Consider the following 64105-nt stretch of genomic DNA (forward strand, 5'->3'; position numbering starts at 1 on the left):
GCATAGTTTATCGCACACCTGAAGAGTCCAAAGCTCTGACATTTTGCTATTGAATGATCTTCATGTCTAAAGTACGAGTGACCGTTCTTTTCTCGTTATTTGCTGCCCTGCTATAATATGACTTCGGTATTTCACAACAGTTATCTTCTCTGGAGCTTCGTTTAAATACAACACAATGATTGGTTAACGTTGATAAGAATGAAAGAAATTCACAATACTTAAGAAGGCACACCTGTGTCGCATTTGTAGACTACCTTTGCTGGTTGAGAGAATGGCAAGAGTGTAGTTAAAATACCTAAAGGCATATTTGAAATTCAAAATATACTTTCATTTGTTTAACACTACTTTGTTACTACATGATCACATGTGTTATATTTGATGTCTTCATCATATCACACAATGTAAAAATTGTAAAATAAAGAAAAACCCTGAATGAAAGTAGTAATCAGCTTTTTGACTGGTATACAAATCACCATTACTACTGACACAAATCTTCATAATATTCTACTACATACACATTACCACACATACACATACACACATACCACATCATATTTATTGTTTATGCCGTTACTCTGTTCTTTATTTACTATTGTTATCTAGTCAGCGATAGTCTTTACTTGCCTTTGTCGCTACATACTTTTGTATGATATAGTGTATGATTACCCCTTCAAATTGCGATTCTATTTCAAAGCACGCCGTTGACAGGTGTATAAATTACGCATATCATTTACAGACAAACATTGGCAGTGTGTGAGAATGGCCTACGAAGCTCACGATCTTTGGCACGTCACAGTGACGCCGCCTTCAACAAGTCAGTTCATCAAATTTCGTCTCGCCAGGCGCCGTTGAGAAGGAACATCAACGGCTCTCGCCAGGGAAGCAGTATCACACAGCTCAAGAATGAGACCACTGAGGCAAAATAGCATGCGCAGTTAAAAATGCCTGTTCAGTTGCAACACCTTCACCACGCCTCCAAATGCCTCTGAGTGACCAAGAAGAATTGCTCGCCAGTCAAGCTTGCTGTCGAGCAGCTCACACTGTGCTTTCCAACACATACACACAGCATGCCGAGAGCCATCATTGACTCTGACAGGAAATGTGCTTCTGAGTGACGAATCACGCCACCATCTACCAGCCTGGCCTGGCGGATGCTGTGAAGAACGGTGAGCCTGCCCTTGGCTCGGGCCACGCCACTTAGTTCCAGCCTGTGCTTCCGTCTCAGGCCAACAGCACTTGACTGCGCCTGCACATTGTCTGTCTTCGCACAAAGTTTCTGGTTCACAGCAGAGTCGGTTTCAAACAGACGTGGGTGTGACGATCGCCGCGCCATCAGACACGGCTATGCTGCTTGCGCGGTGCTTGTCGGGCCAAGATTGCAGCCGACTACTGTCGCTCTTTGCCGCCGAATGGAAAGCAGCCCTAAGCAATGTTCCACACTTCAAAGAGCGGGCGTTCTAAAGGGAATTCGATGACGCTTATAGTATCTGGCTTCCAGTATTGGCACTGGGAGCGCCTTCTTCCTTGTGTTGGGTTAATATTTATTTGTATTATTTTTGTCAGAAAGGTTTTAAAGACCACTGTAAGTCGACACCAGTTACCCATGCATAAATACTGGTCTGATTTGCACAGAGAGAGAGAGACCACACACTGTCTTCCTCTTCACAGAGAGCCACACAGACCACGCAAGAGCAGCCAAAAACGCCATATTCTTCGTTAGCCTGTAGAAAAGAGGCATATTATGATGGGGAAAGGTGCGACTCAGGGGAGGAGAAGAGGAGAGAGAGAGAGGAATATTACAGAAATATGTGGTGCAACCCGGCAAGCTTAGAATAGAGCAATGGTAACTGGCGAGGAACAGACAGTCATCGCCGCCACAGGCAAGCAGCTTTATCCATCGACCAACCCAACCCCTCCTCACCTTCCCAGAAGCACCTTCACCAGTGAGTGATCAGTCGATATTGCTTTCTTTCTCTCACCTTCCTTCAGCAGTACTGCCATTCTTGAGCAGAGACAACATGCCATTTTTCCGTCAGAGAGACCAACGTACTCACCAGACAACCTCAGCTGCAAGGGAATATTTCTTTCTCTCGGAGTTCTTCTTATTCTTGCGCACACGCCTGAGCACACGGTTTCGCCCCGTCGCCTGTCGCCACAGACAGAGCATCCCATTCGAGCGACATTTGAACCAGGGCAAATAAAATTTGCTCCAGTCACTCAGGAAGTAAACGCTCCAGCGTTTGGCAAGGATTAATAAATCAGGTTGGGGTTACCAAAAAGCAAATCGGCTTACTTTTAAATTGACCCCAACCCTGACGGAACATTAATCGATTAAACAAAACTTGGGACGTTTATTATTAATGTTGGTAGTCGAAGATCAAACAACAGAACTGGTCACTAATATAATTATGTCTGGGTGGGGAGGACGGCGGATGTCTGGGCCGCGGATGCCCTGGGCAGAGATGTCTGGGTCAATCTAGTAGAGACAAAGATGTCTGGGGTGATGATCTTGCAGGACAGTGGATGAGACAGTGGATCTGCGGAGACAGTGGATGTCTTGGGTAGAGACAGTTCTGTGATGTCTTGCAAAGAGGACAGCGGATGTTCAAGACAAAGGCAGTAGAGGACAGCATGCTCCTGGGTAGGAGGACAGTGCAGACAAAGATGCCCGTAGTGCAGTTCATCAGAGATTGCCATGACCACGCCGCGGGGAAAGGATACATTTCAACAGAGGGCTTCAGCCTCTACATCGCGCGACTACGCGTGGAGCACAGCCTGATTACAAAGCCAAGTATCGCCGCCTGTACTTCCAGCTCATGTGGCCGAAAACTTGTAACATAACATGACATTGACAAGTTCAGCTCAACTGCCTGTTCGCCAGTTCCTGCGAATATATCTCAAATGGTCTGGCATCAGTTCTTTCATCAGCTGCACAACACACAGCTGGCCCATTTGAGATGCATTTCGCCGATTTAGCTGTTGAAGCACTATTGGTATCTCTCGCCGCCGCTGACATCAGTGCCAGTCTCTCGGTGCCACACAAATTACCAGTCCTTACTTGCTATTTTTCATTTTTATATAGCCTGCATTATCATGATAGAGCAGCCAAGAGTCAATCTATTAGTTGAACACTGGGTGCCGCAAAGAAAGCCAATGTTGCTGGGCAGCCAGCTGGCTGATATGCCGTTTGAAGTAGCGAGCACTGCAGTGATGCTCCGTCATGCAGTTTCGGGAAGTGATCGAATTTCTCAGTATTTGTCCTGTCTAGTCCTTACATCATAGTATAAAAGGAAATTAACAAACTCACATATGGGTATCAAGGCATAGATTTCAGTAAATTCTTCGTTAGTATCAACAGAAGTTTTTCTATTGTTACGTACCACATCTAGGGGTTTGTCCGCATAAACATGAATAATACGCCACGACAATATTATAACATTTTTAAAAGACTAAAAACACAGCGTTACCGCCAAGAGAGGAAAAATACAAAGATAAATCAATTAAAATAAGTTCAAATTAAAAGTTGTCGAGGTTTTTCGACGGTTAACATGACTTCGTCAGTGTTGCGAGAGGAATAACAGGTGACGATTCAGACTTGCTTCTAAGCTTGTGCACAACACCATGAGAACAGCAGAAAGCATCTTGGCTGTTGTGGTCATCTAAAAGCGTCACGTTGCTTCAAAGATCAATAGTTAATGTATGTACTCGTGGCCTAACGCGCCAGACAGACACTATGGCACAGCTCATGGTAGTTTCCAGCCTTGAAAATTGGCCCATTTGATGATAAATTAATTTCAGTAGCTTTCGACAAAGTTAACAACTTTAACGGGAAATGTAGCACCCAGAGTGCACAATTTTAAAGGTTAAAGTTGTTAACTTTTGTCGAAATACTGGGGTGAATTTATCCACATCAAATAATTTAATTTTCAAAACAAAATCAGACTAGTGTCTCGTACCATGAGAAACACGCCTTGTTGCGTTCCAACACACATTACTAATAGTGTCTGTCTGAGCATTTAGATACAGTACATACATTAACTGTTGATCTTTGAAGCGTCACACCAGCATCTAACTTGACCTTTTTGGATGATACAACAAGCCAAGATCGCTTCCTGCTGTTCTCATGGTTTTGTTGTTAACACAAGCCTTAGGGCAAGTCTGAGATAGGTCACCTGTTGTTCCTCTGTCATGTCCTTGTCAACACTGACAGAGTCATGTTAACCATTCAGAAAACCTCAGTAGCTTTTAATTTGAACTTTTATTTTAATTGATTTATCTTTTATATTTTTCCCCTCTCTCTTTATGCTGTACAGTGTACTGGGTGTTTTGAAAGGTGCTTTAAAAAATGTGTTATATTATTGTCATTGAAACGTATTATTCATATTGTACGGACAAACCCCCTAAGATGTGGTACAGTAACAATAGAAAAACTTCTGTTTGATGCTAACTTGAAGGATTTACTGTAGGATCTATGCCTTTGATACCCCCACTATGTGAGGTTTGTGAGGTTTTCCTTTATACTATGATGTAGGACTAAGACTAGGACCAAATACCTGAGGAGTTCACGGTCCTTACAGGCTGCATGACCAGACATCTCTGAGATGCCTCACTACTCAAAACAACGCATATCCAACTCAACTGAGCTGCCAACAGCCAGTTGAACTGCCAACAACTCAACTGCCAACACCCAGTGTTCAACTAATAGTTGACTCTTGAAATGTGCCGCAGCCTTGTTATGAAGAATGCAGATATATATAAAAATAAAAAAAAGTACTTAAATTGGGACTGGTGAACTACAATGTGCTTTCGGAGTTTGGCACTGATCAATGGTGGTAGCGGGGATACCAATAGTGTATCAACCTGGCTAAATATCAATGCATCTCAAATGGGTTAACTGGTGTGTTGATTACAGCATTGGTGAAAAGAATAGTGCCAATTTAAACAAGGGTATATTCACTAGGAACCTAACGGAACCGAAAGGAAGCAAACGGTTGAAACTGAACTTGTCCAATATTAAATGCATGTTTATGTTACAAAAAGTTTTCAGTTGCGAAACATTTTGCTATGGTTTGGACTAATGAATACACCCCAGGTAGGTAACAGGTAAGTAACGATACCCAAGCACAGTGTCAGGGCCCCAGTAACCACCTGTTTCTTGCTTTTGTGAATCCTGCAGTGAAAATAGAGGCTAAACCCTCTATTGAAATGTATCCCTTTCCCATTGTACAATGGGAAATCATAGCAATCTCCTGATACACAAAAAGACATACACTACCCAAGACATGCACTGTCCTCTACCCAAGACATGCACTGTCCTCTACCCAAGACATGCACTGTCCTCTACCCAAGACATGCACTGTCCTCTACCCAAGACATCCACTGTCCTCTACCCAAGACATCCACTGTCCTCTACCCAAGACATCCACTGTCCTCTACCCAAGACATCCACTGTCCTCTACCCAAGACATCCACTGTCCTCTACCCAAGACATCCACTGTCCTCTACCCAAGACATCCACTGTCCTCTACCCAAGACATCCACTGTCCTCTACCCAAGACATGCACTGTCCTCTACCCAAGACATTCACTGTCCTCTACCCAAGACATGCACTGTCCTCTACCCAAGACATCCACTGTCCTCTACCCAAGACATCCACTGTCCTCTACCCAAGACATGAATTATATTAAATATCCACTGAAGTGTTGGTTCTGTTTGTTTGATCTTCATTTCTGAAGCATTGAGAAATGGCCAAACGTCCCAAGTTTTGTTTAATCTGATTAATGTTCAAATCAGGGTTGGGGTCAATTAAAAAAGTAAACCAAATTTACTTTTTGAATTGACCCCAACCCTGATTTGAACATTAATCAGATTAAACAAAACTTGGGACGTTTTACTTCCTGAATTGACTGGAATTTAAATTTTATTTACCCTGGTTCAAATGTCAACTCAAGCACCAGATAGAGTTGCAGTACTCCAATCTCTGTACGACTGGAAAAACGACAGAATGAGCAACTGTATGCCTTCAAACAGCGCTCATTGTAGCAGCCTGATACCTCGTCCGTATTGTAGGGGAGAAGAAGACTCAGAGAAGAAGACAAGAAGTAATTCCCACTACCAGCTGAGGGACAATCTCTTCAGGCAGTACCCTGTTGGATCTCTCTCTCTATTCTGGCCTGGCACTGTTGTTGGAAAAACAGCATGGTTCAATGCTCTGCTCTCAAATTCTGCGAAATGAACGGAGGTACTTGCTAGAGAGACACAAGAGGAGGTGAGAAGAAGAAGCAATATCATTTTGTTCACTCACCTGGTGGGGTTAGCTTCCTTACTGGGAAGGTGAGGGGAGAGGGGGAGAGGGGTTGGACTGGATCGGTGGATAAAGCTGCTTCGCCTGTGGCATGACGATGACCTGTCTGTTCCTCCTTAGTTTACCATTGCTCTATTCTAACGCTTGCCGTTTGCCACATGGTCTGTAATGACTCCTCTCTCTCTCTCCCTCTCTTTCTCCTCCCCCTTCTTCACCCAGTGGAGCATAGCTTCTTTTTCTTTGTCCAATTCGCTACCTTCTACCTCATGCTGCCTCCTCCCTTCCCCCGCCAAAACCTGTCTCACCTCTTTCCTACAGGTAACAGAGAGGATGAGAAGAGTCTGAGACAGGAAACAGCTCTTACACGTGGTCTAATGTATGTGGCTCCTCTGTGAGGGAAGTTGGAGTGGGAATGTGGTCTCTCTCTCTCTCTGTCACAAATCAAATAGTATTTATCACATACGCCGAATACAACTGGTGTCGACTTTACAGTGAAGTGCTTGCTTACAAACCTTTCCCAACGATGCAGAGTTTTAAAAAAATAATACAAAATAAAATAGTAACTAACACAAGAGGAATAAAATAAAATACACAAGAACGTAGCTATAATACAGGGAGTACCAGTACCAGATCAATGTGCAGAGGTATGAGGTATTTGAGGTAGATACACTACATGACCAAAAGTATGTGGACACCTGCTCGTCGAACATCCCATTATAAAATCATGGGCATTAATATGGAGTTGTTCCCCCCTCTGCTGCTAGAACAGCCTCCACTCTTCTGGGAAGGCTTTACACTAGATGTTGGAACATTGCTGCGGGGACTTGCTTCCATTCAGCAGCAAGAGCATTAGTGAGGTCGGGCACTGATGTTGGGCGATTAGGCCTGGCTCGCAGACGGCGTTCCAATTCATCCAAAAGGTGTCTGATGGGGTTGAAGTCAGGGCTCTGTGCAGGCCAGTCAAATTCTTCCACACCGATCTCGACAAACCATTTCTGTATGGACCTCGCTTTGTGCACGGGGGCATTGTCATGCTGAAACAGTCAAAGGCCTTCCCCAAACTGTTGGCACAAAGTTGGAAGCACAGAATCGTCTAGAATGTCATTGTATGCTGTAGCATTAAGATTTATCTTCACTGGAACTAAGTGGCCTAGCCCGAACCATAAAAAACAGCCCCAGACCAATATTCCTCCTCCACCAAACTTTACAGTTGGCACTATGCATTGGGGCAGGTACCGTTCTCCTGGCATCCGCCAAACCCAGATTCATCCGTCGGACTGCCAGATGGTGAAGCGTGATTCATCACTCCAGAGAACGCATTTCCACTGCTCCAGAGTCCAATGGTGGTGAGCTTTACGCCACTCCATCCGACGCTTGGTATTGTGTATGGTGATTTTAGGCTTGTGTGCGGCTGCTCGGCCATGGAAACCCATTTCATGAAGCTCCCGACGAACAGTTCTTGTGCTGACGTTACTTCCAGAGGCAGTTTGGAACTCAGTAGTGAGTGTTGCAACTGAGGACAGACGATTTTTACGCGCTACGCGCTTCAGCACTCAGTGGTCTCATTCTTTGAGCTTGTGTGGTCTACCACTTTGCGGCTGAGCCGTTGTTGCTCCTAGACGTTTCCACTTCACAATAACAGCACTTACAGTTGACCGGGGCAGCTCTAGCAGGGCAGAAATTTGATGAACTGACTTGTTGGAAAGGTGGCATCCTGTGACGGTGCCACGTTGAAAGTCAATGAGCTCTTCAGTAAGGCCATTCTACTGCCAATGTTTGTCTATAGAGATTGCATGGCTATGTGCACGATTTAATACACCTGTCAGCAACCGGTGTGGCTGAAATAGAATCCACTAATTTGAAGGGGTGTCCACATACACTATATATACAAAAGTATGTACGTAAAGGCAGGGTAAAGTGACTAGGCATCACGATAGATAACAATAAGAGTAAAATAAAGAACAGAGTAGCAGCAGCAAATAATGAGTGTAAATGTGTGTGAGTGTGTGTATGTGTGAGTGTGTGTATGTGTGGGTGTGTGTATGTAGTGTTGGAATGTATGAGGGATTTGTGTGGGAGTGCCAGTGTAGTGTGTGTGAATGATTGTGTATATACTACCAGTCAAAAGTTTGGACACACCTACTCATTCAAGGGTTTTTCTTTATTTTTACAATTTTTTACATTGTGGAATAATAGTGAAGACATCAAAACTATGATATAACACATATGGAATCATGTAGTAACCAAAATAGTGTTAAACAAATGAAAATATATTTTTGAGATTCTTCAAATAGCCACCCTTTGCCTTGATGACAGCTTTGCACACTCTTGCCATTCTCTCAACCAGCTTCATGAGGTAGTCACCTGGAATGCATTTCAATTAACAGGTGTGCCTTCTTAAAAGTAAATGTGTGGAATTTCTTTCCTTCTTAATGCGTTTGAGCCAATCAGTTGTGTTGTGACAAAGTAGGGGGGGTATACAGAAGATAGCCCTATTTGGTAAAATACCAAGTCCATATTATAGCAAGAACAGCTTAAATAAGCAAAGAGAAAAGACAGTCCATCATTACTTTAAGACATGAAGGTCATTCAATACGCAAAATGTCAAGAACTTTGAAAGTTTCTTCAAGTGCAGTCGCAAAAACCGTCAAGCACTATGATGAAACTGGCTCTCATGAGGACCGCCACAGGAATGGAAGACCCAGAGTTACCTCTGCTGCAGAAGATAAGTTCATTAGAGTTATCAGCCTCAGAAATTGCAGCCCAAATAAATGCTTCAAGTCACAGACACATCTCAATATCAACTGTTCAGTGTGGACTGTGTGAATCAGGCCTTCATGGTCGAATTGCTGCAAATAAACCAATACTAAAGGACACCAATAAGAAGAAGAGACCTGTTTGGGCCAAGAAACACAAGCAATGGACATTAGACCGGTGGACATTTGTCCTTTGGTCTGGAGTCCAAATTGGAGATTTTGGGTTCCAACCGCTGTGTCTTTGTGAGACGTGGTGTGGGTGAACGGATGATCTCTGCATGTGTAGTTCCCACTGTAAAGCATGGAGGAGGAGGTGTTATGGTGTGTGGGTGCTTTGCTGGTATTTAAAATTCAAGGCACACTTAACCAGCATGGCTACCACAGCATTCTGCAGCGATACGCCATCCCATCTGGTTTGGGGACTATCATTTGTTTTTCAACAGGACAATGACCCAACACACCTCCAGGCTGTGTAAGGTCTGTTTTACCAAGAAGGAGAGTGATGGAGTGCAGCATCAGATGACCTGGCCTCCACAATCACCTGACCTCAACCCAATTGAGATAGTTTGGGATGAGTCGGACGGCAGAGTGAAGGAAAAGAAGCCAACAAGTGCTTAGCATATGTGGGAACTCCTTCAAAACTGTTAGAAAAGCATTCCAGGTGAAGCTGATTGAGAGAATGTCAAGAGTGTGCAAAGCTGTCATCAAGGCTAAGGGTGGCCATTTGAAGAATCTCAAATGTAAAATATATTTTGATTTGTTTAACACTTGTTTGGTTACTACATGATTCCATATGTGTTATTTCATAGTTTTGATGTCTTCACTATTATTCTACATTCAAGAAAAACCCTTGAATGAGTAGGTGTGTCCAAACTTTTGACTAGTGCTGTATATAGTCTAGTGAGTGTGTGTAGGGTCAGTGCAAGATAGGGTCAGTGCAGATAGTTCGGGTTACCATTAGTTGACTATTTAGCAGTCTGGCTATTTAGCAGTCTTATGGCTTGGGGGTAGAAGCTGTCTCTGAGCCTGTTGGTCCGAGAGCCGATGCTCTGGTACCGTTTGCTGGATGGTAGCAGAGTGAACAGTCTATGGCTTGGGTGGCACATTACAAACACACACAGACACACAAAGAGCTTGAGAGGGCTGCTCGTTTGGCCTACACAGTGCAGGCTCAGGCTCGTCTTGGAGAGCGTTCCTCCCCTCGGGCCCTGAAGCACATAGCTGCTTTAACCCTCTATCTATCTATGGCTGGTGACTCATCAACACGACACGGCTGAATTAGTGTTCATGTGGAGTCACCCAGCTTGGGACAACTCCCCTTGGTAACGGTGGACGGCCACGGTTACAGATCCATGCCAGATAGGTTTGAAAGGGAGCTTTACAGTCCTTAATACAGTTATTACTACCTAACTATTCCTGAACAATAAATATCGACCAATGTGTTTTTGTATGAATGAGGACGAAAGAGCTGTTGGAGTTTCAAACTAAATTTGCCTTTACTGAGAAGCATAGAATGAGAATTGTAAACAGGACGGAGTGAGTGAGTGAGTGAGTGGCTACGTGTAACAGTTTATCGTCTCAAACACCTGAGGCTCTAGAAAAAAGACAGGGATGTCAGTTATCTTTAACAACCCCTTCCCCCATTCGTTCCCATCCCCATTGACTGACTACCCCACTCTGACAGCTGATTGGCTATTCACTAGTCAACCCCGACTCCACACATGGCTCCCCGGTGAAGTTTCCCCTAGGTACAGATCTATAATCAGCTTCCCCTACTCCAATCCTAACCTTAGCCATTAGTGGGGAAAATACAAAACGGACCCAAGATTTCACTTCACCAATTTGGACTGTTTTGTGTATGTCCATTACATGAAATCCAAATAAAAATCCATGTTGTAATGCAACAAAATAGGAAAAACGCCAAGGGGGATGAATAATTTTGCAAGGCACTGTAGTGCACTACCTTTGACCAGAGCCCGATGGGCCTGAGTCTAATGTAGTACACTATACAGTGAGGGAAAAAAGTATTTGATCCCCTGCTGATTTTGTACATTTGCTCACTGACAAAGAAATGATTTTAATGGTAGGTTTATTTGAACAATGAGAGACAGAATAACAACAACAAAAATCCAGAAAAAACGCATGTCACAAATGTTATAAATTGATTTGCATTTTAATGAGGGAAATAACTATTTGACCCCCTCTCAATCAGAAAGATTTCTGGCTCCCAGGTGTCTTTTATACAGGTAAAGAGCTGAGATTAGGAGCACACTCTTAAAGGGAGTGTTCCTAATCTCAGCTTGATACCTGTATAAAAGACACCTGTCCACAGAAGCAATCAATCAATCAGATTCCAAACTCTCCACCATGGCCAAGACCAAAGAGCTCTCCAAGGATGTCAGGGACAAGATTGTAGACCTACACAAGGCTGGAATGGGCTACAAGACCATCGCCAAGCAGCTTGGTGAGAAGGTGACAAGAGTTGGTGCGATTATTTGCAAATGGAAGAAACACAAAATAACTGTCAATCTCCCTCAGCCTGGGGCTCCATGCAAGATCTCACCTCGTGGAGTTGCAATGATCATGAGAACGGTGAGGAATCAGCCCAGAACTACACGGGAGGATCTTGTCAATGATCTCAAGGCAGCTGGGAACATAGTCACCAAGAAAACAATTGGTAACACACTACGCCGTGAAGGACTGAAATCCTGTAGCGCCCGAAAGGTCCCCCTGCTCAAGAAAGCACATATACAGGGCCGTCTGAAGTTTGTCAATGAACATCTGAATGATTCAGAGGAGAACTGGGTGAAAGTGTTGTGGTCAGATGAGACCAAAATCGAGCTCTTTGGCATCAACTCAACTCACCATGTTTGGAGGAGGAGGAATGCTGCCTATGACCCCAAGAACACCATCCCCACCGTCAAACATGGAGGTGGAAACATTATGCTTTGGGAGTGTTTTTCTGCTAAGGGGACAGGACAACTTCACCGCATCAAAGGGACGATGGACGGGGCCATGTACTGTGAAATCTTGGGTGAGAACCTCCTTCCCTCAGCCAGGGCATTGAAAATGGGTCGTGGATGGGTATTCCAGCATGACAATGACCCAAAACACATGGCCAAGGCAACAAAGGAGTGGCTCAAGAAGAAGCACATTAAGGTCCTGGAGTGGCCTAGCCAGTCTCCAGACCTTAATCCCATAGAAAATCTGTGGAGGGAGCTGAAGGTTCCAGTTGCCAAACGTCAGGCTCGAAACCTTAATGACTTGGAAAAGATCTGCAAAGAGGAGTGGAACAAAATCCCTCCTGAGATGTGTGCAATCCTGGTGGCCAACTACAAGAAATGTTTGACCTCTGTGATTGCCAACAAGGGTTTTGCCACCAAGTACTAAGTCATGTTTTGCAGAGGGGTCAAATACTTATTTCCTTCACTAAAATGCAAATCAATTTATAACATTTTTGACATGCGTTTTTCTGGACTTTTTTGTTGTTATTCTGTCTCTCACTGTTCAAATAAACCTACCATTAAAATTATAGACTGATCATGTCTTTGTCAGTGGGCAAACGTACAAAATCAGCAGGGGATCAAGGACTTTTTTCCCTCACTGTATAGGCTGACCTTTGGAATGCACACTGGGGTTTCCCTGCTGCTAGTAACAACCACTTCAGTGGCTGAATCAGACAAGCCAGGTCCTTGGGATGTCAATCATTCACTCTTGTAGGCTACCACAGGGAAACTCCAGACAGTGTAGTCACATGATTACTGTAGTTATGTTACAGTATAACCAGGTAATGATACTTTAAAAGGTCCAAGTGTTGACCCGGCACCTTCAGTGGCCCACAAACAGCAGAATCTTCCTAGTTCACTTCCATATAAAATGAGAAGTGCAAATGAACTCAGTGTACCTAATATTAGCAAAGAAAACCAAAACACGTGTCAACAGGCACAGAGCCAAGCCAAAGTCCAAACTATTTCTAATGTAAAATGAAAACGAGTATTTCTTATTGGACAAGTTGGAGATTGAGTACCTCTCTTCTTCCGTTTGGTGCCTAATGAACATGACCGAGGTCTCATCAACACCTGGTTGTCATTAGCAGCCGTGGTACATTGAAGTCATGCAGGTGTAGGAGAGGGAGCTCTGACTCACAAAGATGGCTTTCTGCACAGTACAGTGATAGGAAGAATACCCGTCATCAAGGGTTGCAGTGTTTGCTGGTTTCATTTCTAACATTTTAGGATGGAAAAAACTCTAAACCAGGAACAACGGGGTAGAACATAAAATGGAAACCGTTTAATGTCCTAATACCAGTCCTTTTAACTCTTATTTTTAACTCCTTATACTACTCCTTTTAACTCTATATACTTCTGGAAAAACGATAGCAAACTTACACTGTTGGAAAGCTTAGTAAATTCTGCTGACAAACGATATGTCTATCTTGAAAGGACAGACACCAAAGCTAACCAAGACCAATGCACGGTCTTAAAAACTAACATCAAGCTCCTCTGTTATAGGCCTACTGTGAAACAGCAAGAGAAGGACGAGTCCAGGCAAGTGCAGAGTCGTTGACTGACTAAGAGAGAGAAGTGGTTGGCTGACTCAGAGGAAGAAGCAAGGCCAGACATGGTATCAGTGAACAAACTGACTGCCTACAAAGCATGAGCAATAGCTGTTCCGACAGCGGCATAAAACAACTTCAAATTAAATTAGGCCAAGTAGAGCTGCTCTGTATTTAAAATCCATGAAATACAAATACTGTACATTGTGATGATTAATATTACAAATTAAGGCTAATAAGTAATATGCTAGCTTGACCAACTTCCTTTTAGGCAGTCTAAATGCACAAACTTTTTAATCCAAATTCATCATTTTATCAAAATACCCATGCCACATTATTTTTTTTTTTTTACTTACCACAGTTGAACTACTGTGCTTTGGACACCAATCTCTGAATTGAAGTGCTTTTCATTCTACCAACTTAGTTTGCCCTTGGACTCTGGCCAACAAGTCTGTGACTTTTCTCAGTGGAGGCGTTAGGTAGGGTAGGGACGGCGGGAATGGACAGTCTGTACCTTCAAGACATATATCCAAGAGCGACCCAGCGGGTTCCTCCTCACTCTCTAGCAATATTCTGATTAGAGGGGATTTTACTTGCAACGAACCGCCACTCCTCTCCTGTCAAATATTAACTTCACCTTGCGATAAACCTGTACGCCTCACCACCTGTCCAGGCATGCAGACAAACGACAGACGTCCTCCGCAGAGAGAGATTTCCTTGAGCCTCTGGCCAAAAGGCAGAATTATCTAGTTTTAATTATCCAGTCTCCCGAGTGGCGCAGTGGTCTAAGGTACTGCATCGCAGTGCTAGCTGTGCCACTAGAGATCCTGGTTCGAATCCAGGCTCTGTCATAGCTGGCCGCGACCGGGAGACCCATGGGGCGGCGCACAATTGGCCCAGGGTAGGGGAGGGAATGGCCGGCAGGGATGTAGAGCATGGTGTTTGCAATGCCAGGGTTGTGGGTTCGATTCCCACGGGGGGCCAGTATGAAAAAATAATGTATGCACTAACTGTAAGTCGCTCTGGATAAGAGCGTCTGCTAAATGACTAAAATGTATCTATTGTTTAGAGTTAAAGGGCTAATTCTATATTTTGGTCATTAGGCCATTTGCAATAAAGGGGTATTCAAACTTTTTCAGCAGAGACCCCATTTTTTCTGCCAGATTTTCTGGGGACGCCATTTTTTTCCACGCAAATGTCTAGCAACCCAAAGGTTGCGTGTTGGAATCTCATCATTGACAACTTTATCATTTTAGCTACTTAGCAACTACTTATTAGCTACTCTGCAACTACTTTGCATGTTAGCTAACCCTTCCCCTAACCTTAACCCCTAGCATAGCTAACATTCGCCACCTAGCTAACATATATGTTTCGCAAATCTGTAACATATTGTACCAACTGCAATTCACAACATACCATATGAATTGTAATTCATAACATATAAGACATGGATGGACACCCACACATTAATAGATACAGTGCCTTCAGAAAGTATTCACACCCCTTGACCGTTTCCACATTTTGTTGTTACAAAGTGGGATTAAAATTGATTTGTCATTTGTCAATGATCTACACAAAATACTCTAATGTCAAAGTATAAGAAAAATTTGAACATTAGTTAAACATTCATGGGAAAAAAACACTAATATCTTGATGAGATAAGTATTCAACCCCCTGAGTAAATGCTTTACAATCACCTTTGGTAGCGATTACAGCAGTGATTCTTTCTGGGTAAGTCTACGCCTGGATTGTGCAACATTTGCCCGTTATTCTTTCAAAATTCTTCAAGCTCTGTCAAATTGCTAGACAACCATTTTCAGGTCTTGCCATAAATTTACAAGCACATTTAAGTAATAAAATCTAATTCGGCCACTCAGGAACATTCACGGTCTTCTTGGTAAGGAACTCATGTAGATTTGGCCTTGTGTTTTAAATTATTGTTCTGCTGAAAGGCAAAGTCATCTCCCAGTGTCTGGTGGAAAGCAAACTGAACCAGGTTTTCCTCTAGGATTTTGCTTGTGCTTAGCTCCATTCCGTTTCTTTTTTATCCTGAAAAACTCCCCAGTCCTTAACGCAGGGTTTCCCAAACTCTGTCCTCGGGATCCCATGGGGTGCACGTTTTGTTTTTTGTCCTAGCACTACACAGCTGATTCAAATAATCAATTAATAAAGCTTTAATAATATGAATCAGCTGTGTAGTGTAAGGGCAAAAACCAAAACGTGCACCCCTTGGGGTACCGAGGACTGAGTTTGGGAAACACTGCCTTAACGATTACACGCATACCCATAACATGATGCAGCCACCACTATGCTTGAAAATATGGAGTGGTACTCAGTACTGTGTTGTATTGGATTTGCCCCAAACATAACACTTTGTATTCAGGACAAAATTGTAATTGCTTAGCCAAATTTTTTGCAGTATTACTTTGGTGCCTTGTTGCAAACAGGATGCATATTTTTATTCTGTACAGGCTTCCTTCTTTTCACTCTGTCAATTAGGTTAGTATTGTGGATTAACTACAATGTTGTTGTTCCATCCTCAGTCCTAGCATAGCCATTAAGCTATGCAAGTGATTTAAAGTCACCATTGCCCTCATGGTGAAATCCCTGAGTGGTTTCGTTCCTTTCCGGCAACCGAGTTAGGAAGGACGCCTGTATTTTTGTAGTGACTGGGTGTATTGATACACCATCCAAAGTGTAATAACTTCACCATGCTCAAAGGGATATTCCATTTCTGCTTCAAGGGCTGTGAATACCTTCTGAAGGCACTGTACAGTGGGGAAAAAAAGTATTTAGTCAGCCACCAATTGTGCAAGTTCTCCCACTTAAAAAGATGAGAGAGGCCTGTAATTTTCATCATAGGTAAACATCAACTATGACAGACAAATGTAGATTTTTTTTTTCAGAAAATCACATTGTAGGATTTTTAATGAATTTATTTGCAAATTATGGTGGAAAATAAGTATTTGGTCAATAACAAAAGTTTCTCAATAATTTGTTATATACCCTTTGTTGGCAATGACACAGGTCAAACGTTTTCTGTAAGTCTTCACAAGGTTTTCACACACTATTTTGGCCCATTCCTCCATGCAGATCTCCTCTAGAGCAGTGATGTTTTGGGGCTGTCGCTGGGCAACACGGACTTTCAACTCCCTCAAAGATTTTCTATGGGGTTGAGATCTGGAGACTGGCTAGGCCACTCCAGGACCTTGAAATGCTTCTTACGAAGCCACTCCTTCGTTGCCGGGCGGTGTGTTTGGGATCATTGTCATGCTGAAAGACCCAGCCACGTTTCATCTTCAATGCCCTTGCTGATGGAAGGAGGTTTTCACTCAAAATCTCACGATACTTGGCCCCATTCATTCTTTCCTTTACACGGATCAGTCGTCCTGGTCCCTTTGCAGAAAAAACAGCCCCAAAGCATGATGTTTCCACCCCCCATGCTTCACAGTAGGTATGGTATTCTTTGAATGCAACTCAGCATTCTGTGTCCTCCAAACACGACTAGTTGAGTTTTTACCAAAAAAGTTATATTTTGGTTTCATCTGACATTCTCCCAATCCTCTTCTGGATCATCCAAATGCACTCTAGCAAACTTCATAAGGGCCTGGACATGTACTGGCTTAAGCAGGGGGACACGTCTGGCACTGCAGGATTTGAGTCCCTGGCGGCGTAGTGTGTTACTGATGGTAGGCTTTGTTACTTTGGTCCCAGCTCTCTGCAGGTCATTCACTAGGTCCCCCTGTGTGGTTCTGGGATTTTCGCTCACCGTTCTTGTGATCATTTTGACCCCACGGGGTGAGATCTTGCGTGGAGCCCCAGATCGAGGGAGATTATCAGTGGTCTTGTATGTCTTCCATTTCCTAATAATTGCTCCCACAGTTGATTTCTTCAAACCAAGCTGCTTACCTATTGCAGATTCAGTCTTCCCAGCCGGGTGCAGGTCTACAATTGTGTTTCTGGTGTCCTTTGACAGCTCTTTGGTCTTGGCCATAGTGGAGTTTGGAGTGTGACTGTTTGAGGTTGTGGACAGGTGTCTTTTATACTGATAACAAGTTCAAACAGGTGCCCTTAATACAGGTAACGAGTGGAGGACAGAGGAGCCTCTTAAAGAAGAAGTTACAGGTCTGTGAGAGCCAGAAATCTTGCTTGTTTGTAGGTGACCAAATACTTATTTTCCACCATCATTTGCAAATAAATTCATTAAAGATCCTACAATGTGATTTTCTGGATTTTTTTTCCTCAATTTGTCTTTCATAGTTGACGTGTACCTATGATGAAAATTACAGGCCTCTCTCATCTTTTTAAGTGGAAGAACTTGCACAATTGGTGGCTGACTAAATACCTTTTTTCCCCACTGTATGTCAGACCATACGTAACGTATACTAAATTGGAGTGTCCCAGATCTACATTTACTATGTTAATTCTACCCCCCCCAAAAAAAACACACAACACAAGTCTTGCTGGTTAACTGCCAGGGTATGCCGTGCTCTAACTTCAGACATAATGGCTGGCTGAAAACTTTCTACTTTTAAACTCGGACAAAACAGAGATGCTTGTTCTAGGTCCCAAGAAACAAAGAGATCTTCTGTTAAATCTGACAATTCATCTTGATGGTTGTAAAGTCGTCTCAAATAAAACTGTGAAGGACCTCGGCGTTACTCTTGACCCTGATCTCTCTTTTGACGAACATATCAAGACTGTTTCAAGGACAGCTTTTTTCCATCTACGTAACATTGCAAAAATCAGAAATTTTCTGTCCAAAAATGATGCAGAAAAATTAATCCATGCATTTGTTACTTCTAGGTTAGACTACTGCAATGCTCTACTTTCCGGCTACCCGGATAAAGCACTAAATAAACTTCAGTTAGTGCTAAATACGGCTGCTAGAATCCTGACTAGAACCAAGAAATTTGATCATATTACTCCAGTGCTAGCTTCCCTACACTGGCTTCCTGTTAAGGCAAGGGCTGATTTCAAGGTTTTACTGTTAACCTATAAAAAGCGTTACATGGGCTTGCTCCTACCTATCTTTCCGAGTTGGTCCTGCCGTACATACCAATACGTACGCTACGGTCACAAGACGCAGGCCTCCTAATTGTCCCTAGAATTTCTAAGCAAACAGCGGGAGGCAGGGCTTTCTCCTATAGATCTCCATTTTTATGGAACAGTCTGCCTACCCATGTGAGAGACGCAGACTCGGTCTCAACCTTTAAGTCTTTACTGAAGACTTATCTCTTCAGTAGGTCATATGATTGAGTGTAGTCTGGCCCAGGAGTGTGAAGGTGAACGGAAAGGCTCTGGAGCAACGAACAGCCCTTGCTGTCTCTGCCGGGCCGGTTCCCCTCTCTCCACTGGGGTTCTCTGCCTCTAACCCTGTTACAGGGGCTGAGTCACTGGCTTGCTGGTGCTCTTTCATGCCGTCCCTAGGAGGGGTGCGTCACTTGAGTGGGTTGAGTTACTGACGTGATCTTCCTGTCTGGGTTGGCGCCCCCCTTGGTTTGTGCTGTGGTGGAGACCTCTGTGGGCTATACTCGGCCTTGTCTCAGGATTGTAAGTTGGTGGTTGAGGATATCCCTCTAGTGGTGCGGGGGCTGTGCTTTGGCAGAGTGGGTGGGGTTATATCCTTCCTGTTTGGCCCTGTCCGGGGTTTCTTCGGATGGGGCCACAGTGTCTCCGGACCGCTCCTGTCTCAGCCTCCAGTATTTATGCTGCAGTAGTTTATGTGTCGGGGGCTGGGGTTAGTTGGTTATACCTGGAGTACTTCTCCTGTCTTATCCAGTGTCCTGTGTGAATTTAAGTATGCTCTCTCTAATTCTCTCGTTCTCTCTTCTCTCTGAGAACCTGAGCCCTAGGACCATACGTCAGGACTACCGGGCATGCTGACACCTTGCTGTCCCCAGTCCGCCTGGCCTTGCTGCTATTCCAGTTTCAACTGTTCTGCCTGCGATTCTGAAACCCCTACCTGTCCCAGACCTGCTGTTTTCAACTCTTAATGATCGGCTATGAAAAGCCAACTGAGAGACCTGAGCCCTAGGACCATACGTCGGGACTACCGGCCGTGGTGACTCCTTGCTGTCCCCAGTCCGCCTGGCCTTGCTGCTATTCCAGTTTCAACTGTTCTGCCTGCGGTTATGGAACCCCTACCTGTCCCAGACCTGCTGTTTTCAACTCTTAATGATCGGCTATGAAAAGCCAACTGAGATTTATTCCTGATTATTATTTGACCATGCTTGTCACTTATGAACATTTTTGAACATCTTGGTATGGTTCTGTTATAATCTCCACCCGGCACAGCCAGAAGAGGACTGGCCACCCCTCATAGCCTGGTTCCTCTCTAGGTTTCTTCCTAGGTTTTGGCCTTTCTAGGGAGTTTTTCCTAGCCACCGTGCTTCTACACCTGCATTACTAGCTGTTTGGGGTTTTAGGCTGGGTTTCTGTACAGCACTTCGAGATATTAGCTGATGTACGAAGGGCTATATAAAATAAAATTGATTGATTGATTGACATAACTCAGATGTACTTCTGTTCTTCTGACAAAACCCTGTTACTGTACCATAAAACTGTTCAGAGATTAATGAACACACCCTCTACAGGCCATACAGTGGGGAAAAAAAGTATTTAGTCAGCCACCAATTGTGCAAGTTCTCCCACTTAAAAAGATGAGAGAGGCCTGTAATTTTCATCATAGGTACACGTCAACTATGACAGACAAATTGAGAGAAAAAAAATCCAGAAAATCACATTGTAGGATTTTTTATGAATTTATTTGCAAATTATGGTGGAAAATAAGTATTTGGTCAATAACAAAAGTTTCTCAATACTTTGTTATATACCCTTTGTTGGCAATGACACAGGTCAAACGTTTTCTGTAAGTCTTCACAAGGTTTTCACACACTGTTGCTGGTATTTTGGCCCATTCCTCCATGCAGATCTCCTCTAGAGCAGTGATGTTTTGGGGCTGTCGCTGGGCAACACGGACTTTCAACTCCCTCCAAAGATTTTCTATGGGGTTGAGATCTGGAGACTGGCTAGGCCACTCCAGGACCTTTAAATGCTTCTACGAAGCCACTCCTTCGTTGCCCGGGCGGTGTGTTTGGGATCATTGTCATGCTGAAAGACCCAGCCACGTTTCATCTTCAATGCCCTTGCTGATGGAAGGAGGTTTTCACTCAAAATCTCACGATACATGGCCCCATTCATTCTTTCCTTTACACGGATCAGTCGTCCTGGTCCCTTTGCAGAAAAACAGCCCCAAAGCATGATGTTTCCACCCCCATGCTTCACAGTAGGTATGGTGTTCTTTGGATGCAACTCAGCATTCTTTGTCCTCCAAACACGACTGAGTTGAGTTTTTACCAAAAAGTTCTATTTTGGTTTCATCTGACCATATGACACTCTCCCAATCCTCTTCTGGATCATCCAAATGCACTCTAGCAAACTTCAGACGGGCCTGGACATGTACTGGCTTAAGCAGGGGGACACGTCTGGCACTGCAGGATTTGAGTCCCTGGCGGCGTAGTGTGTTACTGATGGTAGGCTTTGTTACTTTGGTCCCAGCTCTCTGCAGGTCATTCACTAGGTCCCCCCGTGTGGTTCTGGGATTTTTGCTCACCGTTCTTGTGATCATTTTGACCCCACGGTGTGAGATCTTGCGTGGAGCCCCAGATCGAGGGAGATTATCAGTGGTCTTGTATGTCTTCCATTTCCTAATAATTGCTCCCACTGTTGATTTCTTCAAACCAAGCTGCTTACCTATTGCAGATTCAGTCTTCCCAGCCTGGTGCAGGTCTACAATTTTGTTTCTGGTGTCCTTTGACAGCTCTTTGGTCTTGGACATAGTGGAGTTTGGAGTGTGACTGTTTGAGGTTGTGGACAGGTGTCTTTTATACTGATAACAAGTTGAAACAGGTGCCATTAATACAGGTAACGAGTGGAGGACAGAGGAGCCTCTTAAAAGAAGAAGTTACAGGTCTGTGAGAGCCAGAAATCTTGCTTGTTTGTAGGTGACCAAATACTTATTTTCCACCATAATTTGCAAATAAATTCATAAAAAATCCTACAATGTGATTTTCTGGAGAAAAAAATTCTCAATTTGTCTGTCATAGTTGACGTGTACCTATGATGAAAATTACAGGCCTCTCTCATCTTTTTAAGTGGGAGAACTGGCACAATTGGTGGCTGACTAAATACTTTTGTTGAAAAAACAAGCAAAACAGTCATAATGAATAAAAGCTATACTTTATTCTGAACAATCAACTGCATTTAACAGAAATAAAACAATTAAATTGAAATCATAACAGATAAAGAGACAAATATGAGACAAAGAAAATCTAAATAGCCACACTGACAGTGTACTAGGAAGGCAGTGCTAGGAAAAAAACTAGGCGCCATAGCAAGCAAATTTAGACTTCTTCATGTCTTCAAGTAGCTCTGTGAGGACTGACACAGAAGGCCTGTCTCCGGGATTCAGAATGGTCCGGAAGAACTTGCTCCAAAACGCATCGCTCCGGTCACTGTAAATAAAAAGAGTTTGCTTGAGGAACAGGGGATGAAAGACAATACCTGCGGCCCAATAATCGAATAATGTGTCCTTTCTCCCGAATTGTGCACTCATTCACTTCCCTTCATGGATTTGGTACAAGGCCGCAGGACCAGACTGATTAACCGGACACTTACTCAGAGCTTGCGCTGACCAGCTGGCAAGCGTCTTCACTGCCATTTTCAACCTTTCCCTGACCCAGTCTGTAATAACTGCATGTTTCAAGCAGACCACCATACTCCCGGTGCCAAAGAACGCCAAGGTAACCCGTGTAAATGACTACCACCCTGAAGCACTCACATCTGTAGCCATGAAATGCTTTGAAAGGCTGGTCATGGCTCACATCAACACCATTATCCCAGAAACCCTGGACCCTCTCCAATTTGCATACCGCCCCAACAGATCATGCAATCTCTATTGCACTCCACACTGCCCTTTCCCACCTGGAAAAAAAAGAACACCTATGTGAGAATGCTGTTCATTGACTACAGCTCAGTGTTCAACACCATAGTGCCCTCCAAGCGCATCACTAAGCTAATGACCCAGGGACTGAACACATCCCTCTCCAACTGGATCCTGGGACTTCCCGACGGGCCGTCTCCAGGTGGTGAGGGTAGGCAACAACACATCTGCCACGCTGACCCTCAACACGGGGGCCCCCCAGGGGTGCGTGCATGGTCCCTCCTGTACTCGGTTCACCCACAACTGCGTGGTCGTGCACGACTCCTACACCATTATTAAGTTTGCAGACGACGCGACGGTGGTTGGCCTGATCACCGACGACAATGAGACAGCCTACAGGGAGGAGGTCAGAGACCTGGCAGTGTGGTGCCGGGACAACAACCTCTCCCTCAATGTGAGCAAGACAAAGGAGCTACAGTAAACAGAGGGCCGAGCACGCCCCCATTCACATCGACAGGTCTGTAATGGAGCGGGTCAAGAGCTTCAAGATCATCGGTGTCCACATCACTATGGACCTATTATGGTCCAAACACACCAACACAGTCGTGAAGAAGGCATGACAACACCTCTTCCCACTCAGGAGGCTGAAAAGATTTGGCATGGCATGAGCCCTCAGATGGTACTTTTCAGATTTCATTTACATAACAATGGCTAACTGAACTTCAACACCTCACAAAGCAACAGGGTTAAAGTTGTCAACTTAAATTTTTTAAATATATATATTTAAAAAATTTAAGTTGACAACTTTAACCCTGTTGCTTTGTGAGGTGTTGAAGTTCAGTGAGGTGTTGAAGTTCATATATACAGCTCTGGAAAAAATTAAGAGACCACTGCAAATTTTTCTTAAATCAGCATCTCTACATGTATGACAGCCGTTCCATTCCAGTGTCTGTTGAATTCCAACACAGGCACACCTCATTCTACTGAATTAGGTACTGATTAGGTGATCACCTGAACCAAATCTTATTTAACGAGGAAAAGTATAAAAACCACTGCTGTGGTCATCACTATCCTCTTGCAATAGGACCAGCTGGATGGCAAAAACAGTGCTAATAGTACCTAAAAAGTAATATTAATCTAAAAATAACTATGGACCATGCCAAAAGAGTTGAAAAGGAAAGTTTTGAGTGAGGAAAAGAAGGGTTCAATTCTGGCTTTACTGGCAGAGGGATACAGTGAGCGTCAGGTCCTTAAAATTTCAAAGACGGCGGTTCATAAGAACAAGGTCAAGCAGCAGACATTGGGGACAACAAAGCTACAGACCGGCAGAGGGCGAAAACGACTCTACTGACCGGGATGACCGCCAACTCATTCGAATGTCACTCAACAACCGTAGGATGACATCAAGTGACCTACAAAAAGAATGGCAAACAGCAGTTGGGGTGAAGTGCACGGTGAGGACGGTTCGAAACAGGCTCCTAGGGGCAGGGCTGAAGTCGTGCAAAGCTAGAAAAAAGCCCTTCATCAATGAGAAGCAAAGAAGAGCCAGGCTGAGGTTTGCAAAATACCATAAGGATTGGACAGTAGAGGACTGGAGTAAGGTCATTTTCTCTGATGAGTCCAACTTTGCCCAACACCTGGTCGTCTAATGGTTAGACGGGAGACCTGGAGAGGCCTACAAGCCACAGTGTCTCGAACCCACTGTGAAATTTGGTGGAGGATCGGTGATGATCTGGGGGTGCTTCAGCAAGGCTGGAATCGGGCAGATTTGTCTTTTTGAAGGACGCATGAATCAAGCCACGTACAAGGTTGTCCTGGAAGAAAACGTGCTTCCTTTTGCTCTGACATTGTTCCCCAACTCTGAGGATTGGTTTTTCCAGCAGGACAATGCGCCATGCCACACAGTCAGGTCAATCAAGGTGTGGATGGAGGACCACCAGATCAAGACCCTGTCATGGCCAGCCCAATCTCCAGACCTGAACCCCATTGAAAACTTCTGGAATGTGATTAAGAGGAAGATGGATGGTCACAAGCCATCAAACGAAACCGAGCTGCTTGAATTTTTGCGCCAGGAGTGGCATAAAGTCACCCAACATCAATGTGAAAGACTGGTGGAGAGCATGCCAAGACGCATGAAAGCTATGATTGAAAATCAGGGTTATTCCACCAAATATTGATTTCTGAACTCTTCCTAAGTTAAAACATTAGTATTGTGTTGTTTAAAAATGAACATGAACTTAATTTCTTTGCATTATTCGAGGTCTGACAACACTGCATCTTTATTGTTATTTTGACCAGTTGTCATTTTCTGCAAATAAATGCTCTAAATGATAATATTTTTATTTGGAATTTGGGAGAAATGTTGTCAGTAGTTTATAGAATAAAAACAAAATGTTAATTTTATCCAAACACATACCTATAAATAGTAAAACCAGAGAAACTGATAATTTTACAGTGCTCTCTTAATTTTTTCCAGAGCTGTATATATATCTGTGAAACTGTACATTTTACTTGTGGATTTTGAGAAAAAAAAATCAAGGTGTCAATTTGTCTACATGCCATTTTAAAAACAATGCAGATATTAAACCTATTTTGGTTTAAGACAAGTAACTATGAGTAAAGGGCAAATAAGCTTGCAAGCAGAGTTTGAATAAGACATCCAATTACAACTTTGCATTTAGAAAGGTTGGTTTCATTAGATAATAAATAAGCAAATGATTGATGAACACTAGATAAAATAAATGCATGTCTCTCGTCTGCCCCCTCCCTCATCTGATTGGTCATTTCCCACCAACCGCAAGCCGGCATACGTGTCATCACACCCCCTCATCCGATTGGTGGAGTAGGCGGGCTTGTGAGGACCCAGTGGCAGGACATGACAAGAGGAAACCGTACTGTACCTGGGGTGTGCTTCCTGATATTCCTCCAGTGTCCACGCTGAGTCTTCCTTAACCAGGCGCATGGTTCTCTTCTTCAGCAGAGTGTGCACAGTCTCTGCAATACCCAGGAGATCCACCTGTAATCAGGGAGAGGGGGGGGGGGCGATAGCTACTGAACTAGAGCAGAGCAACTCTATGAATCGTAAATGGAGGTATCTGGTAGATTTTTAGATGGGCTTTATTTACTTACACAAATACATGTGGCAGTTTACATAACAAGAGTCACTTGAGACTCAAAGCCACAAGAGGGTAGAACACATTTCAAACTTTGCTTGCAGCTTACATAAGACAAGAACATGATTAAAAAGAGAAACACATTAATAAACAGACATATGGGTGGGTGAGGTACAGAAGAGTATTGGGCCATGCAATAGATCACTGAATAACTCAAATACATCCTACATACAGTAAATAAAGTGAGCATAAAGATGATGCTGATGGGGGCAGGCCAGGATTTTTTTGGGGGGGCGTCCATATCAATTTAAAAACAGTGAAACCTTTCGACTTTATTTTTGAAATCTTTCGACTTTCCTCTGGAGAGCACGTAGCCATGTGACGATGCCAACAAGAGAGAGGTATGCAACGTACCTGATAGGGGCTGGCAGAGGGGGCTAGAAGGCCTTGTGTGATGAAGTCCTGGGCAGCTGGGAGGCTGTGTGCTGCAGTCACCTCCGGCTGAAGCTCCAGGTCCACGGAGCAGGAGAAGTCCAGCGCCACGGCGGCACCAATCTCATCCGTTGGTTCATCATGAGGACTGGGGGGGGGGTGGAAAGGAAAGGAAGATTAAGACTGGTAGATTATCTGACGGATTTAAAGATCTAATCCACGTTTAGGGAAACGGCACTACTGTTGCCCCCCCGCGTCCAATGATGTCCCTTTTTAATAAGTGTTGTTTGCAGTAACTTCTTAGCTTTTGTAATATCCCAAACGGTTGTGGCCGTGGCAACCATTAAGGACTCTTAGCTTTAAGAAAAACATGGAGATCTTAATCTTAAGTATGGCTGTATTTATCAAACATGACTTTCTTGGTTTCATAATGTGATATGTCCAGGGACTTTTAGCCATATGCACGTAGGGACCTTATAGGAGGAACTAGTGCATGTGGTCTAAAATCACCTGAGGCTCTAAAAAGAACAAAACAAAGGTGTATGCAAGCATGCAAGGCCTAATGTGTCTAAGTAATATGCCTGTATGTCAGGCGTCTGAACTATGCATGCAAGTCTGTGTTTGGCAACTCATACGCATTCGTGGCTGGACCGTGTGTGTGCATACCGATTCATGACCAGTGTGTCTGGACTGAGGGCTCCGTGGATCAGGTGGCAGGAGTGCATGAGTCTCACCAGCTCCACTGTCTGCATGGCCAGGGAGGCCACGACTTCCTCAAAGGTCTCCTCAGCCACCGCCTGTGTAGGCCAGAAGGAGAGGAACCACAACAGACCTTATCAACGGTTCTTTCTTATTAGAATCCTGTTCTTTACATCATAGCTAAAATGTTATGCAAAAAGAACCCCCAACAACTAGCGGTTCTTACTGGACGAGTTCAAATAGAACCTCCTCGTCTCAGATCATTTTCTTCCGTTTAATGCCTACTGAACACCACCCAAGATGATGTCATCTCATTTTATAAATGGTTTATACACAGAGCTATTGTTATTCTTTGGGGTGTGGATATAACATACTTGGCAAAACGTCACAATATGAAGTACCATTAATTACCACTTTTGTGTATGTCTATGGATAGAGGGTGCAATAATGCAAGGAGGACGGAGGTGGAACTACCCACACGCAGTGTGCTCTGCTGGGGGGCCTTGTGGACTGTGACGCAGCCGTCCTGGAACAGGAAGCAGCGCCCCGCGTCGTGGACGGGTGCCTGGGAGTCCCGGGCTAGTCGCTCCCTCAGCTGTGAGCCGATGTAGAAGTCCCACGGCACTGTGTTGTGCTCCAGCTGCACAAGGCGACAGTGGCGTGTTAGAGCTCAACTCAGCTGGAGAACCTTGTAAACTAACTGGCAATACGATCATGTTGATCTCATGGACTGTCATTGCATCCATAGCACCATAGAGTGAGGGAAAAAAGTATTTGATCCCCTGCTGATCTTGTACGTTTGCCCACTGACAAAGACATGATCAGTCTATAATTTTAATGGTAGGTTTATTTGAACAGTGAGAGACAGAATAACAAAGAAATCCAGAAAAACGCATGTCAAAAATGTTATAAATTGATTTGCATTTTAATGAGGGAAATAAGTATTTGACCCCTCTGCAAAACATGACTTAGTACTTGGTGGCAAAATCCTTGTTGGCAATCACAGAGGTCAGACGTTTCTTGTAGTTGGCCACCAGGTTTGCACACATCTCAGGAGGGATTTTGTCCCACTCCTCTTTGCAGATCTTCTCCAAGTCATTAAGGTTTCCAGGCTGACGTTTGGCAATTCGAACCTTCAGCTCCCTTCACAGATTTTCTATGGGATTAAGGTCTGGACCTTAATGTGCTTCTTCTTGAGCCACTCCTTTGTTTCCTTGGCCGTGTGTTTTGGGTCATTGTCATGCTGGAATACCCATCAACGACCCATTTTCAATGCCCTGGCTGAGGGAAGGAGGTTCTCACCCAAGATTTGACGGTACATGGCCCCGTCCATCGTCCCTTTGATGCGGTGAAGTTGTCCTGTCCCCTTAGCAGAAAAACACCCCCAAAGCATAATGTTTCCACCTCCATGTTTGACGGTGGGGATGGTGTTCTTGGGGTCATAGGCAGCATTCCTCCTCCTCCAAACACGGAGTGTTGAGTTGATGCCAAAGAGCTCAGTTTTGGTCTCATCTGACCACAACACTTTCACCCAGTTACAGTGGGGGAAAAAGTATTTAGTCAGCCACCAATTGTGCAAGTTCTCCCACTTAAAAAGATGAGAGAGGCCTGTAATTTTCATCATAGGTACACGTCAACTATGACAGACAAAATGAGGGGAAAAAAATCCAGAAAATCACATTGTAGGATTTTTAATGAATTTATTTGCAAATTATGGTGGAAAATAAGTATTTGGTCAATAACAAAAGTTTCTCAATACTTTGTTATATACCCTTTGTTGGCAATGACACAGGTCAAACGTTTTCTGTAAGTCTTCACAAGGTTTTCACACACTGTTGCTGGTATTTTGGCCCATTCCTCCATGCAGATCTCCTCTAGAGCAGTGATGTTTTGGGGCTGTCGCTGGGCAACACAGACTTTCAACTCCCTCCAAAGATTTTCTATGGGGTTGAGATCTGGAGACTGGCTAGGCCACTCCAGGACCTTGAAATGCTTCGTTGCCCGGGCGGTGTGTTTGGGATCATTGTCATGCTGAAAGACCCAGCCACGTTTCATCTTCAATGCCCTTGCTGATGGAAGGAGGTTTTCACTCAAAATCTCACGATACATGGCCCCATTCATTCTTTCCTTTACACGGATCAGTCGTCCTGGTCCCTTTGCAGAAAAACAGCCCCCAAAGCATGTTGTTTCCACCCCCCATGCTTCACAGTAGGTATGGTGTTCTTTGGATGCAACTCAGCATTCTTTGTCCTCCAAACACGACAATTGAGTTTTTACCAAAAAGTTCTATTTTGGTTTCATCTGACCATATGACATTCTCCCAATCCTCTTCTGGATCATCCAAATGCACTCTAGCAAACTTCAGACGGGCCTGGACATGTACTGGCTTAAGCAGGGGAACACGTCTGGCACTGCAGGATTTGAGTCCCTGGCGGCGTAGTGTGTTACTGATGGTAGGCTTTGTTACTTTGGTCCCAGCACTCTGCAGGTCATTCACTAGGTCTCCCCCGTGTGGTTGACAGCTCTTTGGTCTTGGCCATAGTGTAGTTTGGAGTGTGACTGTTTGAGGTTGTGGACAGGTGTATTTTATACTGATAACAAGTTCAAACAGGTGCCATTAATACAGGTAACGAGTGGAGGACAGAGGAGCCTCTTAAAGAAGAAGTTACAGGTCTGTGAGAGCCAGAAATCTTGCTTGTTTGTAGGTGACCAAATACTTATTTTCCACCATAATTTGCAAATAAATTCATTATAAATCCTACAATGTGATTTTCTGGATTTTTTTCCCTCAATTTGTATGTCATAGTTGACGTGTACCTATGATGAAAATTACAGGCCTCTCATCTTTTTAAGTGGGAGAACTTGCACAATTGGTGGCTGACTAAATACTTTTTTCCCCCACTGTATCCTCTGAATCATTCAGATGTTCATTGGCAAACTTCAGAAGGGCATGTATATGTGCTTTCTTGAGCAGGGGGACCTTGCAGGCTCTGCAGGATTTCAGTCCTTCATGGTGTAGTGTGTTACCAATTGTTTTCTTGGTGACTATGGTCCCAGCTGCCTTAAGATCATTGACAAGATCCTCCCGTGTAGTTCTGGGGTGATTCCTCACCCTTCTCATGATCATTGCAACTCCACGAGGTGAGATCTTGCATGGAGCACCAGGCCGAGAGAGATTGACAGTTATTTTGTGTTTCTTCCATTTGCGAATAATCGCACCAGCTTTTGTCACTTTCTCACCAAGCTGCTTGGCGATGGTCTTGTAGCCCATTCCAGCCTTGTGTAGGTCTACAATCTTGTCCCTGACATCCTTGGAGAGCTCTTTGGTCTTGGCCATGGTGGAGAGTTTGGAATCTGATTGATTGATTGCTTCTGTGGACAGGTGTCTTTTATACAGGTAACAAGCTGAGATTAGGAGCACTCCCTTTAAGAGTTTGCTCCTAATCTGAGCTCGTTACCTGTATAAAAAGAAACCTGGGAGCCAGAAATCTTTCGATTGAGAGGGGGTCAAATACTTATTTCCCTAATTAAAAGTCAAATCAATTTATAACATGCGTTTTTCTGGATTTTTTTGTTGTTATTCTGTCTCTCACTGTTCAAATAAACCTACCATTAAAATTATAGACTGATATTTTCTTTGTCAGTGGGCAAACGTACAAAATACTTTTTTCCCTCACTGTATATGAACTTGAGTGGAATCATTTCTCCAGCCCCACCCCTCAGCTTTATAGCAAACCAAGTGGCGGGGCAAACTCAGAACTTCGGCTTTAAAATAAAGCCAACGTTCCGAGCGAACCAGCAGTGCGATTTTGCTTTATCTGCAATTCTAGTTCGATAGAGGTGGAGCCTGCATGCATAAACAGTTAGAGATGGAGCCTGCATGCATAAACAGTTAGAGGTGGAGCCTGCATGTATGAAATCATTAAACTCCTCAACTCACCTAAAAGGACAGTTATTTAAATCTACTGTGAGTTTATAATCATTCACTAGCCTTACCTTAATGGCAACGTCACCCCCACCTCGGCCTGCATAGATGGAAAACTTCTCACAGTCCATCTTGGAGTAGATAGCAAAGGTCTCATTCCCTTTAAGCAAGACGGTTCAAAAAAAGGTGAACAAGCGGTGTAGAATTATAATCCACCCACCAATCAATAATTTAAACCAACCAACCATCCATCCATCAGTAATTTAAACCAACCATCCATCCATCCATCCCTTAAACCAACCATCCACCCATCATTTAAACCAACCATCCATCGTTGATTATTAGTTGAAATACCTAGGATCAGCACATCATCTTCCTCAACCATGGGAAGGGGACCATCCTCTGAGTAGAAGTTTGGAAAGGAGCTCAGGTCCACTTGATCCAGCAAACGCTGTCTCACCCCCACACTGCAAGGGTCCTCAATCACAGGTTGGACTACAATACCAGGAAGGGAAAACACAGCATTTCAACACCAAATAGACTTGACTTATTCCTTTCAGCTCCTAGTGAAGCCAAGGGTCTCAACTAGACTAGTCATACACAATTAATGGAATCCAAAATTAATGGGCACTGGTTTTACCGCCAAATAGTCAGATTCAGCACAGTGTTGAATAGGTGAAATGAAATGTCAGTGTGCAATTGAGAACATTAGTAATTCACAACTAATAGATTCTTATGAACCACATGGACAATTACCTGCAATACTATGGAGCAATGCTTCTACTGAAACATAAGATTACAAACAGTCAAAATGAAAAGGTATTTTTTATTTTTTTATAAATGGATTAGAATGCATTTTTTCCCCTTCAGTCTTTTTTCTGTCCACTAAACTGCCATGTGCAACACAATTCCATGACTTTTACTTTGAATGAGTTTAAATACGGCTTTCTTGGACAGCCAAAGAAAAAGGCAGGGAATAATTTCTACTGGAAATAGTATTTGTGTGTAATTCAGTGCTGAAGAGATTAATTTCTTTACATTTATGTAATTTAGCAGACGCTCTTATCCAGAGCGACTTACAGTAGTGCATACATTTCATACTTTTATTTTTCTCCTCTGTACTGGTCCCCCGTGGGAATCGAACCCACAACCCTGGCGTTGCAAGCGCCATGCTCTACCAACTGAGCCACACGGGACTAGACCATCCTGATACTCACTGGATGGTGAATTCTGTTCCATGGCTTCGGGGTGGGGTGCTGCGTGGCTCTCCTCCAGCCTGCCGAGGTGGTGGACGGCCTTGCCTCCAGAGTTTGTGCCCACAGAGGAGGTGGAGGTGGGGCCTGAAGCCATGGATCCCCAAGCCTCCAGGCTGGCTTCCTGGATGGGGCTGCAGAACAAACATCAAGGAGATAGTCAGAAGAGCCCTGTTCAAATACATATTTTCTTGCTCCTTGAAGTAATTACTGATCTGACATAATTGGTGAAAGCAACACAATAGGTTTTAGAATGTTCATAGCTCATTAGAGCTGCACGTTATGACTTTGCAATGTATTTTCCATTTGAGCAGGGTTGTGTTCATTAGGCACGAAACGGAAGAAAACGAGGTGTAAAGCGGGGAGGTACTACCTGAACTTGTCCAATAAGATATGGTCGTTTTCAGATCCCTTTATAAAACATTTTGCTACAGTGTGCCCGTATCAATGAACACAGCCCCGGCTTATCATCATGACTTGCACTGGCAGAGACTCTCGAGAGGGAGGGAAAAGCTACTGAGCTCGCTGCCATCAAACTCTCAATAAGGCTAGCGGACCCTTGTCGGTCGGGTCAAAACTCATTGGGTGGTAAAACTATACCTGAGCATCTTCCTTCCTTCCGAGTCGGCGTCAGGTTGAGGGGTCATGCCGGGCTCTTTGGTCAGAGTGCCAGCGTTGGGTGAGACCGCCCTCTGTCCCGTGGCGTGATAAGGAGAGGAAGCCATCTTGGCGGCCTTCACAAAGTCCTGCGTGTCCTCGGGGCTGGCGCACAGCGTCTTGTTCTTGTGGCCGCTGACCACGTCCTCATTCAGGGACTCGCTTCTCTCTGGGAAGTTCTGGGTGGTACAAGTCAATCAATCAATCATAACTATTGATATAATGATTTTTTTTGTGCAACCAGGAATTTCCAACAGAATACATATGTAGACTAACGTAGCCTGAGCCCAGGTCTGTGAGTTGACAAGACCGCACAAACAGATCTGGGAACAGGCTGTACATACAAAGGCAGTGGATCATTGATGGTTTTGCCTGAATTGTGCTAGATTAGCGCAAAGTCAATATTACAGTTTTAAAAAAAACTGTCCAAACCTTAGATAATTGGGTCCGTTCAGAGTGGGGGATACTGCCGCCTGTCAACAAAAAAAGTGATCACCTTTGAAGTGCATGGAAAAGTCTGAAACACTTTGTGTCGTTGTTCCTGCATAATTATTAGTTATCCAAATAATACTACAGTGTTAAAACAAACTGTTTTAACCCATGTTACGATACTTCCTCAATACAGTTTTGAAGCAGGTTGGAGTTTAGAGGACTTTAGAGGACATTCCGAATTACCTGGAAACAGGTATGGCGTCTTAAAGCAAAGACCTCTCTCTCCAGGGGGTAGGAAAACATCATCTAAAATAGTAATCAAGTCAGCGAAAGACCTCAAGTACAGGTCAAAGGTCAGACACAGGCCAAAGGTCAGATAGAGGCCAAGTACACGTTAAAGTTGATAATTGAAAATTATCAAATACCTATTATTTTTCTACCTCCCCTTGACATGTCTATGTAGCTTGTTTAGCGCTGTAGCATGTATAGCATTAACACGTGTACACGCATATTGTAATGAACACAAACCTGGAATCACGTCCTTTTGACGAGGAATAGAGTTTCTGTAAAGTAAAATGGGGAGAAGAAAATGACCATTATCATATAGGCTAATTAACACCGACTGTCTAAGTCACTGACTATGACAATGTAAACTAGACTGTGTTTCTTAATGCAGTGATATACGACAGGAGTCTCAAAGGCTTACCCAGATGCACGCGTGGAGCCAGACTGTGATCCTTCATCAAAGATCTGGAAAGCCATTGCATTCTGTTGGCTGGTAGGTATGACGGACCCAGACCCACACTCTGTTATTTGGATGGACTCAGTCCCAGTGACCTCCTAGACGCAAAAAGTTATGAAAATTGTTTATTTGACATGAAAACACTTTTAGACACAGCAGGGTTGTGTTCAGTAAGGAGAAAATGTTTTGAAACTAACTTGTCCAATAAGAAACACTCATTTTCCCCATTGCAAAACGTTTTGCTACCAGTGGTTACCCCTAGGATATTTTTCAGCAGCAGTAGCAGAGGAGTTGGGGGTGGGGCTTCGTGGGGCATACGTCTACATACACTGCATTCGGAAAGTATTCAGACCCCTTGACTTTTTCCACATTTTGTTACGTTACAGCCTTATTCTAAAATTGATTGAATTATTTTTCATCCTCAAATCTACACACAATACCCCATTATGACAAAGCGAAAACAGGTGTAGAAATGTTTGCTAATTTATAAAAATTTAAAAACAGAAATAGCTTCTTTACATAAGTATTCAGACCCTTTGCTATGAGACTCGAAATTGAGCTCAGGTGCATCCTGTTTCCATTGATCATCCTTGAGATGTTTCTACAACTTGATTGGAGTCCACCTGTGGTAAATTCTATTGATTGGACATGATTTGGAAAGGCACACACCTGTCTATATAAGGTCCCACAGTTGACAGTGCATGTCAGAGAAAAGAAACCAAGCCATGAGGTGGAAGGAATTGTCCGTAGAGCTCCGAGACAGGATTGTGTCAAGGCACAGATCTGGGGAAGGGTACCAAAATATTTCTGCAGCATTGAAGGTCACCAAGAACACAGTGGCCTCCATCATTCTTAAATGGATGAAGTTTGGAACCACCAAGACTCTTCCTAGAGCTGGCCTCCCGGACAAACTGAGCAATTGGGGGAGAAGGGCCTTGGTCAGGGAGGTGACCAAGAACCCAATGGTCATTCTGACAGAGCTCTAGAGTTCCTCTGTGGAGATGGGAGAACCTTCCAGAAGGAAAACCATCTCTGCAGCACTCCACCAATCAGGCCTTTACGGTAGCGTGGCCAAACAGAAGCCACTCCTCAGTAAAAGGAACATGACAGCCCGCTTGGAGTTTGCCAAAAAGCACATAAATCACTCTCAGACTATGAGAAAGAAGATTCTTTGGTCTGATGAAACCAAGATTGAACTTTTTGGCTTCAATGCCAAGCGTCACGTCAAGAGGAAACCTGGCACCATCCCTACGGTGAAGCATGGTGGTGGCGGCATCATGCTCTAGGGATGTTTTTCAGCGGCAGGGACTGGGGGACTAGTCAGGATCGGGGGAAAGATGAACAGAGCAAAGTACAGAGAGATCATTGATGAAGTCCTGAGCACTCTAGAGCTGGTTCTCAGACTGGGGGCGAAGGTTCACCTTCCAACAGGACAACGACCCTAAGCACACAGCCAAGACAACGCAGGAGTGGCTTCGGGACAAGTCTCTGAATGTCCTTAAGTGGCCAAGCCAGAGCCCGGACTTGAACCTCTCTAGAGAGACCTGAAAATAGCTGTGCAGCGACGCTCCCCATCCAACCTGACAGAGCTTGAGAGGATCTGCAGAAAAGAATGGGAGAAACTCCCCAAATACAGGTGTGCCAAGCTTGTAGCATCATACCCAAGAAGACTTGAGGCTGTAATCGCTGCCTAAGGTGCTTCAACAAAGAACTGAGTAAAGGGTCTGAATACTTATGTAAATGTTATATATCATTTTTTTCCATTTGCAAACATTTCTAAAAACCATTGATGAATAAAAAGAAATATTTTTAAAAAATGTAGAATAAGGCTGTAACGTAACAAAATGTGGAAAAAGTTAAGGGGTCTGAATACTTTCCGAATGCACTGTATATAAAATAAAATAAAATAAATCCTAATGCATACAGAGGAAATGCTGGCTACGGCGTGCCCTACTGAATCCGACCCAGATAGTCTAGCTGCAGATAGTTAATATGGTTATGACAAACAAGTTGCTTTCACAGTCAAAGTCAATGACCTTTGCAGTTTGTCAAAACACTATCTAGCTGGGTTTCCTAAACGGACCTCCAACTGAAAAGAAAAAAGGGACGACAACCACAATCGTGACACACATTGGACATCTGCAAAGCAAGTTCAGGCATCTCAAACCAGGGTAGCGTTCAGTAGGCACGAAACGCGCTGAAAGGGGGAGATTATCTCAATTTGTCCAATAAGAAACACTTTGTTTTTCTGTTACAAAACGTTTCGCTACGGTGTGCCCTAATGAACACAACCCTAGATTTAGAGTCTTTGCCACTTGCCTGCTGTGGTCGTTGCTGTCGTTGCTGGGATTGCTGCAACTGAAGCAGTCGTTGCTTCTCATCTATCTGCTGCCTCAGCCTCTCTTTGGCTTGGCTCTGCTGTTGAATCGTCTCTATCCAAAGGAAAGGGAGGGAATAAACAATTAATAAAGGGGCATGGGTGGTTTACCTTGAGGGAATATGTCAGTGGAAAAAGGTCCCTTAAACGGCACAGAGAAGCCAAAAAGGAGGCCAGAGTGACTGGGTGAGAAACGGCAGTCGAAGGCACAGAAGCCCATTTTATTCCCTGACAATTTACATGAACAGGGGATACACACACAACCTTGCCCAAGTATTTTGTCCAAAACAATATCTGTTCTATGTCTGTACTTTAAAGGGGGTTTGTTGGCCCTAAATACTGTTGGGGGTAATAGACTACAGCCAAGGTGCATGTGAAACCAGGAAATATGTCAAATGTCTTGGAACATCCCACGTATAACGTGAGTTTTATGCTAACAGTTACTGTCCAATGATAACCTTCGATTTCTTGCCGCTTGCGTGTGAAGTAGTGTTCGGCGCGCAGCTCTTCAATGCTCAGCTCCACAGCACCATTCAGCAGCAGCTCTTTGAGGTACATGCTCTGTTCCTTCACCTCGCCCCCTCCTCCCTCCTGCTGCTGCGACGGCAGACGCTCCAATGCAGACTCGTCTTTGGAGGGGGGCGGGCGGGCAGAGAGGACCATGTTCACCGTAGGGTCAATCTTACACGCAGACCTGCAGCCATGGAGAAAGGGGAGGAGATTCTTTTTGCTGCATTTAGTCAGAGATGAAACGTTAGCTAGCCCACTTGGTTAGTTAGCTACTGCAAACAAGAGTTTCCATGGTTTCTAAGAATGTAACCAGACGATTGAGAGTTGATGCATCATCAAAACTTCTTGTAATTTACTCCTTTTATTAAAACTCATTTTTTGACCAGAATATGCGCCATCCTATTAATTCCGAACAGGTAGAAAATTAATGTGAGTGTTCTTATATGCATTTATGAACATTACATTTGAAACAACGAAATTAGCTTGCAGAGTCCATCTTTAACCATGAGGAGAGTTACTCAAAACTGGCCCTAGATCAGCTGCTTGAGACAACTTTAGTCCTCCTCCACTACTCACACAGAAGGGGTCTAGTCACCCTCCTCCACTACTCACACAGAAGGGGTCTGGTCACCCTCCTCCACTACTCACACAGAAGGGGTCTAGTCACCCTCCTCCACTACTCACACAGAAGGGGTCTAGTCACCCTCCTCCACTACTCACACAGAAGGGGTCTAGTCACCCTCCTCCACTACTCACACAGAAGGTGTCTGGTCAACTTCCTCCACTACTCACACAGAAGGTGTCTGGTCACCCTCCTCTACTACTCACACAGAAGGGGTCTGGTCACCCTCCTCTACTACTCACACAGAAGGGGTCTGGTCACCCTCATCCACGAAAGGCTGGAAGTTGGGCCTGCTGGCAGGGACCATTACACTGGAGCCAGAACACCATGACTTCTGGGGCATCTGCCATGACAAAGAACACCCCCTTAAATGGCTTAATAATAACAGTTTTTACAATGATCAAATACAAAAGGTTCCACAGAAAATGGCTTTAGTTCCATATTAAAACACAAACCCAAGTCTACCAACTCTATTCACTACTGGTAAGCTATCGCGACAAAGTCTCACAGATTAGAAACAGCGCACATTGATACAATGGAAACGACAGGTCAAGTTATCTGTGGAGATAGGCATCTGTGGTCAAACCTTGATGTCGGCCAATTGCTCAGGCATGACTTCGTTCTCTTTGGCCCTGCTGGTGGGAGGTGCCATCCAGGGTTCTAGGTTCGGTTCTGCGGCTTGAAGGGAACCCGCCTGGTTCTCGTTAAACACCGGGATCGGATTGTTCTGGATGTTGCGAGCGGACCGTCTGGGCAACTGCAAGTTCAGCCCTCGAGAGTGTCCTACCAAAGACAGCAAAACGTAGTTCTCAACCTCTTCAGCCCTACTTTACTTTCAAGTGGGATATTTTTGCATCAAAGTCCAGCATTTCATCTGAAAATACTGCATTTCATTTTAGAACATTTTCTAAACAACTCTCAAATTGATATGGTCAAAACATGGCTCTGTGTACGATTGCAATTGCCCTTCTTAAGCAGAAGATCAACGACTCTGGATCCACTTTCCTCAAAGACGGCATTGAATTCAGAACAGCGCCGATTGGCTGAGAAAGCCCCATCTACCCGCCCATTGGTAGATCAGCAACTGTGCAGCAAAACCCCTAGTAAAGACCACAAAGGGCTAACCTGCAGCCGAGGCCTCTGTCCTATTGACTGGTGCGACTGCCTTTTTCCTCCCCCGTGGTCTCAGGTCTACCATATTGGTTCTTGCTGGTTCTGGTTCCTGTTCCTCCTCAGCTCTGTCTGCTATGCCAGACATAGCCTGATGGGCCACCCTGGCCTGGAAAACCCTAAAAGAAAAATCACCAAACCACAGATAAACAATGACAAGGGCTGTGCCCGAATTCTCATATTAAATCATTATAAAGTATTTACTATGAACTAATAGTACATACTATTTAGAACACACTGTTCAGTACAAATGTATGCAGCATACTCCCTTCCGTATATGACGTAGACAACAGAGGCAGACCTAGGACAGCTAACAAGGAATGGACAGAGACAAGGAGCACACACTTGTGATATTGCTGAAGTTTATCCATGGGCTGGGCTCTGCACTTAAGTCCCTCTTGGAATTTGGCGTCTGCCTTCTGGAAGTTGCCGTGCTTCTCGAACTCCTCCGCCCAGGTAATGTAAAGGGCAGCCTGAGTGAGTCCGATGCCTTGGGCCTGCATGTAGCTGAACATTTCCAGGGGCTCCATGCTGTTCTGGGCCTACAACACAGCAGTGTCCATTAGGCACCAAAACAGACTCAAATAGGGAGAAACTACATGGACTTGCCCAATAACAAAAGCTCATTTTTGTTCTATGTTGCAAAATGTTTTAGAACTTTTCCGTTGTGTACCCTAATGCACTCAACCCAAGTTGGGTCAATTGTTCCGAGTTCTGTATCGATGCAAACAGGTGGGTGGTGATAGCATGCAAGCCAATGTCAGTGCTTTCCCAGCAGTAATATACAGTATATTGAACGGCAGGGGTTGGAACCGGTTCAGGGAACAGAACCCGAAAAAGAACATTTTTCAAGGAACGGAAACAGAACCGGGAACGAAGGTTCTCTAGTGTTCCGCAACAAAAGTTTTTTTCAAATCTTGAGAACTGGTTAATGTTCTTTTTTGTTCCAAAAATATTCCTGATGTCTAGTATATAATTCTGTAATTCAGTGAAGTTATGATGCTAGTAATAGCCTAAACACATTCCAATTCACATCACGACGTTCTGCATTTCAAGCCAAGCTCCCTCCATCTCCACCCTCTCTCTCCTCACCCCTGAACTTTCAGTTGTATCTCGCGCTTGCACTTACAGGATCTGTCCATCAAACAACCTTCCCGTTCCATAGCCAGCTGCTCTATCCACGCTAATTGGTGGAGTAAATTAATGAGCCAAATGTAAAAACGGTTGATTTCACTGGGTAAATCTTTTATGATAAGTAAATATATTAACTGCTAATTTTTGGGGTTCTAACCAGTTCAGAACTTTATTCTGCTGGTCGGAACAGAACTAAATAAATAGGGATTCTGTTCGGAATGATTGGAAAGTAATTTACGTTCCAACCCGTTCACATTTTCATACAAATTTATACGAGCTTCTAAACATGGCTGTAAACATACATTTTTACACTTAGTATTAGCTTGGGGAATACAGCGAATATCGCTCCATTTCACTATTGTCAATGAAGGGAAACAGTGAAATTGAGCAATATTTCGTTTGGATTACAATATTCCAGGCTATACTTAGTAAGGCATGTGTTTGCAAGTGTGATATTGTATGAGTGAACAATATTCTGCCTTAGCTCTTGCACAGCTCAAACTAATTTGATGTGAACAAGATCACGCATAAAATGTAGATATCCTCATTGACCACCAGAGTGTGATCCTAGAAGCGAGGCTATTGGTATTCCTTAATCCTTTGGCAATCCATGTCATGTTGCCGCTCACTAGCTCTGGCCCAGGGCGTTAGCGGAGTTTGTCTAATGGAGTTCAACGTCGTTCAATGCAGGGTGGCAGTGCAGGATCACGCACTAACGACCTGGACTAGCCACTCACCAACTTGATCCAGAGGTTGATGTAACGGGGATCATTGTAGTATTTCTTGTCATCAGCAAAGAGCTGCACAGCCCTCTCCAGAATGACCGTCAGGCTGCTCTCTTTATTACCCTGTGGGTAAGTCAGGAGTATCCATTTTAGGTACCTGCACAACACAGAAGCAAAAGTGTTTTACGGTCCCCCGAGTGTGTGTGTGCGTCTGTGTGGTCAATCAAACTATTGTTCCGAGGGACATTTTGGATTGGAAGCAGGGGTAGGTTTAACAGCATACAAAAATTGTACCTATACAAAAGTTAAAAACAGATCACACAAAAGAAACTGAGTCACAAAAAAAAACCCACAGAAATCCCATCATGGCAGGTGAAGTTAGGGAGCACGGGGAAGTGTGTTTGTGTGTCTAAATCTGTATGTGTGTGTACCTATGTGTGTGTGTGTGGTGTGTTACAGAGTGAGGTGAATTGCATATGCTGCTGCACATCTCACCTATCCCAGATATCAAGTGGATCGTCTCCAGTGTACACACGGAGTTCCAATTCAAACGCTCTGTGGGGCACAAAGCGGAGCTTTCAATTCTATAGACTGAGCCGATGTGAACTTTTAAAGACACGCCCCATGTAGAAACTCACCAAATCCACACAATACCAAATTCTATAACAGATATCATAATATATCTCTACACAAAGTGAGATGGCACCTGAACAGAATAGCCCAGACAGTGACTCCTATCACCAAACCTAAAATGGTTGAATATAGCGAGCTAGTAACATTATGAAGTCAACGTTGATGACATACTGTCTCTGTTGCTGGATAGCTGCATGGCTGGATCCCTCTTGGTGGCTGCGGTGCAGATCAGTCACAGCACATCCCTCTCTCAATGGCTGGATGTTCTGTTTACACAGCTCCCGTTCTGCCTCAACCTGGGCCATAACCACAACTGTCAGAAAGAAAGGGATGTTAACTAGCTAGCTACTTTAAAATTGCTAATATAAATTTGCAAACAAGTAGCCTACAATCTAGATTACAACAACATGACACCAGTGTGCATGATGACACAATACATAAACATTGCATACACACTTACACTCTTCACTAAAGTTATATTGGACTTATTGTACTGAATTTGTCAGTGTTCCTTCTACATTACTAACACTAGTTAACTAACGTACATTCATTTACGACTAAGTGCAAAACAAAAACATTTCGGCAATTACACTTGGTAATAGTAACGCAAGCGAGCTAACAGTTAGTATGCATAAGAGCGTCTGCTAAATGACTAAAATGTAAATGTAAATGTAAGTAACATTTACATTTTAGTCATTTAGCAGACGCTCGTATCCAGAGCGATTTACAGGAGCAATTAGGGTTAAGTGCCTTGCTCAAGGGCACATCGACAGACGTTAGGCCAACTTAGATTGTATTGTTAAACCACTCATTTGCTGATTTGACTAGACAGCAATCTGCTGTTCGTGACATTCTAGCTAGCTATCTTGGTTTGCATTCTTGTTATTTTACTAATGCTGAAACGCCACTCATTAAAATACAACAAGCTTCAAGCTAACGTTAGCTTAACAGCAAAACAGCTATTTTATAGATACTAGTAGCTAGTTAACGTTAGCTAGCTCAATGAAAGAGACCGGTCGAGTTTGTGGTTGTGAGCTTGTAACGTTAGTGGTAGCTACAGACATTGTGTGTAGTGTACAACACAAAGTTAGCTAGCTAAAGACAATTTACAGTTTTTGTAATTATACAAAATATATTTACCTTTTCTTTTTTCAAATCTAAAAATGCAAAAGTTGGCTACAGCCGATTACGCCTGTGTTTTCCACACATTTAAAATCAACCGCGAGCAAAGGACGAAAGCGATTGGATTCAATATTTATTTGATCCGCCTACCCCTCTCTGATTGGATAATGTCACCACACTTCCGTAGCAATGAGCGGACTCGATTATTCTGAGCAGCGGGGCACTGGTCCATGGCCCGTGACGTGACCAGGGAAAAGCGGTATTGGAGGAGCACCATTTTCAAAATCGAACAGTAATCTGCGCCATTTGGTCATGTTGTCAACAAGGCAGCATGGTGCATCGTACAGAAACATACATCAGTTTTCATTGAGAAGGCAGATAACGCATTTTTATCAGAAACCTACCTCGTGCTTAATTACGTCACTTTTGTTTTAAGCCGATTTCGCCGTGGGCTTTGAACGGGGCACCTGGCCAAACGGTTCCAAAACCAATGCAATCAACTTTCGCCCTATGCAAAACAAGATTACCCGGGCACCTGAGCCAGATTAATCGAATCCCCTCCAACTTTCTCGGTTTACACTATCCTTCTACTTTTTCTTGGCAGGCGTAACATGCAGGTCAAAATGGAATTAGGGCCCTCTACTGGATTGGAATGCGAACACATTAAGAGAAAGCAGAGAGATATTCAAAACCTCAGAAGCTAGCACACAGTTCACTAATAATGCCGTGCAGCCTACCTATACTGAACAAAAATATAAACGCAACATGCAACAATTTCAATTATTTTGCTGAGTTACAGTTCATATAAGTAAATCAGTCAATTTAAATAAATTAGGACCTAAACTATGGATTTCACATGACTGGGCAGGGGTTCTGGCTCCCAAGTGGGTGGGAGAATTAGTTTTTCCTCACAAAAGGGCTTTATTACTTAGAGAAATACTCCTCCAATTACATTTACATTTTTAGTCATTTAGCAGACGCTCTTATCCAGAGCAACTTTCAGTTAGTGAGTGCATACATTTTTACTTTTTTCATACTGGAATTGAACCCACAACCCTGGTGTTGCAAATGCCATGCTCTACCAACTGAGCTACATCCCTGCCGGCCATTCCCTCCCCTACCCTGGGCCAATTGTGCGCCGCCCCATGGGTCTCCCGGTCGCGGCCGGCTACGACAGAGCCTGGATTCGAACCAGGATCTCTAGTGGCACAGCTAGCACTGCGATGCAGTGCCTTAGACCACTGCACAGCTGTCCGGCTGGTCTCAGACGATCCTGCAGGTGAAGAAGCCGGATGTGGTGGTCCTGGGCTGGCATGGTTACACGTGGTCTGCGATTGTGAGGCCGGTTGGACGTACTGCCAAATTCTCTAAAACTACGTTGGAGGTGGCTTATGGTAGAGAAAGTAACATTTAATTCTCTGGCAACAGCTCTGGTGGACATTCCTGCAGTCAGCATGCCAATTGCACGCTCCCTCAAAACTTAAGACATTTGTGGCATTGTGTTGTGTGACAAAACTGCACATTTTAAAGTGGCCTTTTATTGCCCCCAGCACAAGGTGAACCTGTGTAATGATCATGCTGTTTAATCAGCTTCTTGATATGCCACACCTGTCAGGTGGATGGATTATCTTGGCAAAGAAGAAATGCTCACTAACAGGGACGTAAACACATTTGTGCACAACATTTGAGAGAAATAAGCTTTTTGTGCGTATAGGAAAGTTTCTGGGATCTTTTATTTCAGCTCATGAAACATGGGACCAATACTTTACATGTTGCGTTTATATTTTTGTTCAGTATATTTTAAAATAAATTGTGGGGATACACTTTATTTTTCTTTAATTTGACTGTTTCCACCCAACAACATTTTTTTATTAGTCATTTAGAAGACGTTCTTATCAAGAGTGACTTACAGGAGCAATTAGGGTTAAGTGCCTTGCTCAAGGGCACATCGACAGATTTTTCACCTAGTCGGCTCGGGGATTAGAACCAGCAACCTTTCGGTTACTGGCACAATGCTCTTAACCACTAAGCTACCTGCCGCCCCAATAGTGAGTGTAACTCACTATTACTCCTCCATAGTTAGATAAGAGCAGGTGAAATGTATCTGGCAAAGATAGACACTCATGTACAGTAATTACAGTAAGGAGAAAGATAGACACTCATGTACAGTAATTACAGTAAGGAGAAAGATAGACACTCATGTACAGTAATTACAGTAAGGAGAAAGATAGACACTCATGTACAGTAATTACAGTAAGGAGAAAGATAGACACTCATGTACAGTAATTACAGTAAGGATAAAGATAGACACTCATGTACAGTAATTACAGTAAGGAGAAAGATGCAGTATGGTAAGGAGAAAAATACACTAAGAAGAAAGATATTATACTCTTATCCCGTTAGGGAAACGGTCTATATAGGCTATATCATTTTGTGACCGTTTTGCAAAGGTATGCTCTTTAATGTAATATGATACAATATATAAAACGGTATATACTGTATGTTATATTATAAAACGTAACAAACAAAAAAACAAGCTAATTTGTATCAGTTGGTGGTTGTTGAGGTGGTCGTTGGCTAACTTGTCTCTACCCGTAATCCCTTGACCTTTGTTGTCTGTCAACTGCTGTACGGTGTCAAATTCTGAGCCGGACGGTTAAACCATATTCCATTCCATTATATTTTTGATCAGTATAAATAGATAAAAGGCCAGTAGCTTTGCCTAGAGTAGAATATAGACTAGAGAGACGGGAAGTCAGAAAATGCAATATAACAGAAACTCATTCAATGGTAAGAACATTTGGGAGTAGTTTGAACCTGCCTGAAATGGAATAAATTACAATTAATTAAATATTTGTATTGTCACATACACCGGATAGGAGCAGTGAAATGTGTTGTTTTACAGGGTCAGCTATAGTAGTACAGCGCCCCTGGAGCAAATGAGGGTTAAGTGCCTTCCTCAAGGACACAGACAGATTTTTCACCTTGTCGGCTCGGGTATTCAAACCAGCAACCTTTTGGTTACTGGCCCAACGCTCTGCTACCTTCCGCCCTATAAGTAGTTAATGTAAAGAAATGAAGAATGTCACAACTCTGATATGCTTCCACTGATTTATTGAAATGCACAAACAGCTAAAGTTTCGATCCCCCATTGGGATCTTTAGCAGGTCCACAGCTCTTCTATATTTTGTGATGCCTAACTACCCTTTTATGGATTGAAGTGAATTTGTTTGAGGTGATATTTTACAGACTATCATAGGTAACATCACAGTACAACACTTATTTTCTATAAAAGATTTCATTTGAAATTCCGATGTAACAGTTGGGGAAAGTTAATGACAGCACTGCTTCTTTTAAAACACCACCTTAAGCTAAACAAAAATATGAGTAACCATATTTACAGTACATTCTTTGGCTAGTCATAGCAGGGGATTTATCAGAGAAAACATTTAATCAAATAATAAAAAAATTAAAAAGAATGTCAACATAAAAATAAGCTGTGATCGGATTATTAAAAATGCCAGAAGTATCCATTAACACTGAATAACTAAACCAATCAGGCCCTGGTGAATTGGTGAACCCTTCTGTAACATAACAGTGAAAAACATCGACATAAACGATAGACTGGATAATCCATCAACACTAGACTGGATAATCTCTCATTCTACTTCAGAGGCAACTGATACCAAAAGGTGTTTGAATCCAGTAGGACATCTCTATGCTATATTATCTCATTTTTAAACTCTGTTTTACACAGATGCCCCATTGGAAGACCCACCAGGCTTATGTGTGTAAGACATATATGTTACCAAATGGTCCTATGATATAATGCTATCACATAGAGGCAGGGACGGACTGGCCATAGGGAAATTCTGGAAAATGCCAGATGGGCTGGTCCGTCTTTAGCCCAGTGGGCATGTCTAAATTGTTGGTCATTTTATGTGTGCAAAATGATCGTTATTTGGCTAATAATGGGGGTTCTAGGAAAAAATTGGGCCGTGTGAGGACCTCAAAGGGAAAAAATGGGCAGTGTAATAGAAATGCCTGGGCCAATTTCTGGGCCCAGTCAACCCTGCATTAAAGTATGTGATAAGTAGTCCTGTCTGTACCGGTCGTCCATTGGTGGATGGATCCACCATCCATCTGCCATCGTGCCATATATGATTAAATATTGCCATGGGGGCCCCTGATGTAGTAACACCATTGACTGTTAAGGGTGTAACCTGCCCAACAAGGACCCTCTTTGTCTAGGGCTGCCAACCACTAATATAGACACTGATACTGCAGATTGTGGATACATAAGGATATATCTAGATACATGAGGACTGTCACTGTTCACACATCCACAGCTACAGGTGAGAGAGGATGGTGTCTCATTTCAGATGGTCTCCACTCCAACTTTGTTCATTTTTTCAGGGACATCTTGCGAAGTCCCTTCATCCGATACAGCAAGCCGTCAATGAAGTCCTGTCAGGGAACAGTAGAGAAATTAGTGAGTGAGAGGTGGTTATACTGTGTACAGGTTAAACAGTCAATACATGCATGCACAACACAGTAACCCTCAAGTTTTAGGTGTGTTTATGGAAACTTAGTGGAAGTATATCTCACATGTTGTGGTTGTAAGAGCCATTTTGATAGGGTGTATGTTTGTCTAGTTGTGGTTGTTTTGGGCTGTCACTTCTCACCACTAGAGAGCAGTCTCACTCGGGTTAGGGGTCGTGTGGTGGGGTCAGGTGGTGGGGTCAGGTGTATGAGGGCCCAGGTAAACAGGTAGTAGTCATGCATGGGTCAACAGAAGATTCACTGTTTTTTACCGGTATTCACAAGATAATAATCAATCTCACTGTCAACTGCATTTATTTTCAGCAAACTTAACATGTGTAAATATTTGTATGAACATAATAAGATTCAACAACTGAGAAATAATCTGAACAAGTTCCACAGACATGTGACTAACAGAAATTGAATAATGTGTCCCTGAACAAAGGGGGGGTCAATATCAAAAGTAACAGTAAGTATCTGGTGTGGCCACCAGCTGCATTAAGTACTGCAGTGCATCTCCTCCTCATGGACTGCACCAGATTTGCCAGTTCTTGCTGTGAGATGTTACCCCACTCTTCCACCAAGGCACCTGCAAATTCCCTGACATTTCTGGGGGGAATGGCCCTAGCCCTCACCCTCCGATCCAACAGGTCCCAGATGTGCTCAATGGGATTGAGATCCGGGCTCTTCGCTGGCCATGGCAGAACACTGACATTCCTGTCTTGCAGGAAATCACGCACAGAACGAGCTGTATGGCTGGTGGCATTGTCATGGTCATGTCAGGATGAGCCTGCAGGAAGGATACCACATGAGGGAGGAGGATGTCTTCCCTGTAACGCACAGCATTGAGATTGCCTGCAATGACAACAAGCTCAGTCCGATGATGCTGTGACACACCGCCCCAGACCATGACTGACCCTCCACCTCCAAATCGATCCCGCTCCAGAGTACAGGTCTCAGTGTAATGGCCATTCCATTCGACGATAAACGTGAATCCGACTATCACCCCTGGTGAGGCAAAACCGCGACTCGTCAGTGAAGAGCACTTTTTGCAAGTCCTGTCTGGTCCAGCGATGGTGGGTTTGTGGCCATAGGCGACGTTGTTGCCGGTGATGTCTGGTGAGGACCTGCCTTACAACAGGCCTACAAGCCCTCAGTCCAGCCTTTCTCAGCCTATTGAGGACAGTCTGAGCACTGATGGAGGGATTGTGCGTTCCTGGTGTAACCGTAGCTCAGTCGGTAGAGCATGGCGCTTGCAACGCCAGGGTTGCGGGTTTGTTTCCCACGGGGGGCCAGTATGAAAATGTATGCACTCACTAACTGTAAGTCGCTCTGGATAAGAGCGTCTGCTAAATGACTACAATGTAAATGTTGTTGCCATCTTGTACCTGTCCCGCAGGTGTGATGTTTGGATGTACCGATCCTGTACAGGTGTTGTTACACGTGGTCTGCCACTGCGAGGACGATCAGCTGTCAGTCCTGTCTCCCTGTAGCGCTGTCTTAGGCATCTCACAGTACGGACATTGCAATTTATTGCCCTGGCCACATTTGCAGTCCTCATGCCTCCTTGCAGCATGCCTAAGGCACGTTCACGCAGATGAGCAGGGACCCTGGGCATCTTTCTTTTGGTGTTTTTCAGAGTCAGTAGAAAGACTTAGTGTCCTAAGTTTTCATAACTGTGACCTTAATTGCCTACCGTCTATAAGCTGTTAGTGTCTTAACGACCGTTCCACAGGTGCATGTTCCTTAATTGTTTATGGTTCATTGAACAAGCATGAGAATCAGTCACTTTAACTCTACCCACATGTACATATTACCTCAACTACCTCAACTAGCCGGTGCCCCCGCACATTGACTCTGCACCGTTACCCCCCTGTATATATAGCCTCCCTACTGTCACTTTATTTTACTTCTGCTCTTTGTTTTTCTCAACACTTTTTTTTGTTGTTGTTTTATTCTTACTTTTTTTGTTTAAAATAAACGCACTGTTGGTTAAGGGCTGTAAGTAAGCATTTCACTGTAATGTCTGCACTTGTTGTATTCGGCGCATGTGACCAATAAAATTTGATTTGATTTGATTTGATTTGATTTGAGAACAGTGTTTAAACCCTTTACAATGAAGATCTGTGAAGTTATTTTGATTTTTACAAATTACCTTTGAAAGACAGGGTCCTGAAAAAGGGATGTTTCTTTTTTTGCTGAGTTTATGTCCTGTTACACACTTGTACAAGTGTGTAATGGAAATGTGTTTCTTGCATATCCTAACTCCCCCTGAGACACCCGCAGGGAGTGGGGTCACAGCCAGTATCACCGTTGTCCAGCACCGCTGGAGCAGTTGGGGATAAGTGCCTTGCTCAAGGGCACAGCGACAGATTTTTCACCTTGTCGGCTCCGGAATTCAAACCACCAACCTTTGGGTTACTGGTCCAACGCTCTAACCTCGAGGCTATCTGCCTCCCTTTAAAAAGATTGCCTGTATCATTGGACTGTCAATGCAATTTGTTTAGTGCTTCCTTACCTCTTTGGGCTTGCCACACTCTTGAAGAAGGTCCTGTAGAAATAGAGTTGGGAAACCATGAACTCTGTCACTCTGACTCTTTATTCAAACAACATAAGGTGTTTTTGACAGATTTAGAACAGGGTTCAAATAGTTTTAGTTCTTGTTCAAATAGTTTGAGCGTTTGGTTGAACCTGTCAGTGACAGATGGGCTTAGTTTTGCACTTTGGGGACTGTTCCATTGCCAGACAAATTCAATCAAGCACAGCTACAGTATTTGCAGGAAGATGAATAGTATTTGAACCCAGGTCTGAACAGATTTTGCACTCACATGTAGCTTTGATCTCTGTTCTGCGTCTGATATATCCAGCAACTCATCGATGTCAATTTCTAACTCCGGAATATCCTCCTCCTGAAAAAGGGTAAAACACAAACAAAAGAAAACTAGAATAAAACAAGAACCCAAATGTCAGCAAGATAACTCTCCATTTACACTAATAATACATTTAACCAATGACAAAAGGCTGTGGTCCTCTGTAGCTCAGCTGGTAGAGCACGGCGCTTGTAACGCCAAGGTAGTGGGTTCGATTCCCGGGACCACCCATACACAAAAATGTATGCACGCATGACTGTAAGTCACTTTGGATAAAAGCGTCTGCTAAATGGCATATTATTATTATTACTCTGAGTCTGAATGTCCTCTCTGGCAACCGTAGACTACTGTATTTCTTCTGAGAAAGGGCATCCTTTGCATTCTCACTCAACAATTTTCATTAACCTGATTGTTGATGGATGAATACACACACAATGATCACTGTGAAATTAACAAAGTAAATTCTGATAAAAAAAAAAAAAAAAAACTTTTGCCAGTAGATTTCCATGTTGATAGGAAGTGAAAGCATTTTTGTGACCAACACAGTCACGCACAGATATTAGTTCAGACACTTAGTCTTTTGTGTTGACGGCCAACAAGCCCAACATTCCATGGCGTACACTGGGCTTTGGTGGACCACAGTTGTCCCACTAATCATGCAGCCACAGCTATCAAAGAGCCAATGACATACTTTAAAAGTAAACAACCACAAAAAAAAAGAGAATATATTGTGCACCTATAACTCTACAATTCCTATTCCCACTGTTCTTCCATTTTAACATAAACTATCGCAAACTTCTCCTGACAAAATGTGGATGTAGATCTCCAGGAAGACGTTTAGGCATAAAGAGGGCTAATAGATATAATAAAAGATCTGAAGATTTACCCAGAGAACACTTTCCCTTGCAAATTAGCTTCCATGGAAATGACCCTTAGGTTTCAATGATTATTTCATGAGTATGTTGTCCTATACTATTAAATATGTTCCTTATTGTACCTACAATTCCTCTAATGAGCCAAAATGGCTGCCAATCCCGACAGTAGAAGATGGGAAATGACTGTTGACATTATGAATAAGTGAAACAGCCGGGAAAACAAAAACGCAAGTGCACCTAATGTTCCCTGTACACTTACGGAAAGACAAACAGGTTCTTATTCGACGCTGCAGAATTTTTCATCTTATTAATGCGTGAAGATAATTTGTGCTGAGATGTTGCTTTTCAACAGCAGTAATGAGGATAATGGAGAATATGGGTTGGGCCCTGAAATGGTTTTCGAGAACCACAACCAAGAGTACAGCGTATACATTTTTCAAACCTCAAAATGACTTTGCAACTTACAGTGGGGAAAAAAAGTATTTAGTCAGCCACCAATTGTGCAAGTTCTCCCACTTAAAAAGATGAGAGAGGCCTGTAATTTTCATCATAGGTACACGTCAACTATGACAGACAAATTGAGGGAAAAAAATCCAGAAAATCACATTGTAGGATTTTTTATGAATGTATTTGCAAATTATGGTTGAAAATAAGTATTTGGTCACCTACAAACAAGCAAGATTTCTGGCTCTCACAGACCTATAACTTCTTCTTTAAGAGGCTCCTCTGTCCTCCACTCGTTACCTGTATTAATGGCACCTGTTTGAACTTGTTATCAGTATAAAAGACACCTGTCCACAACCTCAAACAGTCACACTCCAAACTCCACTATGTCCAAGACCAAAGAGCTGTCAAAGGACACCAGAAACAACATTGTAGACCTGCACCAGGCTGGGAAGACTGAATATGCAATAGGTAAGCAGCTTGGTTTGAAAAAATCAACTGTGGGAGCAATTATTAGGAAATGGAAGACATACAAGACCACTGATAATCTCCCTCGATCTGGGGCTCCACGCAAGATCTCACCCCGTGGGGTCAAAATGATCACAAGAACGGTGAGCAAAAATCCCAAAACCACACGGGGGGACCTAGTGAATGACCTGCAGAGAGCTGGGACCAAAGTAACAAAGCCTACCATCAGTAACACACTACGCCGCCAGGGACTCAAATCCTGCAGTGCAAGACGTGTCCCCCTGCTTAAGCCAGTACATGTCCAGGCCCGTCTGAAGTTTGCTAGAGTGCATTTGGATGATCCAGAAGAGAATTGGGAGAATGTGATATGGTCAGATGAAACCAAAATATAACTTTTTGGTAAAAACTCAACTCGTCGTGTTTGGAAGACAAAGAATGCTGAGAACACCATACCTACTGTGAAGCATGGGGGTGGAAACATCATGCTTTGGGGCTGTTTTTCTGCAAAGGGACCAGGACGACTGATCCGTGTAAAGGAAAGAATGAATGGGGCCATGTATCGTGAGATTTTTAGTGAAAACCTCCTTCCATCAGCAAGGGCATTGAAGATGAAACGTGGCTGGGTCTTTCAGCATGACAATGATCCCAAACACACCGCCGGCAACGAAGGAGTGGCTTCGTAAGAAGCATTTCAAGGTCCTGGAGTGGCTTAGCCAGTCTCCAGATCTCAACCCCATAGAAAATCTTTGGAGGGAGTTGAAAGTCCGTGTTGCCCAGCAACAGCCCCAAAACATCACTGCTCTAGAGGAGATCTGCATGGAGGAATGGGCCAAAATACCAGCAACAGTGTGTGAAAACCTTGTGAAGACTTACAGAAAACGTTTGACCTGTTTTATTGCCAACAAAGGGTATATAACAAAGTATTGAGAAACTTTTGTTATTGACCAAATACTTATTTTCCACCATCATTTGCAAATAAATTCATAAAAAATCCTACAATGTGATTTTCTGGATTTTTTTTTCTCATTTTGTCTGTCATAGTTGACGTGTACCTATGATGAAAATTACAGTCCTTTCTCATCTTTTTAAGTGGGAGAACTTGCACAATTGGTGGCTGACTAAATACTTTTTTTCCCCACTGTATTTTGCATGATAACTGACAAACGGGCTAATTATGAACCTCTTAATCTACAGTTGTCATCTCCTGCATTAAGGTTGTTGTTTTTGTACCATTCCGGAACAGGAAGTTGTGGGAAAGAAGGAAGTTAGGCCTTCCCTTGTTTGTTTTCTGTTAGGTTGAGATAAAACAGGGATGCCTCCAAAAGACGTTCTAGCTTATTGTAGTGACATTTTTATCAACTTTAACTTCCTTTATTTTTTCTCTTAGTTAGGTCCACTAACTGAGAAGGCATCAAGGAGCAAATGCATATTCTGCCCAATCAAAACAGATATAGTTATAGACCAATGAGGGTAGTACGCTACAGAGGGTAGGGGCCATCATGGGGCCAAGCTTCCTGCCTTCCAGGACCTCTATACCAGGCGGTGTCAGAGGAAGGGCCTAAAAATTGTCAAAGACTCCAGTCACCCTAGTCATAGACTGTTCTCTCTGCTACCGCACGGCTAGCGGTACCGGAGCGCCAAGTCTAGGTCCAAAAGGCTTCTTAACAGCTTCTACCCCCTAACCATAAGACTGCTGAACAGTCAAATGGCTACCCGGACTATTTGCATTGACCCCTTTTTTTACGCTGCTGCTACTCGCTGTTTATTATCTATGCATAGTCACTTTACCCCTACCTACAGTGCATTCGAAAAGTATTCAGACCCCTTGACTTTTTCCACATTGTTATGTTACAGCCTTATTCTAAAATTGATTAAATTGTTTTTCCCCTCATCCATCTACACACAATACCCCATAATGACAAAGCAAAAACTGTTTTTTTGACATTTTTGCACATTCATAAAAATAAATAAAAAAGTGACACAAAATGACATTTACATAAGTATTCAGACCCTTTACTCAGTACTTTGTTGAAGCACCTTTGGCAGCGATTAGAGCCTCGGGTCTTCTTGGGTATGACGCTACAAGCTTGGCACACCTTTATTTGGGGAGTTTCTCCATTCTTCTCTTCAGATCCTCTCAAGCTCTGTCAGGTTGGATGGGGAGCGTTGCTGCACAGCTATTTTCAGGTCTCTCCAGAGATATTCGACCGGGTTCAAGTCCGGGCTCTGGCTGGGCCACTCAAGGACATTCAGAGACTTGTCCCGAAGCCACTCCTGCGTTGTCTTGGCTGTGTGTTTAGGGTCGTTGTCCTGTTGGAAGGTGAACCTTCACCCCAGTCTGAGGTCCTGAGCCTTCTGGAGCATCAAAGATCTCTCTGTACTTTACTCCGTTCATCTTTCCCTCTATCCTGACTAGTCTCCTAGTACCTGCTGCTGAAAAACATCCCCACAGCATGATTCTGCCACCACCTTGCTTCATCATAGGGATGATGCCAGGCTTCCTCCAGACGTGACGCTTGGCATTCAGGCCAAAGAGTTCAGTCTTGGTTTCATCAGACCAGAGAATCTTGTTTCTCATGGTCTGTGAGTCCTTTAGATGCCTTTTGGCAAACTCCAAGTGTGCTGTCTTGTGGCTTTTACTGAGGAGTGGCTTCCGTCTGGCCACTCTACCATAAAGGCCTGAGTGGTGGAGTGCTGCAGAGATGGTTGTCCTTCTGGAAGGTTCTCCCATCTCCACAGAGGAACTCTGGAGCTCTGTCAAAGTGACCATCGGGTTCTTTGTCACCTCCCTGACCAAGACCCTTCTCCCCCGATTGCTCAGTTTTGCCGGGAGGCCAGCTCTAGGAAGAGTCTTGGTGGTTCTAAACTTATTCCATTTAAGAATGATGGAGGCCACTGTGTTCTTGGTGACCTTCAATGCTGCAGACATTTTTTGGCACCCTTCCCCAGATCTGCGCCTCGACACAATCCTGTCTCGAAGCTTGGTTTTTGCTCTGACATGCACTGTCAACTGTGGGACCTTATATAGACAGGCGTGTGCCTTTCCAAATCATGTCCAATCAATTGAATTTACCACAGGTGGACTCCAATCAAGTTGTAGAAACATCTCAAGGATGATCAATGGAAACAGGATGCACCTGAGCTCAATTTCGAGTCTCATAGCAGAGGGTCTGAATACTGAATGTAAATAAGTATCTGTTTTTCATTTTTAATAAAATTAGCAAAAATGTTTAAAACCTGTTTTTGCTTTGTCATTATGGGGTATTGTGTGTAGATTGATGAGGATTTTTATTTAATCCATATTAGAATAAGGCTGTAATGTAACAAAATGTGGAAAAAGGGAAGGGGTCTGAATACTTTCCGAATTCACTGTACATTTTACCTCAATTACCTGGACTAACCTGCACCCCTGCACATTGCCTCGGTATCGGTACCCCCTGTATATAGCCTCGTTAGTGTTATTTTATTTTGTAACTGTTTTTTTTTAAACATTAGTTTATTCTATTTTTCTTTTTTTGTGCAAATATTTTCTTACTTAAAAAAAACTGCATTGTTGGTTAAGGGCTTGTAAGTAAGCATTTCACAGTAAGGTCTACACCGCATGTGACAAATAAGATTTGATTTGATGTACTTTTTGTCCCCTTGGAACCGTAACTAAATGTAGTCCCTCTGATCCAGTCTGGCTCTGGCTCATATAAATCTACTAGACAGCCCATTAGCATCACAACTCTGGAAAGCCAGAGCAAGCTTGTCAGCACAGTCAGACTCTTAGAAGTAATGATCGTAAAGCGAGGACAAGGAAGATCATTAGGCTATAATGCTAGATAAGGCTAGCCCTGCGAGCTAATGGGCCATTATCCCTTAAATGCAATACATTAGCTAATGTTTAATATTTGTATAACCTTGGAGCTTTAAAGTTATGTTCACCCCTCCTGTGGTAAACTTCAGATGTAGGATCATAATTTGAGCCAGTTTGTTACAGCAGGAAAATAATCTTGCAGCAACAGGAAATGTGAATTATTATGTGGATTATAATTTATGGACATTTTTGTAGGGGTTGATACATTTTTAATTAGCGCAAATCAAGTCAAATTTCAAAGTGAAAATTACAATCGTTAGAAGCCATTTTAAAACTCAAATACACTACAAGTTTGCATGTCCTGCTTTGCACGAAAATTCTCAGCAACAAAAGGTTGATCAAATTAAGGTCCTACGTCTGTAGCTGTCTATTAAACTCTATTCAAATCCACACAGACATCGCTTTATAGTTAAAGTACAGGGGTTCCAATCAAGGTAATTTGCAGCTGATGCTTAAGGTTACGATGTGGGGTATTTCGACACAGACGTCTATAAGGGTACTTACTTAACGTCAACGCCCCTAGGGTCATGTGTTGAATTATTGAAGGTTATTCCTTAATTCACGTGTGGTTCCAAGGGTAGACCTTATCGGTAGCTTGACATCTTTTTTGCAATTTTTCTCTTTAAAACACACATTGTATTACAAAACCCTGTGGAATTTAACTGCAGCTAGAACTAGTTTCATAGATTGTGTTTGTGTGGCATGCAGGGGCGGTGTGTTCATTAGGGCGATATGGGCGACGCACTGCCAAACGGGAAAAGGAAGGGATTTTTTTTCTAATCAATTATATCACGGCAACAGTAGTTATCAGTGTTCTAATCTAGACGTCTGATCTGCCACTAAATGTCCAATCAGGCTAAAGTCGTGCTTCAAATGGCCCCGCCCCTTTTGGGGCGATTTCAGTCAGGTTGAAAATCGCCCCAGAAGTCTCTCATAGACTCTCATGTAAAATCTTTTTTTTTCAAATATCAGAGCTTTCAATACAATCTCTATGGGTTCCGGGGAGGGCTTGCACTTACGCGCTTTCGTCATACATAACATAACCATGAACGTAACTAAGAAAAGAGCGGGTAGCAGCGTCAATCAATTCACGTACTACTGTCAAGATGGCTAGCGTTCAGTGCAACTCGATTGTCTCTTTGAAAGAAGTTCCTTTTTGTCGGCGAACAAATCAAGATAAATTGGCAACGAAACAATTAGGACCCCAGACCAAATTTAATAATTCAACAGGTTTCTACTAAAGGGGGAAAGTCCTACACCCGAGGATTTTCCAAAAATTGGTACGAACGAAAAACCTGGCTAGCAGGCTGCGATGTAGCTAATGCAGTCTTCTGCTACCCCTGCTTACTCTTTCACCCTGAAGGCGGCACGGCAGACAGCACCGCTTGGACAGCGACTGGTGTAACGGACATGCACCATCTTTCAGAAAAGATTAAGAAACATGAGCTGTCAAAGACCCACATGGATAGCTGTTTGAGATTGTCTGCTTTGGGGAGAGTGAACATTGCCACTCAACTGGATGAGGGATACAGGCTAGCTGTCCGCCGCCACAACGATGAGGTTAGCAAGAACCGCCACATCCTCAGCCGGCTAATCCAGTGTGTGAAGTTTTGCGGAGTGTTTGAGTTAGCTTTTGCGAGGCAAAGATGAAACTGAGGGCTCCACCAACCCTGGTATTTTTCTTGGACTTGTCAACTTTGTGGCACAATTAGATGAGGTGTTTTATGGAAATGCATATTGTTTATGCAGTGTTGAGGAATGTGAAAGAACACCCTTGATTATTTTTACTGTGATAACTTATTTTGCTTTTGTAAGCCAACACTTTTGAGATCAGTCAATAAATGCTTCTGGTATTGACTTATATGCTGCCCCTGTCTTCATGTTGTTGCTGGACATATCTTTTTTAAAATGTGTGTAGGTCACCTAAATCATCAGAAAAATTGCCCCCCTGAGAATTTTTTCAGGAGCCGCCACTGGTGGCATGTATGTACCATCCCTGCCTGCATTCAACACCATACTCTCATTATCAGTACTCTATCATCTGAAACCAACCATTACTAAACCATTAAAGCTCAGGTTCTATAATTTAGGGGTAAAGTTAGTGTAGGTATTGGGAAACCAATGTCATTCACCGCGTGAAGCTAAGAGGAGGTTTAAGCACAAATAGCTGAGAAATTAATCTGATCCCCAGAATATTAATCAAGTCAAGAATCTTTGAGCAAGAAACGTTCAGTGCCTTTATCTACACTGTGGGCAAACATGTTAAATCTTGGTATGCTAACTGATGGAGGTAATCGCTTACCTGCCGTAGCATGCAGAGAGAATTTTCTCTGCAGGGGGAAGTCAATAAGTCAGCCATTTTGTTTCTTGGAATGAATCCCACACACAAAAAAGAATGTGACCTCTAACCTGTGTGTTATTGGAAGCTTAAACCACCTTTGTGGCATAACATAGGGTAATGGCTTTGTTTCTGCTTCTAAAATGGTTTCCTCTTAGTTTTGTGAGTATTAATAAAGTCCAGATTACTTTAGTTTTTTCCCCAATAGCAAACCACTTCAGACTTTCCTTGTATCGCTTGGCAAGCTCCTTTACTCCATTCCTACTTTCTTTCCCCTGGCATAAATCAAATAGAACACACATACAGACTGCTACTTGGGAAAATGCTACAGTATTTACTATATGAGTAAAAAGTAGATTATTATTGTCTTGATCTTTCCACCCTTTTCTCAATCATGTATGAACTATTTCTAACCTCAGTGTCTTGGAAAATCATTATGCTATCTGATAATTGATCATGAATGCAATGAGGGTCCAATCCCTCTGATCTGGCAAGGTCATCCTGGAGAATGTGAAGATTAAATGGCTTTGTCTTGATTAGAACCCACAACAGTCTGTTGTACACTACTTTGGTATTTCCATTCATATAGGAACAAAGAAACAACTATTCAGAGACAACAATGAGTGCCTACCAGGGACGAAATATCTAGAAAACTTTCTAGAAAATTAACAATATTCTTTTGAGGGAATATGATAATAAGCTGTTGGTGGTTTCTCAGGCCAGTTCACTGTACTTCTCTACCCATACAAATGTGAGGCATTACACTAAGCAGCTTGAGTTTTAATAATCAACTTTTATCTTTCAATCAGAGCTACTGGACATGGTGTTAGTACTAAAGATGCATATCCATTGTATTTCATTCATCTTTTAAAAATATGTTTGTACTATACAGTGCATTGCTTCAGGCTAACTGTTATTATGGACTTTCTTACAATGGGGACAAAGGGGACATTGGATGGGGGCCAGCATACCGACTCTATTGTCACCCACGCTGCCTGTGACATGAGGCCGTGGTTGAACCCTGACTGGGCCCTTTTCTCCCTCAAACACTGGGGTCTTTTGCCACCAGTTATTTACTTCCATATGGGCTTCACTGGCTAAGGGCCAACTGTGTCCCAAGGTCATGTGAGAAAATACATCTTTCCTGACAATGTCCTCCAGGAGGGCAAAGTAGAAATATTAGAATTTTAGAGAACCTTACCTACAGTACTTCACTTACATGTGATTTTAGACTTTTTTTTAAATCGCACTATGGAAGTTGGTTTAATTTCTGCATGAGTCACATAATATGAATATGTATATACTGATATGTGTTAATGTTAGGATTGGGTGAGGATACACTGATCCTGAATCTGTTTCCACAGGCATCTACAGTATCTTCTATCTATCTATCTATCTATCTATCTATCTATCTATCTATCTATCTATCTATCTATCTATCTATCTATCTATCTATCTATCTATCTATCTATCTATCTATATATCTATCTATCTATCTATCTATCTATCTATCTATCTATCTATCTATCTATCTATCTATCTATCTATCTATCTATCTATCTATCTATCTATCTATCTATCTATCGTTTATCTCCCAAAACAAAAGTTATACGGTACACTGACAAGGAGCCAAAACTGGAGCCCAAATGGTCGTTTCCATTGCGTTTCCTAGGGGCCCGGTAATCAAATTGCCACAGCTGAGGATATAATTGGACCGAGCTCCCTCTGGTTCCGGGACTAATCATCAATAAAGCCCTCATAGCCAGCCTCACCCAGGTTCCCAATTCAGTTTGTCTGGTCTGGAAACCAACAGAGAAATATACCAAGATAGCTAGATCCTGTCACAGCATGAAATAATCGAAGTACTGAACTGTGAAAGTGCAGGCTTTTACTCCAGTCCAAGCAGTAAGACAGCTGATATCTCAACTAGTCTTGATTGAAGACTGTGATTGCCTGAACCCACACAGGGCTCCTTGTGGATAAAATTGGACATTACTGTACTAAACACAGGTGGCCACAGAGAATGAATGAATGAATGACCCATAAAGCCATAATGCGCATTTAGCCAATGTTAGAGACAAAACAGGACCAACTAATGGGGCAATACACATTCTGAATTGCTTTAAATGTCATAACCATGTCTGAGTAATCAAAATAGGATCTAATTTAACTTTAGTTACTTCAGATTTGACCCACTAGTCATCTGCACTACAGTAACAGTACAGTAACTGAGCAGCTCAAGTTGCCCCCCTAACCACAGATCTAAAATCAGATTACACAACACAATTCCTAACCTTGACTATTAGGAAGATAACCCTGGACCAGCGTATCTGACCCCGGACCAGCGGATAGGACAACTGTGAATGCCAGGTAAACACACATAACCAAATGCTCTCTCCAGTAAAGTCTCTTTAGTCATCTCCCTCTCTTTCTATACATCATCCTCTATCTCTTCCTCTCTATCCTTTCAGTGGGAATTATTCACAGTAGAAACGAGGGAGCGCTCTCCCCTCTTCCCTCACCTCTCCTCCACTCCGTTTCTCCCCTTCTCTGCCAGGCGACTGTCGCTATGGGAACTCCCTTGTCTAAACTTAAGCTTGCTTACTTCACCATTATATTTACATCATGCCCTTATAAGATACTGGTCCAGGACTAGCTTTGATACATTACACCACAATGGTAAAGATCATCACCGGTGTAAAAGGAGCTGACCCTAGATCGGAAGATAGCTGAAAGTTACCTCGCAGTCAAACAGGAGATGCAGCTGCCCGTCGATCCACTCCTCGATGTCCAGCCTCCGTTGCAGGTCCTTGCGGTTGTACTTGACCGTGAGTTTTCCCAGTCTGCGTTGAGGAGGCTCCTCTTCCACCTTCTCCTCACCCGGGGTTTGGAACAAGACCCTGTGCTGGGGACCCGGTTGGGTGGACATGCCTCTGTCTGTCTGTCTGTCTGTCTGTCTGTCTGTCAGCCCTGGTCACCAAGGAGAAGAGCAGAGAGCTTTAGTTCCTTTCAATTTCAAGCTTTATCTGTCTGCACTGCTGTTTGTCTGTCTGCACTGCTGTCTGTCTGTCTGCAATGATGTCTGTCTGTCTGTCTGCAATGATGTCTGTCTGTCTGCCTGCACTGCTGTCTGTCTGTCTTCCTCTTGTGCTCTCTCAACTGTGTATTCCTACTTCCAACCCTCTGTATCTCTCTGTATCTCTCTGTATCTCTTTGGCCTCCTTTCTTTCTTCCTCTGCCCTGCTATCTCTTCTCTCTATCATGTTCTCCTGGACTCCCTCTTTGCCTCCACCCTCCCCCTCTCTCTCTCTCTCTCTCTTTCTCTCTCTCTCTCCACCCTCCCCTCTCAGTCTCCTCCCCCTTTCCCTTGCGTGCCATCTTCTTCTTGCATTTCCTCTCCTCTTCCTCGCTCCTCTTACACTCTCCTCTTCCTCTCTCCTCTTCCTCTCTCCTCTCTTGATACATGTCGATTTTACTTTGTTATTTTCTGCCTCTGTCTGACTGACTGTTAACAAGAAATTTGTGGAGTGGTTGAAAAACGAGTTTTAATGACTCCGACCTAAGTGTATGTAAACTTCCGACTTCAACTGTATATATATATATATTACAGTAGAGAGAGAGAGCGAGAGCAAGAGAGAGAGCAATTAAAAGAGTGACAGCTTGTTTACTGGGAGGTGCTAGTGTTTAATCATCGACTTCAAATCCCAGAGGAAATTATTGCTATCAAACCCACAACACGGGGAGCTTTTGACAGATGCCTTGCTGCCCTTACTTAGAAAATACATTTGGAAATATACAGTATTGCAGAGGGTACTTTTTGCAAGTCATCTATAGGCTGCTGCTTGAGAAAGAAAACATTTGCATTGTAAATTATAATTTACTGTCACGACTGTCGGTGAGATGCGGTAAAAGAAGTCAGGCGCAGGACACAGAACTCTCGGACACGTACTTTAATCCGATAAGGATCCAAAAGAACACAGAAATAACTCCACGCAGGGAGGAAATAACCCGCTCACTAAAATGACAACCGTGAAGGGAAAAACAATCACACACAATGTCCTGATGAGAGACAGGGGTAATATAAGGGAAACAATTAAACATAATGACGAACAGGTGTAAACAATACAGACAAAACTAAACAAACACCGATAACATCGAACGGCAGTAGCTAGTACGAACGCCGAAGCCTGCCCGAGCAAGGAGGAGGAGCAGCCTCGGCAGAATCCGTGACATTTACCTTCCTTTTTCATATCCCCACTGTGACTGGAATCCACAACTCTTTCCCCCACAGTGAAATTAATTGAAGGGGAAGGAGAACAACAGCAATGAAAGACAACAACAAATTCTGAACCTACACATCGATGCATAACTGACCAAATTATGAAAGACAAGCATTGTAATTTTGAATTCTGTATAGTGAGTGTGGAAGAGGTGAAAAAAATATTGTTGTCTATCAACAATGACAATCCACCTGGGTCTGACAACTTGGATGGAAAATTACTGAGGATGATGGTGGACGATATTGCCACTCTTATTTGCCATCTCTTTAATCTAAGCCTATACGGGAAAGTGTGTGCCCTCATGCCTGGAGGGAAGCAAAAGTAATTCCGCTACCAAAGAATAGCAAATCACCCTTTACTGGCTCAAACAGTTGACCAATCAGCCTGTTACCAACCCTTAGTAAAGATACAATGCCATTTCACAGTAAACAAATTAAAAACAGATTTTCAGCACACATAGGGAAGGGGATTCAACATGTACGGACGGCACTTACACAAATGGCTGAGAGAAATGTATAATGTGGTCCTCTGTAGCTCAGCTGGTAGAGCACGGCACTTGTAATGCCAGGGTAGTGGGTTCGATCCCCGGGACCACCCATACACAAAATAATGTATGCACGCATGACTGTAAGTTGCTTTGGATAAAAGCGTCTGCTAAATGGCTTATTATTTATAATAAAAATATTGTGGGGGCTGTTTTGTTAGACTTCAGTGCAGCTTTTAACATTATCGATCAATTATCTGCTGCTGGAAAAACGTATGCGTTCTGGCTTTACATCTGTGCCCTGCTATATTGTGAATCGAGAGTTACCAGTCTAACAGAACACAGACGGTGTTCATTAATGGAAGCCTCTCCCAACATAATCCAGGTATAGTCAGGCATTCCCCAGGGCAGCTGTCTAGGGCCCTTACTTTTTTCAATCTTGACTAACAACATGCCACTGGCTCTGAGTAAAGGCTGTGTGTCTATGTATGCTGATGACTCAACACTATACACATCAGCTATCACAGCAAGTGAAATCACTGCAACACTTAACAAAGAGCTGCAGTCAGTTTCAGAATGGGTGGTAAGAAATACATTAGTCCAAAATATTTCAAACAACTACAAGCATTGTATTTGGGACAAATCATTCACTAAACTCTAAACCTCAACTAAATCTTGTAATGAATAATATGGAAATTGAGAAAGTTGAGGAGACTAAACTGCTAGGAGTAACCCTGGATTGTAAACTGTCATGGTCAAAACATATTAATGCAACAGCAGCTAAGATGGGGAGAAGTCTGTCCATAATAAAGCACTGTTGTCATGACTCCCTCCTTGTTCGGGCAGGAGTCGCCGTTCGTCGTCACCAGCTGACTAGCCACTGCCGCTCCATTATTCATCATTCCATTTGTCTTGTCTTGTTGATCACACACACCTGGTTCTTATCACCTCATTAGTCCGTGTATAAGTGTTCCCTCTGCCCCCCTTGTCCTTGTGGGTGATTGATTGTTCGTGAGAGTAGTGTAGCTCGGTGGAGCTACTCGTACCTTGTTATTGCCGGGGTAGATATTTCCCCTGTGCTTGTTATTGTTGGAGCTACCGTTACCTTGTATTGCCAGGGTAGATTTTCCCCTGTGCCTGTTTCGTTTGTCGCTATCCAGCGCTATTTGCGTACGACGGAATAAACTCTGCATTCGGTGATTACCCTCCTGCGCCTGACTCCTTCTATCACACTCATCACAGCTGCTCTACCTTCTTAACAGCACTATCAACAAGGCAGGTCCTACAGGCCCTAGTTGTGTGCACCTGGACTACTGTTAAGTCGTGTGGTCAGGTGCCACAAAGAGGGACTTAGGAAAATTACAATTGGCCCAGATGAGGGAAGCACGGCTGGCCCTTAAATGTACACGGAGTGCTGACATTAATAATATGCATATCAATCTCTCCTGGCTCAAAGTAGAGGAGAGATTGACTTCATCAGTACTTGTATTTGTGAGAGGTATTGACATGTTGAATGCACCGAGCTGTCTGTTTAAACTACTAGCACACTGCTCAGACACCCATGCATACCCCACAAGACATGCCACCAGAGGTCTCTTCATAGTCCCCAAGTCCAGAACAAACTATTGGAGGCGCACAGTACTACATAGAGCCATGACTAAATGGAACTCTATTCCACATCAAGTAACTCAAGCAAGCAGTAGAATCAGATTTAAAAAACAGATAGAAATACACATTATGGAACAGCGGGGACTGTGAAGAGACACAAACACAGGCACAGACACGTGCATACACACACGATAACATACGCACTATACACACATGTACACATGGATTTTGT

General features: G+C 43.3%; 2 protein-coding genes across 4 annotated transcripts; both read right to left on the minus strand.

Moving 5' to 3' along the window:
- Window positions 1–21839: 21839 nt before the first annotated feature.
- LOC121552643 (mitotic checkpoint serine/threonine-protein kinase BUB1 beta) lies at window positions 21840–42208 on the minus strand. 3 transcript variants are annotated; one of them, XM_041865619.2, is made up of 23 exons: window positions 42124–42208; window positions 41155–41296; window positions 40846–40905; window positions 40363–40507; window positions 38837–39033; window positions 38447–38610; window positions 37908–38104; window positions 37564–37664; window positions 36648–36883; window positions 36132–36244; window positions 33777–33910; window positions 33599–33633; window positions 33314–33376; window positions 33071–33111; window positions 32582–32817; window positions 31946–32115; window positions 31083–31223; window positions 30800–30888; window positions 27282–27443; window positions 26771–26901; window positions 26087–26252; window positions 25460–25575; window positions 21840–22131 (listed from the first exon to the last, which is right to left on the minus strand). In XM_041865619.2, exons 2-23 carry the CDS (start codon window positions 41286–41288, stop codon window positions 21999–22001), a joined length of 2964 nt encoding a protein of 987 aa, XP_041721553.1. In that variant the 5' UTR covers window positions 41289–41296; window positions 42124–42208; the 3' UTR covers window positions 21840–21998. The 3 variants fall into 3 exon arrangements, with proteins under 3 accessions (XP_041721553.1, XP_041721552.1, XP_041721554.1); XM_041865618.2 differs by having other exon boundaries at window positions 31083–31232; XM_041865620.2 differs by lacking the exon at window positions 33314–33376 and having other exon boundaries at window positions 31083–31232.
- A 2879-nt stretch (window positions 42209–45087) lies between these two features.
- On the minus strand, window positions 45088–60605 carry LOC121552390 (protein phosphatase 1 regulatory subunit 14B). The gene is made up of 4 exons (XM_041865278.1): window positions 60242–60605; window positions 49476–49556; window positions 49166–49198; window positions 45088–46572 (listed from the first exon to the last, which is right to left on the minus strand). Exons 1-4 carry the CDS (start codon window positions 60428–60430, stop codon window positions 46510–46512), a joined length of 366 nt encoding a protein of 121 aa, XP_041721212.1. The 5' UTR covers window positions 60431–60605; the 3' UTR covers window positions 45088–46509.
- Window positions 60606–64105: the final 3500 nt, after the last annotated feature.

The sequence above is a fragment of the Coregonus clupeaformis genome, chromosome 36 (assembly GCF_020615455.1).
Source record: "Coregonus clupeaformis isolate EN_2021a chromosome 36, ASM2061545v1, whole genome shotgun sequence".
Taxonomy (NCBI): domain Eukaryota; kingdom Metazoa; phylum Chordata; class Actinopteri; order Salmoniformes; family Salmonidae; genus Coregonus; species Coregonus clupeaformis.

What these genes read in the sequence shown, in the direction of transcription:
- LOC121552643 (XM_041865618.2), bottom strand. Translation starts at nt 41,288, where the DNA reads ATGGCCCAGGTTGAGGCAGAACGGGAGCTGTGTAAACAGAACATCCAG. An exon ending in AACGGACCCAATTATCTAAG is followed by an intron (nt 32,818 to 33,070) that starts GTTTGGACAGTT and finishes TGTACCACCCAG; the next exon opens with AACTTCCCAGAGAGAAGCGA. An exon ending in GACACACTGGTCATGAATCG is followed by an intron (nt 26,253 to 26,770) that starts GTATGCACACAC and finishes CCCCCCCCCCAG; the next exon opens with TCCTCATGATGAACCAACGG.
- LOC121552390 (XM_041865278.1), bottom strand. Translation starts at nt 60,430, where the DNA reads ATGTCCACCCAACCGGGTCCCCAGCACAGGGTCTTGTTCCAAACCCCG. An exon ending in ATCTCCTGTTTGACTGCGAG is followed by an intron (nt 49,557 to 60,241) that starts GTAACTTTCAGC and finishes ACCCTTTTTCAG; the next exon opens with GAGGAGGATATTCCGGAGTT. An exon ending in AGTGTGGCAAGCCCAAAGAG is followed by an intron (nt 46,573 to 49,165) that starts GTAAGGAAGCAC and finishes GTTCCCTGACAG; the next exon opens with GACTTCATTGACGGCTTGCT.